Source organism: Brassica napus, chromosome C5 (genome assembly GCF_020379485.1).
Source record: "Brassica napus cultivar Da-Ae chromosome C5, Da-Ae, whole genome shotgun sequence".
NCBI classification, from domain to species: Eukaryota; Viridiplantae; Streptophyta; class Magnoliopsida; order Brassicales; family Brassicaceae; genus Brassica; species Brassica napus.
The window spans coordinates 37491297-37563385 of NC_063448.1; the positions used below are offsets into that span (position 1 = coordinate 37491297).

Here is a 72089-nt window from a genome sequence, read left to right on the forward strand (position 1 = left end):
AAGGATATTGATTATCCATCCAACTACAACACTTGTCAAGCGATACAAAAATAATGTCATGGTCAGCAGTACACATGTCTTGTATCCATAACCATAAGTATACGTGTCTGTTATTTTCTTTCCTATAAATAGGATTGTACAAGCAATAAAGTGGGTATCTGAAAGGAATATAATCTTGACTCGTTTCTCTTTTTGGTAACTTTCCCAATCAAACAAAAGAGAAGAAAGAAATACTATTATATATATATCTCTCTCTCTTGTCGCTGTCTCACCATCATCCTCTCTCCTTCACTCACGTCAACATCAAGCTCTCTCTCCCTTGCTTTATTATTTGCGCAACACATAATAATTTTGATGTCTAGTGGTCCATATGAGAATATTTTCCAGCTTCATAATAGCTTGTGGGATCCCAAGCTATCCTCTCTTCTCGTACTTCTAAGATGTTTCTCAAGGTGGAATCCCAGTATGAAGTCACCTTCTTCTTTTCTCGCGGTTGTACCTTGTAAAAAAACAAACACTTGAAAGGGGTTTAGTAACCAGAACAAACTATACAAAACATAAAAAAAAATGCTTAGTCGTAAAGAAATTTGAAATCCCAATGACAAATCGAACTAGTTCCCCGGCAACGGCGTCAAATTGATTACTGCGTTTTACCACAACCCAATCAACCTAATGTGCACGCTACCACAATCGAATGATATGTCATTGAAACACTTTAGGATCGTATCCACAGACAACTAGTGATATATAACATTAAGAATACACAAACCTCCTTAATCTAAGCAAACAGAGAGAGGTTTTTTTTAATCTAAACTATTAAAACAGAAACACAACTAAAACAAACAATATAAAATTAAAGAAAGACGAGCCCTTGAGTTAAGGTAATTAACCAGGGATGAATGATTTCAGACCAAGATGTCAAACATAATTAACTAACAAGTTTCTTTAACCTAGGAACACAATGATAAGCTAATCCACTCTCGTGGTAGAAGCTCCTATGCTAGTCATGTATCAATACATCAACTCTCGTTGGTCAACTACACTCAAGCATGCAAGGAAAATGAATCCTAATAGTCCAAGTGCCCTTAATGCAGCGACTCTCGTTGGTCAAGCAGCAAAACACAATAAGAGACATTCAGACATTTCATCGAACACCTTTCGGGCAAGAGATACTCCAAGATGATCTAGAAATAGAGAGATCAAGTCTATTCTAGCATTAATCACATCTCATTTGTAAGAAACATTATTAATCTAGCCTTAAGCATCTTAAATCATTCATCTTTCACCCTAATCTACCTAGCTCAAAAGCTCTAAAAGACTACTCACTATAAGCCATAGAAACCCAAGAATCTGTCACCGATCCTTGAAGAATCATGTTTAGAGAAGAGTAGAAAATATATAAACAAGATAAGTACTTAGATTAATGCAAGAACTAACAAGAGTTTCAGATCTAAAAACAGAGAAAAAGTGGTTGAGGTAGCTTATGATTTTTATCACCCTTAACAACATATATAGGCACGGTGGCATGTGGTTAATTGTCCTAGCACTAATGGGCTTCAAAACACAAATGCCCAAACAAAACAACTTCTCTAGAGCAAACACAAAAGCTGCATCAATGTGCAAGATGCAGCTTTCCTAAAGTGGTCACTTCAGGGCACTAGGTAACTTCACAGATTTTCCTACACCAACAAAGTGCTGAACACAAGTTTCTGAAGGGGCACTTCAGAGCTGTAGGTGAAACTGTGTTTCTTCTTTTTCCTCTTCGACTTTGGCCCCATAACTTCCATTTTGTGTACTTTTGTCCTCCATTTAGCCCCATAACTTTTGATTGTGCATTCCAGCCCCTGTATATGCAATATGTACAAATGCAACACCTAATGACACTTAAATACAATTCCTAAACACTAAAATGACCAAAATAAAGAGCTAAAAACATGTAAAAACACTATGCATCAAAGGGAGACAATAATAAAAAGCGGAGAAGAGATGGTGACGCAGGCGAGTTAAGAATATGTCGGCATCAGAATCCATGGGCGAACGAGTTGCTTTAATAACTGTGTCTGGGAGCGTCTATGCTTTCTTCTTTTAGGGTAAACGACTTATTTCCATACCAGAAGTATCATATAGTAACAGTTTGACACAATCTTTCATGCTGATACTAATTGCACATATTTTAAGTATATGAACCTATTTGCCTCAATTTTCAAAGATTAAAACCCGAAACAATACAGATGAAGGTTTAGCTTGATTTTAATGGTTTAGAATCTAAATCGATATCAAACCAGTTAAACCGATCAAACTAGATGGTATCGAACTGAAATTAAAATCTGACCCAACCTAATATTCAAATAGTACTCGAACCAACTCTATAGTAGGATGTTGGATAAGGTTTTATTTGGATATCAGGCCAGCTCAGGATTTAATTTCAGTTCGATACCAACTGTTTTGATATCAGTTTAATTAGTTTGATATCAATTTAGATTCTAAACCAGTAAAACCAAGCTAAACCTTCGTCTGTGCGGTTTCGGGTCTCGATCTTTAAAAACGGGGGTAAACATGTTTATATACTTAAAATGTGTACAATTAAGTTCATATATTTAAAATGTGTGCAATTAGGACGAGCATGCAAGATTGTGTGGAAGTCTTACTATACGATACTTCTAGTATGAAAATAGGTCGTTTACCCTTGTTTATTTTGGCTTTCATTTTTTCTTATCGAGAGTGCAAGACAGCCAGAATATTGAACATGGTTCATCAAATAATATTATTTTGCATGATTTTGATGTAAATTGCATTCTTATATTCATGTTGTCCCTCTTCTATAAACATCTGAGTATACTTTTTTATATATTAACTAGGTGATTTTTCCGTGCTCATGCACGTCTATAAACATTTATAAAATAATTAAATTGTGAGAATTATTAAATATTTTCTTTTGTTTGTTTATAAGTATTAGGTTATATTGTAATTTATATGTATGATAAATAAATAAAAATAGTATCAAGTATCATTATGTTACCATCATTATTAGATATGTGATTTTTAAATATAATCTTTTATATTAATTCAAATATTTATTTTTGGTACATCGAGTTACTTTTATTCTTTTTAATTTAGCAACTATTTTTGTTTGTTTTCTTAATTATGTTAAAGTTGAATTTTTATTTTCTTGACTTCATGTAGTTCGGTTCATCTTCTTATATTTGCACATATATTTTGTAAAATTTGTATATTTGATATATGTTGTTTCAGAAAAAAATAGAAAAAATATATTAAATCAAAATTTCATTAATAAACATAGCTTGTAATATTTTAAAAATTCATGCACATTTATGAATATATAAAATAATTAAATCATAAAAATTTGTTTATTTGATTCTTCATATTTTGATTAGTTTGGTTATTTATATTTTGGGAAATTGGGTTCGAATTTATTTTTGAGATGAATCAAAAGATTTAATTACAATTAGATTAAAATAAGAATAACCATGTTAGTATTAATTATTGATTCGTAATATCGTTACACCAAAAACTCATAAGTTTTCTCCCGATCAATATTTTAAAAATTCATGTACATTTATGAATATATAAAATAATTAATTCATAACAATTGGTTTATTTGATTCTTCATGTTTTGATTAGTTTGGTTATTTATATTTTGGTAAATTGGGTTCAAATTTTTATTTAGATGAATCAAAAGATTTAATTACAATTATATTAAAATAAGAATAACCATGTTAGTATTAATTATTGATTCATAATATCATTACACCAAAAACTCATAAGTTTTCTCTCGATCAATTTGTTATTTTATTTTTCAACTTATTTAGTAAATTATATCTTAAAAGCTTATATATATATATATATATATATATATATATATATATATATATATGTTTTTAAGAAATACAAAGAATAAAAAATGCGTTTATATATAGAATCTATATAATTTCTATTATTTATGGATTTAAAAATAAGGAAATTTATGTTAGAAAAGCTTATTGTCAGGACGGATAAATAAGCAAAGTTTTACGAAATGAAAAAATAGGATTGTCTTTTAGAAGAAGATTTCTAAAAGAATTTATATTTTCATTTTTTGGTGAAGCTATGTTATATATACATATATAGTTAAAGTTTATATATTTTCTTTTTATTTATGGTTTTTTAGAAAATTTAGAAAAACAATTAAAATTTCTGTATATATTTTTTTTATGTTTATATTTCATAAATATTTATTTATTTATTTATTTGTTTTTGTAAAATGGAAAATTAAATTAAAAAGTTAACTAAAATCTTATATTGAAAAAGGAATAACAATAAAATATATTAAAGTTAATATTCAAATTAAAAATATTATTATCTTTTAGAAGAATATTTTTAAAAGAATTTATATTTAAAATTTATGTGAGCTACGTTATATATATATATATATATATATATATATATATAAATATATTAAAAGTTTATATATTTTGCTTTTTATTTATGTTGTTTTAGGAAAATTTAGAAAAATAAGTTAAATTTGTTTATATATAAAATTTTATATGTTTTTATTTTATAAATATTTCCTTTTTTATTTATGTGTGTTTAAAAAAAGTAAATTAAAGTAAAAAGAACTAAAATCTTATTACGAAAAAGGAAATACATGATTATTATCAATGATATATAATATTTTGTTCATTAAGGGTATAATCAACATCGTGAGAGTTAACGTGAGTACCGACATGTAGGAAATTGATTTCTCAAATAATATTATAGAGATCTTTTGTTTCACGTTTGAGAAACTTCAATTAGGGTTCAACTCCAGAGAGTTTTATCAAATTTGAAATGAACCTATTAATTTCGGGACGGGGGTCATACTAAAACATATGTTCTCATCTTGTGTTTTTACATATTTAGATTCATTATAAAATATATAATTTTTATTGTACTTAGTCTTCTAAATGTTGACAAAAAGTCTTCTAAATAGTTTTATAAATAGTTTTGTATTATTTTTAGGTTTTAGTTCATCTTCAAAATTCTCGTTCAAATTCATTATCTAATTGTTAAGGAAAAAGTTCATTACCTAATTCATGAATTGCCAATAAATTTTTATTTTTTTTCCTTTTAGAATCTAAATTTGTTTTTATTTTCTTAAATTAAATTGTAGTTATACACTTTCAACCATTATATTTTGGTATGAATAATTTAACAATCCTAATTTAACAATCCTTTTGCCCATGCATAGCATGAACCATAATACTAGTTAAAAATTGTAAACTTCAAAAAACATGGTTATTGAAATTATATTGGTTAAAAGTTATGGAGAAAAATTAGCTACAAAAAATAATTCATTGGTAATCAAGACTATTTATGTTTTTTTTCATTGTGTTAAAAAATTAGAACATACATCTTTTTAAAACAGTGGTGGTATTCTGTAGCAACACATGTATTTTACGCCAACTTGCAAGTGACATTACATGTTTCATTGATGTCTGTGGGAGATGAAAGTATAAAAAATTTCCGGTTATTTGGGTCAACAACCCGAAGAACACAAGAGTCAGAGTCGTCTTGAGATGCTTCTTGGTGATCGTTCGAAGAAACTTTGTTGCAATTTGGACGTATTATCTCACCATATGATTTATTTGTAGACCGTAATATATTATAAATCCATGCACCTGTCAATGCTCCAATAACCGGTGAAACTATGTATAACCATAAGTCCTTATAACATCCCCATATATAAGCAGGAGCCAAGCTTCTTGCTGGATTCATTGATGCTCCCGAGATTGGTCTAATCGATTATCAAAAACCAAGCATTAAGAATCATAATAACTTTGTAAAAGTATTCTAATGGACTTCGATATAAGTACCCGCTGAACAAGATGTTGAGTACTACGGTTGCACCAATAGCAACGCCTGCGAATGATCTGTTTGCTCGTTTATCAGTAGCTACAGCCTAAATAACAAACAACAAGTTGAAAGTAGCGATGAATTCCACTACGAATGTCGCTGTGTTGGAACCTGAAGGGTGTGTTCCCACATAAACATCGCCTTTGAGGCTACAAACGTTGTTATTCAGATGGAACATGAGCCTGAGAGCTTCGGCCGCTAAGGTTGATCCGAGAAGTTGAGCGGCAATATACCCCGGTACCTAATAGAGTTTGGTACATTATGGATGAATACAAAATGTTATATATCAAGCATAAATTTATGATGAAAATCACTTAAATCATATCATATATAACCTAAATTTGATAGTATTATTTAATTCTTTTGTCACCTGTTTAAAAGGAAACTTTCTAGAAGAAGCAAGCGCAATGGAAACAGCAGGATTGAAATGTGCACCGGAGACATGACCAATTGAGTAGCTCATAACCATTACGGTTAGACCCCATGCCAAAGCTATGCCGGGAAGTGTCACCAGTTCACCGTACGTATCATTTACCACGGTTGCCGAGCAGCCGGCAAATACAAGAGAGAATGTCCCCACGAACTCGCCTATCAACTAGAGTATATATACAACAATACGATTTTAGTTATATAGCAATAAAATCAATTTAATTTATCCCCAAAAACTCAATTTCATCATCATCACATATGATGACTAAACCGAGTTCGAGTTCAATGGTATTGATCTGCTCGTTTTCAATATTTAAAACACCGTAGCTAAGAAAAATAATAGTTAACAAAATTATTAAACTACGTAATAGAAAAATATATTCTACCGAACCGATCCTGTATAGATGTTAATTTGGTTTGATTATTAGACTTCAAATTTGAATGTAGTCAAAAGTCAAATATTTGAACCAAAGACAAAACAGAACGTGCATATATGTTAAATCCCTTTTGTTTCTTCAATATATGTTTAATCTTGAATGCGACTAATCAATGTCTCGATAAAATCAAGAAAGCACATCATTACCTTTTGAACGAACGATATGCATATAAGAGAACAGGGAGAATCTGGTGACCGGGGATCACCACTGGATCTACCATCTTCGATGTTTAAGATGGTGGTTTGTGTCCGAACAGTAATACTAGAGATCTCTGCCATTGATAATATACTTTTCTCAGAAAATGTTAATGGTTTGCTCATTTGAGAACTCTAGTTTGTGTTAGTTTATAAGAAAATGATGAAGTTGAATTGTATATTCTATACAGCATGACAATTTCATGTTGACGAATTCTTCTTAGAAAAGAGCCAAAAATAACATCATAGTAAGGCGGATTTAAGGAAGTGTGGCAAGTGCCAGGTACATCAGTTTTAGATTGTTTTAGTTTATAAGGGTTTTATTAAAAAAATCAGCATGCAGGTTAAATCTACCTTATATGTTGCCCTTATTTATTTTTTTAATATAGTATGCAACGTATTTTATAACCCTTTTACAAGGATAAAATAGACGTTATAATTGATCTTAAACGTTTATAAAAGTTATAATTCGTATTGTAAATTACTTACTATGATCTATCTTTTTTTTTTTTCGTAATCAACTACAGACTCATATTGATTCTGTGAACCACTCCGGTAGATTTTGATCCATGTGAACGACAAACGACGGTTGCTTCCTGACACTCCGTGCTAGGCTATCTGTTCTTGAATTTTGCGTTCCTGGTAGATAGATAATCTCCGAACGTGTGAAACCTTCTTTCAGGAATTTAATATCTTCCAAATAACTTGCAAATGCTGGCCATTCTTCTGGTTCCGAAACCATCTTCACCAACTGAGAACAATCTGTTGCAAACGTAACCTGAAATTGGCGTAAGTTTTTCATGCATTCCATTGTCCAGAGTAGTGCTTCTATCTCTGCATGTAGAGGAGATAGACAAGCCCGGACATTCCTTGCTCCCAACAGCCCATCAAAACCTTCTAAAATACTCAGTCAACCTTGCCCGGAGAAAACTTCATTCTCCTTCCAGGAACCATCTGTAAAACACCATCTCCCCGGAATTGACGGAAGAGTCATAACCTCAACTTGGGATACTGTCCTGGTTTCGTTCAATACATGTGCATCAGCCCAAAGTCTTGACTTTGTTTCTGCCAATTTGAGCGTATCTATTGGGTCCATGTCCAGATTACTAAAAACTTTATTATTCCTTCATTTCCAAATATACCAAAGTATCCATGCAAATTGATGATCTTCCATTGATGGAGGGACACTCAAGAAGAGATGATCCTTGTTTGTAAATGTTTTTGTTAGAGACTCACTATAATCTATCCAAATATAGAATATGTGTGCCTGAGTTATAACCAAATGTCTTTGCTTTTTTTAATACAATATGTATTGTATGCTTTTTAGTTTATTGTAGAAAAGTAAAAAAAAAAACGTTAACTAGTGTTTATCCCGTATTCTATTATATATCGTAGATAAAACAGTGAGTTGTTACCTTTATGCTATGTTCTAAACATGGTAGAATTTAAATTATAACATCTTACCTAAGTTCTATCATTTTATAATATGTATTCCAACCTTTTGTCTATGTTCTTTTAAAAAAAATATATGTATTATATATTTTCATATATTTTATGTTTATAAATCTGAAAAAATCTAAGAAGAAATCCTAACTAATTTTATTCAAACTTATATGTACTTGACGTTGAGTTACATTGGATCAAATTGAATTCAACTTTTTCTTTTGATTCAACGACCTTATTCCTTTCTTCAGAGGAAGCAAGGTTTTTTGACGAGGTTTAATCCGACAATCGCCTTGAATCATCGGAAACAGAAGAGGGAGGATGGCGATGAGCTGGCGATAGTTAGCCGAAATTTCTAAAGAGAGTTCATCAGATTCCCCATGATCAATCGCCAGGATCACCAAGAGAGATTGAGAGAAAATGTTTTCTTTAATAGGAGAACACGATGTTGATCGTGACAAAGATGGACTAAATATTATAATTACTTTATTAATAAACTAAATAGATAAACTATATACATATTTAACTATTATTTCTTAATTAGCCAACATAATTTATAAATTAGATTAGAAAGTTATTTTGTATTAAATTATAAATTAGAGGGTTAATTTCGTATTTATAAAAGCAAAGATATGTTGGGACAAAAGTAATACAATCAAAGGTATAAAGGGACCAAGTATTTCTTAATATGGTCCATTAGAGCATGAATAATGGTTGTTTCTGAAGAAAAGTCTCTTACAAAAGTAATAGTAAAATATATTAAAGCAAGAAAGAGAACACGGAAAAATTGATCGAGCTGATTTCTACCGCTGTTTCTCTTTTATTGGTGTTCCTGTTTTTAAAATATTAAATTTAAATCAGATAAATAAATTGAACTAAAATATTAATATAAGTGCTTAGGAATTTGTGTTAGAGAGACTTAACCATGAATGATGTTCTTAGAGCATCATTATCCTAGAAACCCTAAATGGGTCTCTTATTTATTTTTTAATATTTTTTAACTGTAAAAGTGAATTAAGAGATTTGATTAAGAGATCCGAAAGTTTACGTACTCCATTGCAAGTCTCTTATTTAAGAGTTTTTAAACAAAAAAATTAAGTTTTAAGGCATCCAAGAGTAACAATTTTGGTCAAGGTAAAAAAAAATGTTTTTCTTCTTCGCAACTGATGATGATGACTATAGCTTGACCTGAAACTTAATCTACATCTTGATATTGTCCCAGTCAAATGAGTTTCCTTCCAAATTGTAACCTGGTTGTTGCATTCTGTTCCTCGCCAATCTGCTCATCACTGCAAACCCTGAAAGCAAGAGTTTAAGATAAGAGCAAGATTTGACTTTGATGTGGTGATAAAGATTTGTAGAGAGATGTATCTATTTACCTTCTACCATTCTATACAGTGAGAACAACCAACCGTCTCTAGATATATTATGTTGCTCAAGCGAGTCACGTTACAAACAAAGTATGAAAAAATGATGAAAACTCTCAAAATCATGCTAATGAAAAAGCTTTAATACCAATACTCTCTCCGAGATGCATAGATATAGAATTCATCTGCGCCTTGTTTTCATATAACTTGTTCACTGTTCTTCTCGAACTCACAATCTCCTTAGCAAGCGCCTGTAACACCACCACAGAACCAAAATCACAAAACACATCCAAAGATTACATTTTTTTTTAAGAGTCTACCTTAGCTGAGACCATATCATTCCGCTTAGCAGCCTCTTTAATAGCTTTCTGTACCGTTCTCTCTTCTTTCTATATATCTGAAGAAAACCAAGAATCTCGAAATCAAAAGTACACTTGCAATTGGCGATCATCGCCCGATCCCAACTCGATTCAGAGTGATTTCTCGCAGTTTTGAGTGAAATCAACCAAACCCATCACTCTAATTTCGGCTAATTTGAAAACTTTTTTTTCTTGAATCTAAAAAAGCCCTAAGTTCAATCACTGAGGAGGAGGAAGAGATGTGAAACAGAACCTCGGATTTGGCGTTCGATGTTACGGCACTCCTGGCGAAGTTTGCGTTGCCAATCACGTAAGCGTTGCTTTGGATCAGGCTTCGGCTTGATGATCTTCATCACTTTCTTCATTTTTCTTAAACCTTCGCTGCTCTATTTTGAATCTTGATGGATGACTAACTAATAACGAGCAACGACCCCTTCTCCTCACAACTAAGAATTGCTGCAACCATAGAAGAACTCAGCGTTTCGGGAACCAAACACCGCGATCTGATCTGCCTCCATCTCTCCGTAAAAATCACACAAACACCCATTGATAGAGAGATCCACAAAGTGGAAAGCTTTGAACTTTTGATGATGAAGAGCATTCCCGAGAGAGAGAAAGAGATGATAGCCCTTTGGCCAACACGTGGCTTAAAAGACCGTCTCTTCTAGAGCTTATTTAAGAAACGTTCTTTCCCATTAATCATAATTTTCTTTTTTTTAATTGCTATTAATGCTAAGAGACCTGGCCAAACCACCCCGATAAAGATGCTCTTAGAGCATAAATATAGCTGATCCTTAAAAGGATTCTTGCACTGTTCGCGTCACTGGGCCCTACAAAAAAGAAGAAGAACCGATTACTAAAGTTGCAAAATAAGGACCGTTTTTGGAGATGTCATTGCACTGTTCGCGGACTCTACTGACATGTGGCGGCCCGCGATTGGTTCGTTTTTAATTTTTTTTTTTTAAATAAGACGGAAAAAAAATAGGAACCAAATGGGATATTAGCGTTAATCATGCTCTTAGCCGATTCTTCCTTTATTCAATATTTTGTCCCTTGAGCTCAAAACAACTTTATTCAGTTTTGTCATACAAGTTTGTGACCTATATGTCCAACTTATATGCAAATATTGGTACAACACATATGTCATTTACGCCAACTTGCATGTGACATTACATGTGTCGTTAATGTCAGTGGGAGATGAAAATATGAAAATTTTCCGGTTACTCGGGTCAACCACTCGAAGAACACAAAAATCGTGTTGAGATGCTTCTTTGCGATTGTTCGAAGAAACTTTATTGCAATGTGGATATCTCACCACATGATTTATTTGTAGACCGTAACATATTATAAATTATAAGTCCGTGCACCTGCTAATCCTCCGATGACCGTTGAAACAATGTATAACCACGTGATATAAGCATGATTAACCCGTGGTTCTTAGTACGGGGTTCTTAGAGAAAATTAAGAAACTGTTTCTTAACTTTTAACTAAAAAGGCTAAAAACCGGTTTTTAAATAAGGACTTTAAGAACCGGTTTTTAGCTTTTTTTAGTTAAAAGTTAAGAAACAGTTTCTTAACTTCCGCTAAGAACTCCACTCTAAAAACCCCAGATTAATCATGGTCTTAAAGGCATGATTATTGGGGGTCATTGCTCTTGGGTCCTTAATACACATATATTTGTATGTATATATTATATATGCGTATATAATATATACATACAAATATAAGTGTATTAAGGACCCAAGAGCAATGACCCCCAATAATCATGCCCTAACATCCCCATATATATGCAGGCCGTCTAAGAGCATGATTAACCCATGGTTTTTATGATGAGGTTCTTAGCAGAAGTTAAGAAACTGTTTCTTAACTTTTAACTAAAAAACCTAAGAACCGGTTCTTAAATAAGGACTTTAAGAACCGGTTCTTAATTTTTTTAGTTAAAAGTTAAGAAACAGTTTATTAACTTACGCTAAGAACCCCACTCTAAGAACCTCGGGTTAATCATGGTGTAACCTTCTTGCTGGATTCATTGATGCCCCCGAGACTGGCCTAATCGATTTATCAAAAACAATCATAAAATAATTTTATAAAATATATTCCAATGCTTGGATTTAGCCACCCGCTAAACAAGATGTCGAGTACTATGGTTGCACCAATTCCTGCGAATGATCCGTTGGCTCCTTTATCAGTAGCTACTGCCGAAATAACAAAGATCAAGTTGAAAGTAGCGATGAATTCCACTACAAACACCGCGGTTAGAATTTTATGGGTACGTTCTTTGAGGCTGCAAACGTAGAGCTTCGTCCGCTAAGGTTGATCCGAGAACTTGAGCAACAATATAGCCCGGAACCTATATAAAGATATTGATCACAAGTAGTTGATATTATCCACACTTTTATGGCTCTAGTTGTTATTACTATATTCATGAAATCATCATGTTATCTATGTGCCTTGTGCTTATAAGCTTTGACGGACCTAAGGCAAATTTTAAGATAATTTTTTTTTAATAAAATATTTTCTAAAGCCTTTTTCAAAAAAATTATATATATTTTCTATAAAAAAATTAAGTGGAAATTGGAAGTTGTAAACGTATCTTTAAAAGAAGAATAAAATTATTTTATGATTTTTTGGGTGTTCAAAATATTATTAAAATAAAATTATCAAACATCATATACAATGCATAGTTTGTTATATAACAAATTTTCGTGTTTGTTTAAATATACTCATGAATTGATCATGCAAAATCATTATGGTCAATAAAAATGTTATCATGCATAAATGGATTATGTAAATCGTGAAATTCATATCTGGGCATTTCGTTTCGTTATCCCCCCACCCTCAGCCTCACCTCTTGATGACTATTATGAATGGAGGATAGAAGGCAGCAATGGCTCAACGTTCTCTTCAGCTCAGACATGGGAAGCATTACGACCAAAAGAGGATGAAAAGCAATGGGCGGATAGTGTTTTTTTGGTAAAAATGTTAAAATATCATTACCAATTTTAATTTTTGACAGAATTATAGAGAAAACGAGAAACAGAAAATAAAAAAAAACAACTACACTAACTAAACAACAACTCAAACTGGACAAGAAGGAGAAGATACAACCAGCTAAAAGCCCACACAAAAGAACCATCAGAGTCGGTGCAAGTCGCTTGCCGCAAAAGGATGAACCGCAGTGAATACGAGATCCTGAGTCCGGTAGAAATTGGCGTACCCGATGAACAGGTCTTTAAGATAGGTACACCCAAGAACAGCTTGCTAAAGACCTCCTAATTTGATTCCAACACGCACAGACCGCTAGACCAGAGACCTAACACGCCCACGAGCCAGTCGAGCCTTATTCCAAACAACAAACACAGGCTGCAAAGCAAACCTGAAACGATAGAACCTATACAAAAGAGGGCCGAGTGACAGCTACCACGTCCACACGAAGCTCTCCAGACCAACCAAACCACAGCGCCGGAAGAACACATCCATAAGAACACAACAACGCCGCGGCGCAAGGTTCCAGTGCTGGGATGATGTGATCAAAACATGGAGACACGAGAACCTAACCAAACCGAATGACCACGCGGGGAGGAGAGGACTCACCATGTACAGATTCTGAGAACCAGGGGACTGACCGGCAAACAGAGCAAGATCGAAACAGTGAGGCACAAACGCTAGGAGGAAGACCGGAGAAACTCGCAGTGGCGAACCACCATACGCGCAACGAGGGAGAGGCCATGAGAGGAGGAGAACAGGAAGGAAGCACTCGATCTAAGCCGGAACCAAAGCCATAGACGACTCGTTGTCCAAAACCTAGTCGAAGGAGCACGCGCTTACTCCAGCAACCACTGACTCGCCACACGACGAGAACCGGAGAGCCGCGGAACACGTCGACGCAGAGAACCACGCCGAAACCTCCCGAGCAAAAGCAAACGGTGAGACCACTTTCGACGAGACACCAAGTGAAAGAGAGAAGCACGCGCCGCCACACCACTCTGCCGGGACACCGGAAAGATAGAAGAAGCAGGGATAGGAGCAGATCCAAGGCAGAGGAGCCACCACACGAAGTCACGCGCCGTCAAACGAAGGGAGCCACCATAGATCTAAAGGTAAAGATGAACGTCCGACGAAACCCAACCCAAAAAGCCGACCACAACCTCCATCCGCCGCTACACACCCACCTCGCAGAGTCCCCAGAGATACAAACCAAGCACCAGAGTCAGCCTAGGTCCTCCGCCGGCGAGAGATCAATCTCCAGGGACGTCCACATATCAGGGGTGACCAGAAGGGGGAGAGAAGGGCAAATATAAAGACGAGGAATAGGGGAGAGGAAGGAGCCCTCCGGCGCCGGAGGAGGATATGGACTCGCCGAAGACAAACACGAAGAGGGGAGAGCGAAAGCTTAGAGAGAAATTAAGAGAGAGAGAGAATGTCATGTTTTTTTTGTGATTGATATCGTTTTATGGGCGGATAGTGTTTGGTTTGGAGGATCAGTACCTAAACATTCATTCAATATGTGGGTTGCCAATTACGACAGGCTTCCCACAAGAACAAGACTGGCCTCCTGGGGACTGCAATTACAAACAAACTGCTGCCTTTGCTCACTTGAACCGGAGACAAGGGACCACCTTCTTCTTACGTGTCAGTTCAGTAAGGACGTCTGGAATCAGGTTTTCTCCCGCTTAAATCCACCCTCTCAGCTGTTCGTGTGGGGGTTATGATACCCACTTGTTGCGAAATACAAGCTCATAATACCCCTGTCCCTTTCACTACTCATGCGATTCATATTTGTTCATGACTCAAGAATTTTTCACCTAGTTCACGGCCGCAGCGCGCTACATCTGAGGTGGATCCAGGATCGACAACATCCACTGTGAAGTATCGGAAAACACCTCCGATGTGGTTTACAAGATCATTACTCTCTCTGTCCTGGGTATATAAACCCTAGAGAGTATAAAGAGAATACAAGAGAAGTACATGGCTAAGAGCTAAGCCTAGAACAACATATCTATGTCTAGCTTACTCTATCTCTCCAAGAGATGCCATGGAAGCACTCCCTGGATGCTTGAGGCGGTGCTTGAGGCTCCTGTCTCCCAGAGACTTGGCTTTCGCCTCACTTAGAGATCTCTGTCGTGATCTCTCCTTCATTGTATCAACACTTGACCTAATGGGCTTCAACGCTTAGGTCCATATGTTGTCCGTGCGTAACTTGTACAAGCCAGCCCAACATTAAACATGTCTGATGGGCTTGACCAAACCTCACAAAACTCCACCTGTTTGGTCCAAGTCCATAACCCTTCCTTTGTGCCGACCCTTCCTGTTGCTTTGAGCAAACCAGCTCATCTTCTGCATCTCCTTGTCTTCTCTTATCTCTTCTCACTTCTCTCAGCTCCACCTTGAGCAAAACTTGAAGTCCCTTCATGATTTTCTTGAAACTTGCATAAGCTTCAACTTATACACCACAACCGCTTAAATAGATTAAACACTTAAATCCACTTAGCCCCATCAATGAACATAGACATCACGCTTAATGAAAGGTATATGACAATCCCATTGCCATTTGAATTTTCATCACCTTCATCTAGTGTGTTGAGTTGCGAATCCAGCTGCTACACTCCAAGTGTCAAGCTCAACTCCTCATTGACGTCGTGTTACTTCATATCTTGTTATTCCTCGTGAACTTATCAACAACACAACCTTGTTGTCAAAATCACGAACCTGTTCAAGTGCTTGAACAGAAACCTGAACATCTTTCTGCAAGTTAATTTCCTCCTTGGCCTTTTGATTCTATTCTTGTGCATTGAGCCTTGAATCAAAATCTTTGAATAATGTGCAACAACCTTCGAACCATATATGCTTCATACCTGAAACAACCTCTGATTCTCTACTTGTTTAAAACACTCCAGCCTTGAACACGTTTTGCACCGCTGTTACTCAGAACAGGACCCGCCATCCAACCATCACTGCTGGACATACTCTTGACACAACCTTGGTTCACCCTTCATGTTGTTAACATAAATTTCCACCACATAATTCTCCTTGAGTCAACTGCAGACCCTTGAAGTCACTCATGCTCCATATCTCTGAAATAGTCTTTGACTTAACCTTGATGTTCTTGAACAGACTGCACTTGAGCATCACTTTGTACCGCTGCACACTTAAGCATGATACGCCGCCTAAACCCACATGGTTAGGAAGACTATCGACACAAATATCTTTGCTCCACCATCTGATCAAACTGTTCTGCAATAACAGAACCTCCAATAACAGATTTAGTCTCCACTGCTAGTTGAATGAACTGAGCCTCATACCATCGAATCCATGATACGCCTTGGCTCTCTTCACGAGCTTCATGTGATATCTTTATCTAGAATCCCTGATATCCCTCCTTTTCTCAGCTGTGAATTTATTATCTCAATACCCTTCTTGTATTAAGATGTCTCCATACACCAAAATATGTGCATCACCATCAACGACTTGAACACGCCTGTTAGTCATTGAACCTGCCATTAGCCTGATGAGTACTTGGCCATCGATGAGTATCTGGCCATTTGCTAATGGACTTTCCTGAGGACACTGCCTCAATATTCCCCTGTGATGCAACCATATATCCAGAACTCCACCGGTTCCTTTTCTCTTAAATGCAAACGACTTTTCCTTGCATATAGACCTTCATGAAAGCTTCTTTCAGTTCCATGACTTGAGCTTAAGATGAGCCTGCTTGTGGAGAACAAGTCTTACCCTTCCTGAGATGGACAAACTGTAAGACAATTCCCTGCAATCCATGCAATGTCTTCTAACAGTTTCTTACTTTGCTTCATCTCACCATTCTTCATCTTCACCGCTCAATACCTCAGTTTAACTAAGTACCTCATCATGTGTTACCATGCATCATACTCGGCTCAGATTTCGTGGTCCTCTGTATCAAACCTCACTGCAGTGTATTCTTGATACATATGCCGATTTCACTTGTTTTTGCCTACAAGTTACCTTATGTAAGACTCCTCTTAAAAACTCCTTATGATGTGCCTTGTACTTCTTAACTGATCTTGACACTCCTGGCCTTGACACACTGAACATATCCACGACCCTCTTATCATGGAATAACCTTTCCTTTCAGCTCTTACTCCCTTGAGCTAACCATGTTGCTAACCGAAGCTTTTACCCTTCAGCTGAACCAATCAAGACATCTTGTAAACCAGTGACTCACTCCACCTGGAATCAGATTATATATATCTCTGATTCATCAATCCTTATATAACCTCAGTGGCTCCACCTGAATCAAATAACTCTTTAGAAGTACCATGTCTCTGTAACTAAATATCTGCAAATATTCGTTATTCCTATCGGCCTCTTAACCTTATCTCACATCATTTATGCATGTGATGCTCCTGCGATAATCCATTACAGCTTCTCATGTGTCAAACTCGAGTCTTATGACGAGTTTCTCCAGCTGTAACTATACCTGAATCCTGACTTGTTCAAGCATGAAGTTCCGACCCTATCAAGTCTGCAAATTTCTCCTTTTTCTTCTGAGCTTCGATTTTTGTCCGAGAGCTCCACCTTGACACCTATGGTCGTGACACCAGACCGGCGTCCCTTACTTCTCTTCTGAGTCTATTCATCTTGAATTTCCAACTCATACATCCTTGACGATTCCTCTAAGGTATAACTCACATACGCTTCTACTAGCTGTGGTAGCGACTTTCTGCTTCTTGAACAAGTGTTGATGACTATTGTCTCATACCCTTTTTCCTCAAGATTACAACCAGTCGTAACAACCTGTTCAACCCGATTCCGCTTGAGCATTTTTCTCTGCGTTTGACCAGAATCTTCAAGCTATGTCTAACCTTGAATCGCCTTTCTCTTTGGTTTCCTGTCACTCACACGACCTTACTAAAGCTACTACATTCTGTTACAACAAATAGCCATTTGCTCCAACATACCCTTGTGTAGGCTTTTACACACCTTGTCCTTGCTATAGTTGCTTCTTCGTGGAGGTACAACCTATTCCTGCCACACTGACTTGGTGACTATTCTTGCTTTCTTCTTACAACCAGAAACTTACGGTGTCACTCTCACGACCTCACTAAAGATTCTACATGTTGTTACCACAAATAGCGATTTGCTCCAGCATATACTTGTGTAGGCTTTTACACACTTTTCCCTTGCTCTAGTTTCCTCTTCGTGGAGGTACAACCTGTTTCAGTAACACTAACTTGGTGACTCCTCTGACTTTCTTCTACCAGCCAGAAACCTTTCCTCTCACCGACGAGCCTAACTTGAACTGACCCAAAACAAATCACCTTTGTTTCGTCATATTGTTGTCACACGACAACCAACCTGTGCAGCTCCAAGATCTGTTGGTCATCTTTCGCTAATATTACCTTCATTCCATGTGATCTCTGAAAAACCATAAGTTCATGTGAGATTGATGACCTTTGATTCCTTCTCCTTAAGCCTAGCTTTGACTTAATGTGAGTATGTCTTCCTTTGAGATATCCTCTATCCCAAACGACTCAAATCAATCTCCAACAATGCTGATCATGAACACGCCCACCTGTGCAGCCTTCTTGCTGCAGCTTACGCGAGTCTTCCCTTTCTTGCAAATACTGCTGCATCCCTTGAAAGTCTCTCATTATGATTTCACCAACCTGAAACCATCACGTGCATTGAGGTAGTCCTCTGTGAACGTTTCTTCCTCTGTCTCTGACGTTGTCATTGTCTACCACAAAATAACACCACCTACTTATTTCTCTGGCGCTACATGTTCAACGTCATCTCTGGTTTGTCACACTTAATGCGATCGTGACTACAAATATACTGATTCTTCTTTTCCAGAATTTCCAGCTGATGTCGATGCTTACTTGAAGCTTTTGTAGAACCTGAATCACCACTGCCTCAAACCAGAAGCCCTTTGACTCAATCCTTATCCAACGTCAATAGCCTATAGACACCAAACTCCTCATCATGAGAATTTCCTTTGTAACAATCTGAATGAACAATTTATCTTGAACATCACCCTGAACCGTTGTTGTTGCCAACAGATCCCGCCGCTTAACACAACTTACTAAGAAGACTTTCGACGAAAAGAATCTCTGCTCAACCTCTACTCAAACAAATCATTACCTCTGCAACTGTGATACCTTGTAGACACATTTGTTTTCTCTCATATGCCTGAGAAGCCAAAACAAACTACTACTGAATCCCATGCAGAAAACTCGAAACATACATGTTTCCATCCTGAATCAATTTCGATTTGACACCGCCACCTGTTCAGCCTAACGCTGCCTTGAACAAGTAAACTCCTTATTCTCGTAGATCCATCCCAGCAGAAAACTATGTGTTACGCCAAACACATATCTTCTTAGAAAACCACACTGCATTCCCTCTGAAAATAACAGCCTTGTAGTATCTTGTTCTCTGGACCTCTACCCAACTGTAGACTCTCATAATCACACATAGACGAACCCGCCTAAGTCGATTCCCTTCAACCCTTCTGCAACACCCTTCACGCTGACTAAGAATACCATCTGAACAGCCATGAAACACTCATATCATTCAGGGTTCTAAGGCGTCCCCTAGTTCCAAGAATTCCATGAGATACTGAGCTGAAATAACCACATATATTAGAACACCACCTGCAACTGATATACCATGTAAATTGCTCTCAAGAACACCGTGAAAACCCTCACTAAATCTTGAGACAATCTCATAGAAAACCAGTGCGAAAACCCCTTTTGCTCCACTATGCTTTCAGTTCCAATAACTTGCAGAACATGAAGAGACCCAAGACTCCAATGCATATAGTCACACACGCCTTGTGACTGCAGATCGAGGACAGCTCCCACACCTTTCTTTCTTATGCTAGTAGCCTGCCACCATATTATCTTGTGAGTAACCCGAAGTCCTTCTCACACAATAACAGATTCTTGCACCCCTAGAGAACTCTAGAGAAACCCTGATTTCATAACTAGAAATCATCTCAACCGATTCAACTGACTCGTGAATCCTTCCTCCATAAACTTGTGCAGCTGCAGCGAAGAACGTCCAACAGTTTTCCTTCTTCTCTTGTAAACCGAAAATCTCTTTGACCTGATCTTGAAACTCGGTTTATCCTCTGATTTTAACTCTGATTAGGTTAAAACCAAGTGACCACCAGCTTCCATTAAACCTTGCGAGTTTCTTCTGTTTCGCTTGGAAGCTTCTTCATATGTCTCTCCTCCTCGAGACGTGGACTCCATGAATCAATGAGCCTATGCTCTGATACCACTTGTGGGGGTTATGATACCCGCTTGTTGCGAAATACAAGCTCATAATATCCTTGTCCCTTTCACTACTCATACGATTCATCTTTGTTCATGACTCAAGAATTGTTCACCCAGTTCACGGGAGGTGTGGTTTACAAGATCATTACTCTCTCTGTCCTGGGTATACAAACCCTAGAGAGTATAAAGAGAATACAAGAGAAGTACATGGCTAATAGCTAAGCCTAGAACAACATATCTATGTCTAGCTTACTCTATCTCTCCAAGAGATGCCATGGAAGCACTCCATGGATGCTTGAGGCTCCTGCCTCCCAGAGACTTGGCTTTCGCCTCACTTAGAGATCCATGTCGTGATCTCTCCTTCTTTGTATCAGCACTTGACCTAATGGGCTTCAACGCTTAGACCCATATGTTGTTCGCGCGTAACTTGTGCTAGCTGGCCCAACATTGAACATGTCTGATGGGCTTGACCAAACCTCACATTCTGGAATTGGCGTCAGCTCCTCTGTTGGATCCGAGCCTCCTCTCCTACCAGTCTCTCCATTCTACGAAAACTTGCAGTTCAAGCTACGGTCTTCCACCTGTGGAGGCAGAGAAACAAAGTTTACCATAATAATTGTGTTATGGCTCCGGCAGAGATCGCGAAGATGGTTTACAGAGATGTCAAGAACACAATCCTGGCGAGGAGGAAGAGAAAGCAATTTCGAAACCTCTTGTCTAATTGGTTATTGTAATTTTTCTAGGTTTTTTAACCTTTATTGACCTCCCTTGTTTTTATATTTTTTGCCAAGGTGGAGCAGCCACTAGATTCTACTTTGTAAAATATGAAATCATTAATATGATATTAGCATTTTTAGCAAAAAAAAAAATTCGTTATCGGCAGCATCTCATATAAAACCCTCATATAATTATTTTTGGATTGGTACAATACTAACATTTATAAGAATGTAAGAACTGAATTTGATAGTATCTTAGTATGTTTTTTTCTCTTTGGTCACCTGTTTAAAAGGGAACTTCCTAGAAGAAGCTAAGGCAATGGAAACAGCAGGGTTGAAATGTGCACCGGAGACCTGACCAATTGAGTAGATCATAACCATTATGGTTAGTCCCCATACCATAGCTATGCCAGGAAGTGTCACCGGTTTACCATACATTTAATTTACCACGATGGCCGCTCAGCCGGCAAATACCAGAGAAAATGTCCCTAACGAACTCGCCAATCAACTAGAGTATACAACAATAAGCTTTTTAGTATTTTAATTTTATCCAAAAACACTCAATTTTGATCATCATGACATAAACACTATGCAACTGAATCAAAAACTCTACCAAACCGATCATATATAGATGTTAATTCGGTTTGATTATACTTCATAAATTTGAACAATTCAAAAGCCAGAAATTTGATCCAAACTCAAAACCAAACTCATATATACATATGTATATATATATATGATTAGGGCATCTGATCTAAAGGGGCATATTTTAGTTTTATTATCTTACTTGTGTTTATAGATAAAGAAAATTTATAAGATTTTTTTTGTTAAAAATGTACTTGGACATTTTTAATCATGATAACTTGAAGGCATTCTATTATATATTAATTGAGAAGTCAATTAAGTGATTTTTTCTTACGATCATTGGTGAAATCTTAAGAAAATTATTATACTTTGAAGGATAAATGATCTATTTTCCCACGAGAAGTATGATATAGCATTAGTTCCCCACCAAACTATGACCTAATGATAGATCTCTCCGGAATAAAAGTTTCAAATCTATTTATCTACGAATTGAAAGTTTCAGATCTATTTCTCCCTAAATTAATAATTCGAAACTTAATTACCCATACATCATGGTTTAAATTGGTTTAATCTTAACCAAATAATTTTAAACTGATTAAACCAAACAAAAACCAATTGAGTAACAAAAAAAAAAATTTACCCTGGCCAAATTTGATATTTATGACTCAACGTCGTCGAGACGTTTTCTAACTCTCAGATTAAGATAAACACCATTGGATTTGACATGGGATTCATGGCTCCAAACTCAGTAGAAGTTACCATGGAGAAGCCATAAACTTCTCTTTACAAACGGCTCAGATCCATTCTCACTCTCTGACAACAAACGAAATCTATCAGCCTAAAACAATTTTCATGGTTTCTCCTTCTCAAAGCTCCCCGAGTCCTGTGTTGTCTCTCATCCAAGCACATAAACGAAAAAGAAGATCCCAAAAGCAGAGGAGAAAAAAAGTAGTTTATCATTGGCCGTCTTAATCGATGATTACACAGCGACGTCCAGACGACGTTTAGTCAGAAATCAAATCCGGCAATGGTCATTTTTTTGTTACTCAATTAGTTTTTGTTTGGTTTAATCTATTTTAAATTATTTGGTTAACATTTAACCAATTTAAACCATGATATATGGGTAATTAAGTTTCGAATTATTAATTTGGAGAGAAATAAATCTGAAACTTTCAATTCGTGGATAAATAGATTTGAAATTTTTATTCCGGAGAAATCTAACACTAGATCATAGTTTGGTTGAGATTTGATGCTATATCATACTTCTTGTGGGGAAATAGTTCGTTTACCCTAATTTGAATGGTCTATATTTTTAATTTTAATTTATTTTAATTAGACTTAAACATAAAAGGTAAGTCTAATAATCCATTAATATCACTTGCCAAATAATCTACATAATATTACAAATAATGATTTATAGTAACCAATTGTCAAAATTATAGAAATAGTAATAATGTTTGATCAATTTTTTTTTTTTTATAAACTACATAAAATAATGAACGAAGAAAATATATAGAAATCGATATAATAATTTTATGTTCTTATATAAAGCATATGTATTCATATATAAAGTATTATAACAACTATTAATGTTTTACAAAGTCCATACATTCTTTACAAATCATTTATAAAAAATGAAAAACATCTATAAAATTATTTATCTTGGAGGTTGTAAGTCATTCATAAATTTTCCTAAGTTAATTTATGTATGTTGTAGGTTATATAAATATAAATTGTAAAATCATTTGTACAGGTTTATGAAGCTATTTATCATAAATATTTATACAGATTTATCATCATATGTGACAGAATAGATATTATGTGATGATGTCATCGATAAATTAACCAGTGTAAGAAAAAAATATTATAAAAAAATTATAAATCATATAAAATTGTATAACACATCTCGTATTAAAATAAAATTTATTTAAGTGGCTATTTCTTATGTATCTATCATAGCTAAAGCTTAAAATTGATTATTTTGATTTGATTGGTCAGTTGTACTTTTATTTTTGTTGATTTTATAAAAATATAATAATTAACCATATACAAGGCAAAAAAAAAACTGAAATTATTAAAGAAATCTTAAATATAGATAATTTGATGCAATTATAATTATAGAAATATTTTGTAGGTAGAAAATTAGAATATACATAGAAAAAATATATAAAAACTTAAATATATTTATCACGATAAATTTTACAATAATATATATATATATATATATATATATACAACCAACTAATTGACTTAAACCTCAACTTACTTTATATATATATAAGCATGTCAAATGGATGCAGAATAATCAAATATACAGCTTGAACGACCAAAAGAGATGAAAATATAATTCTTTTATAGTTGAATTCATATTTCATGCAAAGAAAAAATACAAAAGAATGATGATTTTCTTTTTGAAAAAAAAAATATTCTTAGATAAATTAGAGGCTATTGATTTTGCATTGATAATTAGACAGATAATTTGTGTGATGTGAGAGAAAAAATGATTATCCAATAATGACGAAAGAGAGAATCGTCAAAGATAGTTTTAAACAAGACCAAAATAAATAAAGATAACAGGAAAATGATACGTCGATTGTAAAACTGGAAAATTTTGGAGAAAAATGAAAATTTTACAATAAATTAATGTTATCATTTGATCGAAACTTCAAAACTATGTAGAAGAAATATTTTTAACGACTTGGATTAGTGTTATAAGCTAATCATTAAATCTCACATCGCTTCTAACAATTTAGTACTGAGATTTTTGATTTTTCAAATTATAATTAAAATTTAATTTACTTAATATTTTTAACTTTTAAATATTATTGCATACATGATATATTATTCATATAATCCGGGCAACCACCTATTAATATTTGAATATGGAAACTTCTTTAAAATGACATGCATGCAAATATAATTGGTGATAATTTGTTTATAAAACTAAATTTTATAAGAGAGTCAATACCAGATTAAAAAGCCTATTAAATATTTAGTTTTTGAAATTGGAAGATTGTTATCTAACGTACATAAATTGTTTAGTGCGTATTATTGAGTATTTTAATATCGATCACCATAGATAAAGGAATTTTTTTTTAAATTAAAATTCATAAATATTTATTTATGGTATAACATGTAACACAAGATATTACACGGAATGATTTTATTATCAATTGAGACTGATATGATTAAATAATTGATTGCATTTGTTTAACAAATGATTTTGCATACAGAAAATCGGATGGATGGCATTTTATAAATAATGGGAGATACACGGTTAAATCTGGATATCAAGTGCAGCGAGTGTATCCGGATGGAGAAACAATATCACCCGCGTATGGTCCTTCAGTCACCCCGTTAAAGGCTTTCTGCTGGAAATTACGTTGCCCACCTAAGTTGAAACATTTTTTATGGCAATTGCTGACAGGATGCATAGCGGTTAAGAAAAAATTGAGGTCTAGAAGAATTCAAGGGGATACAATTTGCGTCCGATGTGGAGCTCCTGAGGAGTCCATAAATCATGTTTTCTTTGAATGTCCACCGGCGACCTAAGTCTAGGCAGTAGGCACTATCACGAATCCCAACAAATCCATATATCTTTTCCACTCAATCACTGTTTACAAATATGGATAATTTATTTTGGAGAGTCTTTCCAGAAATGGAAAATCATCATTTTGCATGGATTTTATGGTATATATGGAAAGGAAGTAATAATAAAGTATTTAGCAATTTGGATATGGATCCAAGAGATATTCTCAAATTGGCAGAAACATAATCGTTACTTTGGGCAGAAGCACAAAACTCTCCTATACAGGGAGTCAATCAAACTCAATTACCAGTACCATCGATAGTACCGACTATACCAGGTAGATGGTGCTTTACGGATGAATCTTGGAAAATCAGAATATATTTTCAGGGCAAGGATGATATAGTACTCTGGAAGGTTTTGATGGATTAATGGGAGCAAGGAATACAAGAGCGAGTCAGTCACCACTACATTCGGAGATAGAGGCTCTCATATGGGCAATGAAATGCATGAGAAATCTCAGACAATTCTCGGTTACATTTGCAAAGGATTGTTCTCAGTTGATGAAGATGGTTTCGGAACCAGAGTAGTGGCCAGCCTTTGCAAGTTATTTGGAAGACGTAACATTTTTGAAGAGAAGTTTCAACAGCTCAGAGATCATTCATATACCACGGACACAGAATTCAAGGGCAGACAGCCTCGCACGTAATGCAAGGAAACAACTGTCTTTTATCTTTCATATGGATGCAGAGTTACCGGTGTGGTTTGCAAAATCTACATGAGGCTGCTTATGTTGCTGACAAAAAAAAACAAATGATTTTGCATGGTAAAATACAAAAAAAAAAAATAACAATTGATGTGATTTGTTTGTTTTATTCAGTTTTTAATTACTTTTATATTAATGTTTTACAGTTTAGATGAAATATATCAAAAGGCATATTTTCAAAATCAGATTAGCGTATTGTTAACCGTTGGACCGGCACTGAAAGCATATCATCACCTTTTGAACGAAGGATACGGATACAAGAGGACGGGAAGGATCCAAAGACCGGGAATCACCAGCGGATCCACCTTCTTCGATATCTAAGACGGTGGTTGGTAACTGAGCAGTAATAGCAGTGATCTCAGCCAATAATGAGAGACTTTTTCTACAAGTATAGTGTTTATGGTTTGCTCATTTGAACTCTTTTTGTGTTCATTTTATAAGCAAATAATGAAGTTGACAGTTATATTCTGTACAGCATGTGACGAATACTAAAAACATTATTTTTGATAATTTAAAGACCCAAATAGAAGAAAATAGCCAGAGATAAAGAATATCATCATACTAAAAGCGGACCTTAAGAGGTGTGACAAGTGCCTCATACATAAGTTTTAAATAGTTTTAGTTTATAATGGTTTGGCAAAAAAAAAAAAATCAGCATGCAAGTTATATCTCCGTTATATATTTCCCCCTAGTTATTAGTGTTACAATATTTTACTAGAGACTGGTCCGCGCACCCACGCGAGTATTAGTTTTTACATTTTTATATATTGATATTTTTTTTTAATAATTAATGTTATATATTTAAGATGAGTCGTAATATAACTAAGTGTATTCAAACCACATATCCGCGCGGTATTGTTTCTTACATTTTTATATATTGAAATTTGTTTTTTATAATTAATGTTATATATTTTAGATGAGTCGTAATAAAACTAATTGTATTCAGAAGACTTAGACCGAATCGGGTAATATGGTTAAATTACAAAAAGAAAAAAAAACAATACCCGAAAAGAAAAACTCATACTTAATTGGATAGCCAATGTTCATGCATAACTGATTTTATAAACTAATAAAAATAATTTTTTCTATGTGTTTGGATAAATTAAGTGAAATACAAAGAGTTTTTTATTTAGTAAAATAATTATATGGAGTGAAAATTAAGTGACAATATAAGTAAGACATTTTTATTATTTTTATTTAAGTTGTTATTTTATTCACAAAACATGTTTTTGAATCATGTTGTTGGCAACGTAATTTTTCACCTATTGAAACTAAAATTAAAAAAAAATTGTAAAACAAAATAAACTGAACGTTTAATCATACGCAAAACCCAGTTATTTTAGATTTTTGATTATAATTGGCACAAAATTAATGTTGATTAACCAATAAATAAAAATTTATATTATTATTATGGTAATATAATTAATGATGTGATGTATGGTTAAAGTAATATAATTAATGAAATTGTTAAACTAAGTGAAATATAGAAAGACAATTAATGTAATTATATTAATGAAATTACTAAAAAGACACAATACTTATTTTTGTATACTGTTATATATGTTTCCAATAAATTCTCATTTATATTGTTATCCGTGTTTCTAAAATACCAAAAAGTAATTTATTTTTAATAATATGATGACCCATACAATAATATTTTTTTTAGATCTGCATTTGAATTGATAGTTTTTTTATGTGGTCACAAAAACGGCATGAGATGTGTGGTTATTAGGTTAAAACTCCTTTAGTAAATATCAATTGAATTTTCTATATGAACATCAAAATAAATTCAAACTACTGTTAAATTCATATTAAAAGATTGAGCAATTTTTACCAAATGTCCAAAAGGTAAAATCATAAGATAGTAAGACGTAAATATACTCTTGAAACATTGATCGCCAAAATATAAGAGTTCTTGTGTGATTGTTGCAACCAGGTGGATCCATATCATAAATCAAGCGAGGCTTCAAGCACACTTCTTACTGAAAGGATTTAACTAAAGCTAGATGGACATATACTACCAACCTCATTAGGCTGGGAAAAGACATGCACAGTAACGAACAAGTTGATTTGGCTATATAATTGTTTGTATAGGATTCAGTCAATTAGGTTGAAATAACTCGAAAATTGAATGACTAAACACGTTTTATTAGATCTGATCAAAAGGGGGTACAAGAGTGACAGGAGATCAAGGAAACAAGCCGGAGCTCGAAGAGCAAACCGGAAAAGGTACAAAACAATTAGGAGTAAAGAGAGACTAAAACCCTAGATCAAGCCGCTCAGTGTGTGTGTAAAAGTGTCGATCCCCTTCTTGTTGTTGTCTCCTTTCCTTTTATAGGCTTTCCGTCCTTGTGTGCCCTAGATCCGGTCCTCCTTTGGGCCTTAACTTGAGAAGGCCGAGTATATGGGCCTTGATGGAGTTCCTCCGAGCTGGATGCTTTTGGTCGGCTTGGTCGTCGGCTAAAAGCACTCTAAAACCGAGCTGACAGCTTTACTCGCTGAGCCGAGTAAGTTTGTAGCTTGTTGGGCTAGACCTTGTTATTCGATGGGTCTTGTGGAGGGATATAATCCATCTCCTACAATAAGTCCCCCCCAGTTCACTTGTGAGCAGTGTAGCGGTCTCAGTGAATTTGTGGGTCAGGTTCGTTCGGATAACAGGTTCTAGTGTGAGAGGCACCTTGCGGTTAGTCGGTCTTCCCGGTCGTTGTTAGGCGTTTTTAGTCGCATGTCGTTTTTACTCGGGGTCAACAGAACGTATCTCTTTCTCTTGTTTCTTTGGCCATGGTGGACGCATTTAGTCGCTTGAGTAAAGTTCATCACGACTCGCCTACCCCACTCTTTTTGTCTTCGTGATGGAAGGCAAGCTTTAGTCGGGCGGAAGGTTACTCGCGAACCGTGAAATGGTAGAACCAGTTTCGCTATTTAACCGGAGACCGGTTTGGGCGAGAACCGGTTCAGATCAAAAATCGGAGATTGATCTGGTTTGGCTGTTCAACCGGAAATCGGTTGAGGCGAGAAATCGAACCGTCGCGAGTAGGTTTATGGATATTGTGGCGGCCCTTGAGGCCCATTTAGGCCCTCTTAGACCTAATGATTGCGTTTGGGAAGCGTGCCTTCGTTTTTGCCATAAATAGGTCCTTCCCTTTTGCTTTCGTCATTCCTCTCTGCAAGCTCAGGTATTCCGCTTTCTCTCCCTTCTCTCTACTTTTATTTCTCTCTCCGCTACAAGAAATATGGGTATTGGTAGTAGTTCACGGTAGCACGAATTCACGAAGTGCTACTAAAAGTTGTTAAATCCGAAACCCGACTTTTTCGTAGAGTTATTTAATCTCTAGTGAAAAAATTCATTAACCCGGGAAATAAAATGAATAAAAAATACATTAATAGCGGTAAAGTGTAAAGGACTTGGTTTATTTTTTGTCTTTTCCTCCTCTCCTTCTCATTGATACCTCGATCTCTCCAAAATTTCACGAAGATCTTCCTGCCGGTGCTGTTGACGTCGCCGGCGGTCAGATTGCAGGCGAACCCCAGTTTTGATTTTGTCTGTATTAACCCAAGTCAGGTTAGAGATAATCAAATCTGTCTCGGATTGATATCGTGAGGACTGAAGTTTGATTTTTTTGGGGCTTATACAATTTGATTTGTGGTTCTTGTTTGTTCTCTTTTGATTTGAAGGTTTGAGCTTTTGATTGTTCATTTCTGGAGTGAAGTCGAGTTGAAATTTGAAGGATCTTATTGAGGTGATTCTTTTTCGACCATTTTATATTGTGTGAGTTTTAGTATCTGATTGTTTGACGATTGAGTAGTTGATTGTTTATTGGTTCTTATGTGAATGACAATGTGTGTGTTTGGTGTTTGACATACTCTTATGGGTTTGTTTTATTTTGTTGGTTATCGGTTAGAAACTTAGAACATAAAAATGGTCGAAAAGTCATGGGTTCATCTAAACAGGTAAGGAAAAATAATATATATTATAGTTACTGTTTTTTGTGTGATTAAAAGGGTTAAAATTATGCTTTCATGTGTCTTAACCGAAGAGCTGATCCTCGTTATGAGAGAGGTGCGGGGGAGTTTGTGAGGTGTGTTGGTGCAGATTTAGCAGAGTGTGAGCTGGTCATTTTCCCATGCATAGACTGTCGCAATGTAGATCGTCACTCAGCCGATGTTGTTGTTGATCATCTAGTAACTAGGGGAATGGATTTGAGTTACAAGCTGCGGGAGGATTGGTATCATCATGGAGAAGTAATATCAGGGGCTGACTGTAGAAGCAATGCAAGTGAGAGGAACAAAGTGATTTTAGGGTTATACCAAGCAGCTGAGTTTCTTGATGAAGATTTTATTAGGCAGCGTGATCTAAGTGAGGTTGCTGAAGGTGAAGATAAGGAAGAAGATGAGTTTCTTGCTAAGCTAGCAGATGCAGAGACACCTCTGTATCCAAGTTGTGCTAACCACAGCAAGCTGTCGGCGATAGTTTCACTCTTTAGGATAAAGACACAGAGTGGTTGGTCTGATAGAAGCTTCGATCTTTTGCTGGAGACTTTGTCACAGATGCTATCCGAGGAGAATGTCTTGCACACATCCTTGTATGAAGTGAAAAGGTTTCTGAAATCTTTTGACATGGGCTATGAGAAGATACACGCTTGTGTGAATGACTGTTGTCTGTTCAGGAAGGACTTTGAGAAGCTAGACAACTGTCCGGAATGCAATGCTTCAAGATGGAAGATTAACATGCGCACAGGTGATGTGAAGAAAGGTATTCCACAGAAAGTTCTGAGATATTTTCCGATAATTCCACGTCTGAAGAGGATGTTCAGGTCTGAGGAAATGGCGAAGGACTTAAGGTGGCATTTTAGTAACAAGAGCAGTGATGGAAAAAGCAGACATCCAGTTGATTATGTTACTTGGGATCAAATGAATAACAAATACCCGTTATTTGATGCTGAAGAAAGGAATCTTAGGCTTGGACTGTCCACTGATGGGTTCAATCCTTTTAACATGAAGAATGTGAACTATAGTGCTTGGCCGGTTTTGCTAGTGAATTACAACATGTCACCTGAGAAGTGTATGAAGGAGGAGAACATCATGTTGTCATTGCTGATTCCTGGTCCAACCCAACCTGGAAACAATATTGATGTGTACTTAGAACCACTTATAGAGGATCTAAACCATATGTGGGAGCAAGGAGAGGTCACGTATGATGCATTCAGTCACACCACTTTCAAGTTAAGAGCAATGCTTCTCTGGACCATTCAGGATTTTTCTGCGTATGGAAATCTTGCAGGGTGTAAGGTAAAGGGCAAAATGGGATGTCCTGTGTGTGGGAAAAACACAGATAGTATGTGGCTGACTAATTGCAGGAAGCACGTATATATGTCCCATCGGAAAGGTCTACCTCCTACTTGGGTCCCTTAGTACGTGAACATGTTCCTGTGGTCATTGATAACTGGAGGAAGGTTACTGAAGATATCAAAATTGTGCTATGGAAGTCTATTACGGTAACCTGAATCAATTTATACATTTATCACGTATTTTGGTTATATGCTAATGTGTCTCCCATACGTGAATACAGATGAGGTTTGACGTGGATGAAGACTTCAAAAAGGATGCTTTGTTTAAGCAGATGGGATGTTTGTGGAGAGCATCCAAATCACGCCTGGTAACCACAATCAGGAATGCTCCTACAATGAAAGCAAGGATGGAGCTGCGACCCAAGAATGTAACTCCAACTGAATGGCGTAAATTCGTTCGAGAGAAGACAAGTTCTGCCTTCAAGGTTGTCAGTGACACTTACAGGGAAAGAAGACAGAAGCAGATCCCTCACACTTGCGGTCGTAAAGGAATGGTGAGATTGAGAGAAGATCTGGTTAAGGCTAGCGAAGACCCATCAAAAGTGTCAAGGCTAAGAGTGTGGGTCAAATCACGAACTAAGAAGGATGGAACGCCTGTCAATGTGAATGCGGCTGAAAAGATAGTAAGTCAAAATCAATCTGACCACATAGATTTTATGAAGTTGGATTGTCTGCTGCTTGTTGATATAATAATTTGTCATGTGTTTCCAGAGAAAGGCGTTAGAGATAGCACTTGAGGGTCGTGAAGATTCAACCTCAATGAATCCAAAGCATGATCTGATAACTGAGATATTGGGACCTAATCAACCTGGCAGGTTGAGAGCAATGGGCAGAGGCATTAGTATCACCAAATTAAATTGTTTACAAATTAAGAACAACTTCATGGCTGCCATGGAAAAAAAACATGTGTCTCTGGAGAAACAGGTTTATGATTTGCAGCAGCAAATTGCCAGGATGAATAATCAGGGACAAGAAACTGATGTCAGTGAAAAATCGAATAACAAGGTATGGACTGACTTCCTCTGTCGTAGTCTATCTCTATAATTGTAGATATGAATTGATTTGAAACTTTTGTATTTCACGTAGAGTGTAAATACCAAGTTGCTTCCGAAGTGTTATCTTGTGGACTGGTCTGCTGTCGATGTCAATGTTTCTGAGGGACGGGTTGTTTCATCGGAACCTGAGGAGTTAGTTAATGGGATTCCGTTAGGGCCTAATGCTGTGAAAGTTTTAGTTGAAACTGCAACAAAACCAGAAACCTTTTTATGGAGACCTGCACCTAATATGTTTACCATGGAGGATGCAGTAGGAGAAATGATTGCATGGCATTCCGATCATTGTATTGTTCCAACGGCAGGTTTACCAGAGGACAATGCTCCTAAGGTTAATTTTCCTCTTCCTCTGTAGCTGAATCTGAGTCTCGGTCTGAGTCTTTTTTATTCAAAATTGTTTGTTTTTGTTTTACAGAGCCCTTTCAGCAGTTCAAATAACAAATGCAAACTCATGGACTACATACATAATGGGGAAGTCGTTGCTGTAGGCCGATGCAAGACGGAAGAACCACAAACATTGGTCAATGGACTTCCTCTTGGTATAAATGCAATAAAAGTGTATGTGGATGAGGTAGTAAACCCTGATGCAAACATATGGAGGCCTACTGTGGGGAAGACAACTATGGAGGATTATCAGAACTGTTTTGTAGCATGGCCAGCAAATAGAGTTGTGTTTGACTCAACAAGTTCTAAAGCAGGAAGTTCTAAAGCAGGAAGTTCTATAGCAGGAAGTTCAAAAGCAGTAAGTTCAACTTCTAAGAATCAAAAGTCTCCACTGAGTGCAAAAGCTACTGAAAAATCTGGAACGAGTGTCAGAGATCAGTCTAGGAATGATGCGGATTCTCCATTGACTCCACCAGCTCCCACAAAGATACCTGCAGCAACAATGGAAGTCCAGTCACCTGTAATTCCAGCATCTCCTCTTCGCAGATCAGAGGTACTTTCTTTCCTTGAACTACTAGATTGGTTCTGGTTGTGATTCCTCCATATTGGTTCTTCTTTGTGGTTTGTAGTTTCTGGTTGCAGTACTTGATTGGTTCTGGTTGTGATTCCTGAATATTGGTTCTGCTGACTGGTTTGTGGTTGCAGCGTAACAAATTCAAGCCTAATCAAAAAATCAAGCTGTTGGACCTGTCTGGAGATAAGGTGGTCGTCGCTGAAGGACGATGGTCATCGAGTAATCCTGAGCATCTTGTCCATTTTCAACCTTTGGGGCCTGGTGCATGTCGAGTCTTTCTGGATGTTGTGAAGGTTAAAGATGCTGCTGTGTGGAGGACATCATCAGAGATCGAGTATATGGAAGTTGCACTTGGAAGATGTCTTGCTTGGCCAGAGGATAAAGTTCTATCGGTGAGATATGATCTCGTTTATCTGTTACATAAGTGTTGGAATATGTCAAACTAATCAGATTTGTCTTTCGGTCCAGGTTTAAAAACATAGCCAAAGGAACCAAGCAATAAGACTGTGTGTGTTTTTAATGACTTTGTTTTTTAAGACATGATCGGCTTTCTGTTTCTTTGTTTCAGAACGTGACTATGTGTTATTTGCCCCTCTTGGATGTTTCTATGCTTTTTCAATCTTAACTAATGTGTTTATGATTTCAAATGTAAGGATAGCCCAAAATTAAAATGTTTAATCACAACAAATGCCCAAAATTAAAATGACCAAATACAATTTCATATACCAAAGCAATTTAGGGTTTAGGGTAACGATAGGGTTGATTGTGTAGGCTTTAGTTTTAGGGTTTAGGGTAATGACAATGTTGAGTGATTCATTCAAAACAAAAAAAGTTATGGTGTTTATTGAAGGTTACGAAAAGATAAATAATGACAAAATTAAGAATTAGTTAAGCTTTCCACCACACCTTTTTCTTTGAGGGTTAACGTTTTAGTGTGAAGTTTTAGGGGTTAGTGTATAAATTGGTATACTTTGAGTGTTTAGGATTTATATGTTCACATAATGATGTATTCTTTGCATTTTTTTAGTTTGTATTGATTATATGATCATTTTAAAATGTAGATATATCAAATACAAGTTTACACCATCCTAAATCATCTCAAAATCGATCAACATCTATGATGTTCTTACTTACAACCATATTTTCGACATATCTAGTGGAGAAAACTAGAAAAAAAATTAGACTAATTATATCCATTCGATGGAGATGATTCAACGGTGGAGATTAGTTTTTTAGGTTATCCTCGTCCTTGTCTCTCATTGGTCGACGAGGCTTTTTGGAGGGAAAGCCAAAATTTCCTTATTTTGGGAGCCAAAGTAAATTTTATTGTCTTTATCGCCTTCTCTCCTACCCTCAAACCACCACAAATCTCTCTTAAGCCACCACGATTCTATCTCTTAATCCACCACGAATCTCTCCTTCCATCTCAAACCACCACAAATCTGTGTAAGCCACCACGATTCCATCTCATACCATCACAAATCTCTCCGACCTTCTCCACCGCCACCATTTAGGTTACAGAGTTCTCTGCCCTTACAGGTTAGTGACCTCTAAACCCTTGATTTTACTAATGTAAGCTCATTATTATATTTATCTGATTATGAAGGTAACAAATTTTACAGATCCACAAAGATTTGAAGCCTTACAGATCTCAAAGATATCTCAATTTCCACGTCAGAGAAACTCCAATATCTTGTTCGATTTGTTACCTTGTGTTCAGATAGTCAAAGATTTATATCAAACTCCAATATCTTGTTCGATTTGTTACGTTGTGTTAAGATATTTGCTAATTTTTCAGTTTAATCTTCACTAATTTATTCTTCAATTAGTTCTGTTTTCTGTCTTATTATTATTGTAAAGATCTAACTTTGTTTAACTTTTCTGTCTAGCAACTCTAATGGAAGCAATGAAGGTCATCGTCTGTGCACTCCCGGCAACCGGAGTGAAACCACAACTCAAACCAGAACAGACACAACAAGAAGCAGTCAACACAGCTCCACCACAACGAGGACAGTCCTCACGAGGAAATGATGTAGATGAGATAACCAGAGCCGAGTTCAGAAGCTACCGGTTGATACGCATTGAGGAACCTGAAGAAGACATCGACCCAGACTACCTGCGCTATCTCCGAGCAATAGGTGCCTACGACTCTGCTCCACCACAACAAGGACGGTCCTCAGGAGGCAATGGTCGTCGCTAAAACATCGACCCAATCTTCCTGCAACTCACAATCCATGGGTTCTCGTCACTACTATAATTACCATTGCTTCAGTATGTTGTATTTGCTTAAGTATGTTTTGTTAATTTGCTTCAGTACAATGTTTTTCTTTCTTGAATGTTTGTAATGCGTGTATCTCTAATCTAAATTTGAATTTGACTTATATATATTTTTTAAATTTACAATTTATGCAATTCAATATTCCAAATCAAACAATTTTAGCAGGAAATCAACCACCAAATATTTCATTATTCAATTTTCTATATAAAAAATAATTAAAGCTATCATAATTTACGTCCTAGCACAAGAAAAAAACTACCTCTTACTATTCAATGACATACAGGATATGCTATTATAGGTGCATGCATTTAGAAAAACTAAAGTTATAAAAACATATTCCATGTCTTAAACAAAACGTCATTATAAAATTTCTGATGACAAAAACAAAACGCCATATAATAATATTTACCAGTGCTAAGACATCGTTATTAAAAAGGTTTAATACAGCAATAGAGAAGCGCTATAATATCTCCGTTTATTATAGCACACGAAAATTCGCTACGATATGGGGGGGTCTATTATAGTTGCGGCTGTCAGAGCGTTTACAAAAACGCTACGAAAACGATATGATAGCGTTTTCTCGGCGCTGCTAATGCTGATATTTCTTGTAGCGCTCTAGATTTGTTTTTGGTGAGTCAGTGCTTCGAGCGTCATTTTATTCGTCCTCAGAATGACAAGTACGCCTACGAAGAGTCGACTATCACGCGAAGAGAAAGGGAAGAACATTGCTAACACTTCGAGCCCAGCTAAAGACTTGACAGCGAATGGCAGCCCGTTAGATGAGTTTGATCTGATCCATCGCGACGCCATGCGGGATACGGAGAATATGAGTCTATCTCAGCGCCTTCTAGTCGCCGAGTCTCATAGGCAAATTCGCGAAGAAACCGCTGGTCGTACCTTCGTTGGTGTAGGTAGCGACGCGAGCAGTAGTAGAGGTAGTGACCGAGAAGATCGGAGAGGTGGTTCGAGAAGTTCGGAACGTGACGGCTCTGGAGCATCAAAACAGGCTTCGACGCCTCCGAGGCGAGTTCATCTAAGAGTTCGCTTTGATCAGATTGACTGCAGGCCTACGATTTACCATCCTGGTGGAATCTTTGAGGAGCTTTACCCACTTCCGCCGGAATCCTTGCGTGATCCTAGGGCCGATGGTCAGTCGTGGAAGAACGTGTTCTATTCTTGCTCCTCTCACAAGACGGTGAAGGATTTGTTGAGGCGACATGGAGGCGCCAGCGCTACATACATCATTCCTTCTAATGGGCAGCGTCCTTGGTCGCCTCCGGTTGGCTACCAGTGTGTCTACGAATCCTATTTTAGAGACCATACGAAACTCTGGTTTCCTATCCCCCGACTGATCACATCTTATGCATTCCGTCGAGACATTGCAATCTGTCAGTTACTTAACGGGTCGCTGCGCATTGCGGTTATGCTGATGGTGATGGCCGCGGAGATAGATGTTTCGATGAGCGTGAGAGTGTTCGAAGAGTTAACTTTCACGAAGGCGGAGCCGCATGGAATATTCTCAGTGAAGATGCGTTCGAACTACAACATCTTGACCGGGCATCTGAACAAGTCGAAAGACTGGCAGCGTTCATATTTTTATTTCAAGTCCGACGAGCATGCCTTCGCAGAGCCTCCTGAGGACGACTATCGCGTTCTATGGAATAAAACGCTTGGTAGATACTGTTTGTTAACGTCATGTCTTACTCGGGGATCCTGACCATGTGTTTCTTATTATTGTTGCAGTTCGCCACCCGAACACAATCGCATACCCGGAGAAATTCTTCGAGAGTGCCCAGGCGATCGCAGCCCACAGCCATCTCCGTTGGCCTGATCTTAGTCGAGAGTGGATAAGGCATCAACAAGCTCGGATTGCTAGAGGTGAGCTCGTTGATCTTTCACCGAAAAGTTTTATTAATAACTTATTTGCGCCGGCTTTATGTTTTTGTCGTCTCTTCTGTTTTGCAGTTGATTGGGTGTCGAGGCTTCCTGTTGTACTCGGCCCTCGTAAATCTCGCTTATCCTTGTTTACCCGGAAGCAGCAAAAGCTTTTAAACAAAGCTAGAGAGATGGAGGGATTTCCAGACCTGAGTGCCTTTCTAAAAGGGAAACTTCAGATGTCGACGAAGTCGTCTTCCGCTGGTGTTTCAGACGTTAGACCTAGTCTCGTCGAAGGAGACGCAAATGTGGAGCCGTTGGCCCAAAATCCTACAAAAAAAGCGGCGGGGAAGGCGAAGAAACGTATCGCCGAAGGGGATCAGTCTGCCTCTCTTGAGGAAAGTGTTCCTTTAGAGGAAGCTCCGTCTTCCGCTGACGCTTCTAAGGTCTCGAAGAAGAAGAAGAAAAAGAAGAAGGACGGGAAGAAGAGGCCTCGTGAGGATCCTTCTAACGACCAAAATGAGGCCTCGATAGTCGTTCGGGAAGATAACACGGGGGGCCCTGCTCAGACTTGTTCTACTGAGGCATCGCCTGAGGAACGACCAAAAAAGAGAGCGAAGAAGAAATCTGTCGAGGAAGGGGCACGTCGTTCTGTTGACGGGGATCATCCCGATGATCTTCCTGCGTCTGAAGATCTGAAAATCCTTCGAGGAGTGGAGGAAAGGCGTCTGGATCCAAAGGTGATCCTCGAAGTGAATCTCCATTGAGTGAAAGGGCCGTTCCTACGTCGGCGATGAGGAAGGGGGTTCAGAGTGAGGGTTCACTATCGAAGAGGGTGAGGGTCGAATTTCCAGACCGCGTGGAGTTCATGTATGACGAGAAAACTCCCTTAGTGTTTAATCCTCTCCAGTGTGCGGAGTTGACGCGTCAGATCCGTGGCAGGACGAGGGAGTTGCCGCCAATAGGGGACCTATACTTCAAGAACGAATACATCGATGCCGCTTTCACGAGAAAACATGTAACTTACTTACCTTTTTCACTAGTTCAAACAGGACCCTTTCGTAAGCTAAAGAAAATCATTCTTGCTTTTGTTATTGTGCAGAGTGATGGGAGTATGAATTATCTCGTCGAGAAGTATGACAGTGCCCTGAAGCAGACGATGATACAATTAGGCACGGCGGAGAAACTTGTGCGGACCAAGCTGAGCGCGATTGAGAGGTTGTGGGCTGAGAACAAGAAGGCTAACGACAAGGCGGCTGAGGAAAAAGAAGTTCTTCGAGTCAAGTTCGAAGAACTCGAAGGCAATCTAAAGTCTGATCGACTTGCGAAGAAGGAGCTTATGCACGAGAAGACTCGTCTGGAGCAGACTGCTGCTGCCCTTGAGAAGGAGAAGGCGGAGCTTGAAGAAGAGAGGGATGCTGTTGTTGAGACGCTGGTCAAGGAGAGGCAGTGTTTAAGGGACTATCGAATCCGGGAAGTTACCCGCGAGAGGGTCAAGGTTCAAACTGCCATGGCAGACAAGTCTACTCGCTGCTTCGGTCGGGTGAGAGACCACTTAGCTCGCCTTGACGCCTTCGAGAAAGCCAAGAATCTGTATGGACAGGCCTCGGGAACGAGAAAATTCCTCGAGGTGATAAGGGACAATGGGACGGAGATCCCGCAGGAAATGATAAACATTTTCATAGAGCAGGAGAAGCTTCGTGAGGCTGAGGTTGCTAAACTTCGCCTTGACCCGCTTTCCGAGAGCGACTTACTTTGTCCCCACTCAACCTTCCTTCTAGGTTTGTTAACGAGGAGTTTATGGCGAGGCTTGACCCATATGGGTCGAACGTTGGCTTGATTGGGTCGGAGTCGGTTTCCCAGCTCATTACTTCACGCGGAGTCGTTGAGGACCAGTCCGGACAGTTAGCGGTAGACGTCACATCTGCCCCCACGGAACGGGTTGCGGTTACGGAGGAGAAGAGTCCTGAGAAAGAGAACCCTGAGACGGGTGACATCTTAATCCAGGAAGGGGGGACTGAGAACGTAGGTCCTGAAGACCATGTTCTCGTCTCCGACACTTCTTCCGAAAGGCGAGAGGACGAGGAGGGGGAAAGCGATCGAGGTGAGAAGACGCCATCGCTGAGACCGAACGAGGAGGAGGTAACAAGCGAGGTCGGGAAAGGAAGTAGTTCGAGCATCCCGTCCTTAGGTGTGGATCTTCCTGCTTTTGTTCCTGCTCAAGTTGAGGGTCCAACTGTTTCTGCGGCCGAAGACCCCCAGGATCCTCCTACTCCGAGTGTCCTGACTGGGAACGGAAATGACCAAGATTCCGCTGCTTGACCCTCCATCTGTGTTGTATTATTATTTTTTGTGTTTTCCGTCGGAATGTGTTTGTGGTCCTGGTCGACCCTTTTGTTGTATGTTTAGACACGTTTTTACCTTATCGGCGAGTTGATGTTTAAGCAAAATTTAGGATCGTGTGTTGTTGTTTTATTTTATCTGTATTTGCAGTGTCTAAAAAATCAAAATTTGCCTGAAAGTCTCGTAGAATGTTTGCTTAGAAACGATAGGTCCTTGATCTTTAATTTTGGCAAATAGATAACCAAACAAGCCGCTAAGGGACTTTTGCCTGTCATCGTCGCGTTTCGGTTGAGATAATGTCTAAAGACACTATTCAATTCCGAAAGACGAGAGACCGAATTTAAGAGGGAAAGGTTCTTTTATCCATTTTTCAAATGACAGTCGAGTTTTGGGTAGCTAATCCTTTACTCGTCAGTCTAAAAAAAGGGTATAGATTTCGCTCTTTTTGGTCGGTCAATGCATTTGGGGCATAGGTGACTGACGGCTGTTGGGTCCTTCAGCCAGATGTCTGATCAGGACATAGCTGAATAGTGGGATGTGAGTGTTCGCGTACTGCCTGTTGGCGGTATGGGAATCACTTGATGCGATGACCGTCTTACGACAAGCGGGGTTCATCGATCACTCGTTAGTCGATTAAGACTGAAACAAAGTTTGGATTTTGGTGTTGTTACAGCTGGACCGGTTAAGGCTGCCTACGTACCTCGGTTGAGGATCAAGCCATTCGTAGTTCATTTTACCCGAGTAAAAGTGGCTGTTTGAAGCGCATTTACTCGGTTGAGTGGAAGTGACCGCGGAGGTGAATCTACTCGGTTGAGTGGAAATGACCGCGGAGGTGCATCTACTCGGTTTTTTTTTTTTTTAGATTCGACCTTTCTACGAGTAGAAACGTTGCAACTGCATTGAGTTCCATGCTCGAGGCACTTCTTCTCCGCGCGATGTTTCAACCCGGTAGACGCCTGGTTTGACGACTTTGACGATTTTGTAGGTCCTTCCCACTTTGTCCCGAGTTTGCCGGCGTTGAGTTCCTTAGTATTCTCGAACACTTTGCGCATGACGAGGTCACCGAGTTCGAGGGGTCTGGCCCGGACCTTTTTGTTGTAGTAGCTCTCTATTTGATGCTGATAGTTTTGGATCCGGAGCAGAGCTTGGTCCCTTCGCTCTTCGATCTCGTCGAGGGCGACGAGCAGCATCTCCTTGTTGAGTTCTAGCCTCGACACCGTATGCAAGGGAGAAAGGTGTTGATTTAGTCGAACCTCTTGGTGTCGTACGGTGATTCCACAGGACTCCGTCGAGTTCGTCGGCCCAATGTCCTTTCTGCAGATTTAGACGTTTCTTGATGCCGTCGATGATAAGCTAGTTGGAGGATTCCGATTGGGCATTTCCTTGCAGGTAGCGAGGGGTGGAAGGGCTTAATCGAATGTACCATTTGCTGCAGAATTCTTTGAAGTTGCCTGACATGAACTGCGATCCGTTATCAGTAACAATTTCATAAGGTAGACCGTGGCGGCAGATAATGTTCTTCCAAACGAAGCCGCGGACTTCTTTGTCCGTGACTTGAGCGAAGGCTTCAGCCTCGATCCACTTCGTGAAGTAGTCAGTGAGGACTAAAACAAAACATCATTGTCGGGAACTGGGAAGCGGTCCTATGATGTCCATTGCCCATCGCATGAATGTATATGGTGTTGTTGTCGTGCATAACATTTCAGTCGGGCAGTGGATACTTGGTGCGTGCCGTTGGCATTTGTCGCAACGTCTAGCGTAGGACTCGCAGTCTACGTTCATTGTCGGCCAGAAGAAGCCTAGGCCTCTCACTTTGATTGCCAAGGCTCGTCCACCTAAATAGTTGCCTCCGGCGCCCTCGTGTGTTTCGGCCATAACTCTTACAGTTTCCTTGCCATGAATGCACTTGAGGAGTACTTTACTCGCGGTCCTTCGATGGAGTTCATCATCTAAGACGACGTAATGGGCACTGTGAGTTTTTAGACGGTGTGCAGCCCATTTCTCAACTGTGAGTTCTCCCCTGCTAAGATAGTCGATGAACTCCGTCCTCCAGTCGGGGTCGAACCCTTCGATATCTGCCGTGGTGGTCACGTGACTAGTCCCACGGTCGATGATCGGGGCCACGGTGACCGTTTGGTCGATCGAGGTGTCAATACTTGGCTTCTCAATTCGGTGTATTGGGATGGTTCGTTTAACCTGATCTCGAAGCTTGCTGCCAACGGCTGCGAGGGCGTCGGCGCAGACGTTCTCTCCTCTGGGGACTTTGATAAGTTCGAAGAATTCGAACTCTGCTGCTAACCCTTGGACTATCTTGAGGTAAGCATCCATTCAGTCGTTGCGGGCGTAGTAGTCGCCACTGAACTGATTGGCGACCAGCTGTGAGTCGTAGTAGGCGCTTAAAGATTCATATTCTGCCTCGTTGTTCAACGCTGGGAAGCCGAAGCTAAAAGACTGTCTGATCAATTCTCCGGTCGGGGACTGTAACTGGACCCTGGCCCCTGCGCCCTTGTTCGTTGAAGATCCGTCAACATGAAGGGTCCAGTTTGGGTTCGAGAGTGCGAGGTCTTGCTCCAGTTCCGGAGCCAACTCAACTAAGAAATACGCAAGGACCTGGGACTTTGTTGCCGTTCGGTTCTTGTAAGTGATATCAAGCTCACCGAGTTCGACAGCCCACTTCATTAGTCTTCCAGGACCTGTTGGTGTTCTGGAGTATTGTTCGGAGAGGCTGGTCGGTCAGTACCTCCACCGAATGTGACTGAAAATACGGGCGGAGCTTTCTTGCCGCTTCGACTATGCCCAGCGCCATCTTCTCCAGAGTTGGGTATCGCGTTTCTGGGCCTGTCATACGCCTGTTTGTGTAGAAGATTGGTTTTTGCTCGCCGCGGTCTTTCTTTATTAGAACACTGCTGACTGCTGCGGGGGATACCGCGACGTAAAGGGATACAACGTCCCCGACATCCGGCTTGACGAGTACAGGCGGTGTAGTCAGATATTGTTTGAGTTGAGCAAATTCTTCTTCGCACTTCTCGTCCCAGATAAACTTTTTACTCCCGTGCAGGAGATCGTAGAATGGTAAACACTTGTCGGTAGATCGAGAGATGAACAGATTAAGTGCAGCAATCCGAACCGTGAGCCGTTGGACTTCTCTACTATTTTTTGGACTTGGGAGGTTCAGGACCGCTGAGATCTGCTTCGGGTTGGCTTCGATTCCTCGTTGTGTTATGATGTAACCGAGGAATTCACCTGAGGAAACTCCGAAGGTGCACTTCGCCGGATTCAATTTCATGACGTACTTGTTGAGAGTTTCGAAGCAATCTCGTAGATGGCGGAGGTGATCGGCGGCGTGTAGCGACTTAACAAGCATGTAATCAATGTATACTTCCATGGTGTCGCCCAGCTTTTCTGCAAACATTATGTTCACGAGTCGTTGGTAAGTTGACCCTGCGTTCTTTAAGCCGAACGGCATGACCTTATAGCAGTAGGTTCCCCAATCTTTGATAAAGACCATTTTCTCGCGATCATCAGGGTGCATCATGATCTGATTGTATCCGGAGAAAGAATCCATGAACGTGAGCATCTCATTTACGGCGGTGGATTTGACTAGACGGTCAATATTGGGAAGAGGGTAGTTGTCCTTTGGGCAGGCTTTATTTAGGTCGGTGAAGTCGACGCAGACGCGCCACTTCCCGTTCTTCTTCTTGACCACCACTGGGTTTGCTAACCACTCAGGGTAACGTACCTCAGCGATTGAGTCGGCACCGAGTAGCTGTCCGACCTCTTCATTCACAGCTTTAGACCTGTCAGGACCAAGCTTTCGTCTCTTTTGACGAATGGGCTTGAAGGTTGGGTCGACATTAAGCTCGTGCGTTGTTATCGCTGGATCAATTCCTTTCATGTCCGCCATGGACCATGCGAACGTAGATACATTCTCCTTGAGGAAGTCAAGGATCGACCGCTGCATATCCTCAGATAGATATGTACCGATTCGTGCCGTTCGGTTTGGGTCCGTGTCGTCGATGGGCAACTCAAGAACTTCGTCTTTCTGGGGCCAAACTTTGGAGAGCGGGGGAGAGACGGAGTTGACAGGTAGAGAAGAATGTTGGAGCTTAACAGTGGCGATCAATAGGTCTCGAGCGGCCTTCTGTCTCCTCGCAACGTTTTAATTGCGTCGTCCGTACCGGGAAACTTGATGCATTGGTGGTAAGTGGACGGGATTGCTTGCATCGAGTGTATCCACGGGGTTGCAAGTATCGCATGATATGGTGCCTTCGTGCTTAGAACAGTGAACTTGACTGTTCGAGTAACATTGCATGCGCGTACCGGAAGACAGATCGTCCCCAGTATCGTTTCGGAAGATCCATTGAAGCCGGTTAATGTTCTGGATGATGCCTTAATGTCATCGGGGTCCACTCCCATCTTTTGCAGCGTTCCTCGGAAGATGATATCAACAGAGCTTCCCGTATCGATAAGTACTTTCGTGACGTCATACTCTCCAATTCCGAGAACGACAAGAAGAGGATCGTTGTGGGGGACGTTAATCCCGACGGTGTCATCAGGCGAGAAGGTTATCGGAGGATGATTTGATGGTCTAGTGGGCCACCTTTATGAAGTCGCAACCTACCGGCGGTAATCCTTGACGGAGCGAACAGAATTTCCACAGGGAGGAGAACCACCCATAACGACGTTTAGTCGCTGTTTTGTTTTTACTCGCTTGGGGTTTAAAAGGGCGCGCAGGTCAGCTGATGTGTTGTCGTCGTTTTGCGACAGCGTAGGGTTGCCTGGCGTCTTAGTTTGTTCCAACCGTCTACGGAGATCTGTGGGCTTTGAGCTGTTAAGGAGAACGCGAAGATCGCACACGCTGGCGTTGAGTTTGTCTCGAAGATCACCGCTGAGACGTGTCGGATGCCCTTTGGGATCAGGACCACCGGTCGAGGTACGCTGGGACTTCCTTGCATTCTGCGTTAGCCGGAGATCAGTATTTCCGGAGCTGTTGTCGTCCTTGGACTCAAGCTTTCGTTTGAGAACATTTCTCAGATCTCCGGGTATAGGCGCGTCGTCGTTCTTGTCGTCTGACGATAAGGTTTGTTGAGAAAGTATAACCTCTATGCGCCTGCGGTTAGCCGGCTGTTCTTCGTCAGCAGAGGAGTCGTCTTCACCGTCTTCCTTTGGGGGCTTTTCTTCATTTCGCTGCTGCGTTTCGTTTTGTCGGCCTTTGCCGGTAGTTTTGCGCTGGGCTCTTCTTTCTTTATTCTTTCTCCAGCTTTTGCCGTTTTTGGGCTTAGCTTTTAGGGGCTCAAATTTGAAGTCGCCGCTGGCGAGAGACAAGAGATAGTGCGCATAGAGTGATTTACACTCCGTCGTATCATGCCCTTTGACGTTGTGATATTTGCAATGTTTGGAGAGATCGATGGTTCTGGAAGGGCCTGCCGTCGGACCTGCTGCCACTGCGGGTTGAGTCGCGCAGACAGTATCAGTTGGTTCGCCAGATGAGTCGAGCTCTCTTACCCATTTGTTCCACCCTTCTCCTCGGACTACCATGGTCGAAATCGGTACGTTTTTCTCGTTGACGATGTACATGTAACCGTCTTTTTGGCTGTTCTTGTCGCGAGGAGCATGCTGCCGCGGTTTTGCTCGCTTGTCGGCATTTTTAGTCGCTGGCGTTTTCGCCGCGTTCATCTTGTTGATGATCGCATTTGTATCTTCTTCCATTCGGATGAAGTTGTGAGAACGAGCGATAGCGTCTTGGAGCGAGGTGGTTGGATTTTGGTATAGATCTTCTCGGAACTTAGAGCGGAACCACAATGTATTTCTCAGGGCGTCGATAGCGATGTCGTCGGGGATTGCAATCCTCAAGACTACTGCTTTGAACTTCTCCATGTAGTCGCAGAGGCTCTGATCTTTGGTTTGATTGAGGTTCCACAGGCTAGAAGCGGTAGCACTGCGCTTTGTGAAAATAATGTACGTCTTGAGGAAAGCCGCTGATAAGTCTCGGAAGCTTCCGATTGAGTTCTCCTCTAGTTGGGAGAGCCAGGTCAGGGCTTGCTCGTGGAGAGTCTCGACGAACAGTTGACAGTAGCCTGCGTCCCTTTCTTCATCGGAGAGTCGAGCCCGTGCCATCGCGATATTGAAAGCCGTCATGTGTTCCACCAGGTCTCCGCCGGGCTTGTACTCTGGTAGGCGCAGCTTCTCTATCTTCCTGAGTTGCACATTGGTTAGTGCGCTAGTAAAAGGGGTTCGCAAGGTCGCGGCGAGTACACTCTCGATTTGTGGAGCCGCGCTGGTAGCTTGATGGATCTTCGAGCTCATTTGCTGAAAGATGAGTTTGAGCTCGGCGATATCGCGTATGGTTGCGAGATCTGGTCCCATCTGTTGAGCATCGACGGGAAGGGTTTCGTTAGGTTCCGAGTCATCTGAGATGTGGTCACCACCCGTCGCCGTAGGGTTTGTGTTGAATAGGCGACGGCGTATCATCTGTGGATGGCTCGTTTGGCCGTCTGGAGCGGTGAGTGCTGCGACCAAAGCAGCTAGCTGGTCGTTGGTCATCTTTTGAACTTCGTCTTGTCGAGCGAATCGAGCCATGATAGAGCTCATGAAGTCTACGGGGATTGGTGGAGCAGCTTCAGGCGTAGGGGCTGGTTCTCTGCCTGGAGCGCCGAAGGTGGCGTCATCTTGAGCCATGTAGACCTAGAACGTTACTTTAGCGAGCCCCACGGTGGGCGCCAATTGTTTGTACGGGATTCAGTCGACTAGGTTGAAAGAACTCGAAAATGGGATGACTAAAGACGTTTTATTAGATCTGATCAAAAGGGGGGGGGTACAAGAGTGACAAGAGAACAAGGAAACAAGCTGGAGCTCGAAGAGCAAACCGGAAAAGGTACAGAACGATTAGGAGTAAAGAGAGACTAAAACTCTAGATCAAGCCGCTCAGTGTGTGTGTAAAAGTGTCGATCCCCTTCTTGTTGTTGTCTCCTTTCCTTTTATAAGCTTTCCGTCCTTGTGTGTCCTAGATCCGGTCCCCCTTTGGCCCTTAACTTGAGAAGGCCAAGTATATGGGCCTTGATGGAGTTCATCCGAGCTGGATGCTTTTGGTCGGCTTGGTCGTCGGCTAAAAGAACTCTAAAACCGAGCTGACAGCTTTACTCGCCGAGCCGAGTAAGTTTGTAGCTTGTTGGGCTAGACCTTGTTATTCGATGGGCTAGACCTTGTTATTCGATGGGCCTTGTGGAGGGATGTAATCCATCTCCTACAATAATTCGTCGGAACTAAACGGAGACATGCCCTTTCTCAAGAAAAAAAAATTCAACAGGGACGGTGGGTGCAACTAAGAGCATGTATATTGCTTTTTAGATACCATAAAGAATATTAGCAAATAAAATATTAGCATTTTGTACAAAAAAAAATCACATGATTAAATAGAAAACATGTACCAATATTATAATAAAATAATAGTTGACATGAGAGTTTTTAAACAAGTTCTTCGAGTTTATCAAGTTTCTTGCACCAAAAATAAAAATTTCTTCAAATTTCTGGTTGAAAAACTGTTAACGTTGTCTGGGAGCTTGTGGTCAAGTGGTAAGGGGAAGAGATTGGGATGTCAACACATTTCAGGTTCGAAGCACCTGCCATGCGAAACTAAGTCACATGTTATCTGGACATCCTACATGGATACGTGCCCTTTCGGCCCATTTGAATACCCGGAGAAATGATCTATCTATGGGCTGCACCTCCCCTTGGGGATTAGTCTGGACCCTTTCATAGGTTTGGGATACTCCCAAATTAATAAAAAAACTGTCAATGTTCTCTCTCTTCTTTTACTTAAGTCTTCATTAAATCAGTTATTAATTAGATACTCTCGTTAGATCCCTGCGAGGTTGAAAAAAAAAGATCCTTGAGAGGGTGTTGCAATTGTGAAGTTTTTGTTTTTTAACATCAATTCTTGGAAGCATGTGAAGTCTTCGCCCTACAGTGTTTGTAATGGTAAAAATAGTCCTATATACCTGGATGGATCACTTCACGAGTTCATCTTTGATAAAAATACTTAAGCAGATTGATTGTCACACAGAGATTTTCAAGTGGCCTCAGAGTTTCCAGCTCCCACTAAAGGTAAAATTTGTATACGCATGTGCAACTTGAATAATCGTAAATCACAAGATAATTGGCTAAGAAAAGGCATATAGTTATTAGATAATTTGAACAAGACACGGGAGAACGTCGTATCTCCTATATATTAATCATGAAGCATTACAACATATTTTCGTAGAAACATATCATCACGAAGATGATTCTTAGAATTTTTAGAAAAATAAGTTGGTCTATATAAACATATAGTATGATTTTTATTAAACTAACTATCAAATTAATTAATAGTGTACAAAAAATATTTTTTTTTCCTTAAATAAAAGCTACGAAATTACCTAATATGATTAACATATATATGACAATTAATGATTATGAATAATATATATTTAATAACAATTTTTGTATACTCTCCCATATATGTTATATTTTGAATTTTTAAAAATGACTATAAATTACTAAAAATGGTAAAAGTCTCACATTGAAATGTTTGTGATCAATGGTTTAACTTTTTTTTGTTCAAGCAAGATACAAATGATCATATAACGTAGGATGGGCGTTTGGATACCCGTTACCCGTTCGGATTCGTATCGGGTATTTCAGTATAAAGGTATAGAACCCGTTCGGGTATTTCTACACTTCGGGTCGGGTTCGGGTACTTTATGTTCGGGTTCAAATATTTTGGATCGGATTTGGATATTCAAATTTTGAAGAAAAAATAAATAAATTATTCGTTTTTTAATTTTTGTATTTAAAATATACTTTTAACTTAAATGGTTTTCAAATTTTTAAAAGATTAAACTATTAATAGGTTTGGAGATAAAACTTTAAAAATAGAAAGACACTAATTTAGTTGTTGTTTTGAAATTTTCGATGAAGTTTTGTTAATGCAAGAAACAAGAGGTTGATATGTATTTTAAGTGAGTAGCAAATGATTTTGTCCATAATTATATGTATATTATCTAATTTTAAGCAATGTGCCTCATTAATATAATTACTTTGAATAAAATGAGAGAAGTAAGCTAGAAATATAGGGTTAATTATATTTATGTTTGGATCGGTTCAGATTTTTGGATCGGATTCAGATACGGGTTCGGGTATCGAATAAAATACCAGCCCTAATAAATCGTATGAATATGAAGTCTCATTAATAGATATTCATATTTTTTTTTTATATATATATATATATATATATATCTTAATATCATTTGAAATAAATTATATAATATATAAAAATATAAAAATATGTTAATTTCAAAATTACAGTGAAAAAGATATTGAAATTTGTGTTGAAAAATCTTACATTAAAAGTTTTGTAATTAACGGTTTAAATTTTTGTTATAGTAAAGATACAGATGTTAAAAAATTATATGAGTAGGAAGTATCAATAATAAATATTTATATTAAAATATACTATATATCTATGTCAATATCACTAAAGTCTAATTTATACCACCATATAAAGTAAATAAAATGATTTTTTTGATTTATTTATCAAAAACGCAAAAGGTATTGGTTTTGATTTATGTGTTTACTTATATGTATATACTTTTATGTATACAAATTATTTTTTAAATAGGTAGTTTCTAATATCTTATATGATTCTGACAATCCCAGAAACACACTTCTTCAAATCGAAGTGATTTTTAATATTGGAAACACTATATATATTATTTCATTTAGCTTAAATAATTTAATCTTGAATTTGATTCCTAAAAACTTTTAATGAAATATCATGACAAAATTCTAATCACCTTCTTTTGAGTTTATTCGAAAAATGAGAGATTTGATCATTCGTCTAATATTTGTTTCTGTCTAATACCCTATCTAACTATTATAATTGTAAAAATGAGAGATTTATACTATTTAGTATAAGTTTTCTAGTTTTAGGTTTAGTAAATCAAACAATTATTAGTTTATACATAGTTTACATTTACTAGATTTATAAAGTATTATATATGTTTTTATCTGTATACTCTTAAATAACTAAACCTTAAAAGCGTAGGCAAATAAAATAAGTAATTTGTTTTGTTGTTGTAGAAATAAATGATTTTAGGACCGAACTGGTGAATATATACTAGAAAGATATTTATATTTCGAGTCTTCACTTATATTTTATAACAACTTGATATATTAGATTTGAACACTAACCTGTTAAAAGAGTTTGTCGATGATTTTCTTCAAATTTTTTATTCTTATATATGTATCTGGAGTGAAACTAATTTTTACAAATATTCATCTTTTTAAATTGACATTTATGTAATTCTCCGAATTCATAGAATAAGTTAAAAAAAAGAAATTAATCTCATATCAATGAAATATAAACGAGAACAAAAACGCAATTTTATAGAGGTAGAAAATGAAATCACTTATGGAGAGTCAACAGTAAACAAATCAAGAGCAGAAAACATAATCTCATCTCGTCGTCATTATACAATCGATGTTGTCTATTTGGTTTTTGTGATTTGTGTAAGCTGAAAAACTTAATTTCTTTTTATACATATGAAGTCTTAAAAATAATTAAAATGAGTTATAATACATTAACTCTTAACTCTTCAACAATATGATGATAAATTTAAGAGACCAACATTTGTATTCATCATTTTACAATCGATAAAAACTGTAGTGCATGTGCGCAGTTTATCATCTAGTACCTAATTATTTTTCTAAACTCCTCTCGCAATTGTTACGAAGAAGATATTGCTTTTTAGTGACTGTGAAGGCCCAAAACTCGCATAGCAATTTTGGAAACGCAATCACATGCCTTATATTTGAACTTCGAATGTGCTATGAGACCTATGCTTGTAATTTCAAAGTATGGCACTAGTTTTCCCCTAATATTATTTTCTTCTAGTCTAAATTGTGCTATATAAATATGATTAACATAATATTAAATTATCATGACAAGCTTTGTCAAATTATGCCTTCTTTTGTACGCAACCCCAATCAAGCAATTTGAAACTTTCCCCAAGAAGTGTTGTTCAAGAATAGATATCTTAATTAAGTTACCTAATAGAATCAGAAAAAGAGCAGTTAGTCCAAGCATAAGAAGTTCAAAGTGTGTCTTTACAGAAAAGAAAATATAAAAAATTATCATGGAGACACATCGTAATAATGGAAAATCTGGTAAGAATAGAATTAATTGATTACTGAAATTTTTGGCGACAGGGTTCAGTGGTTGGTGGTTTAACCAAATAAACCTGGATCAAACCTCTCTTGACTCGATAATTAGAACAATATTCAATCGAGGTTTGGCCTTGTCACTAAGTGTTGGGCCAAATATATAGCATGGTTGAACCATGTTGTTTCCATGCAGGTAGTCTAGAGGATTCATGATCTTGAATTCAACCAAGAAAGCTATGTATACGTTGTTTGAGAACTAATATATGTATCTACATTTTCATCTATCTCTTTCTTTGAAAATCTTGACGCATTATAAGGATCAATCCTTAAACAACGGGAACAGGTCTTATTAACGAGAACGTCATGGCGTTATATTGATTTGATTCAACAAGGGCAGGGTCTGAAACATGTTTATTCCATGAAAACGTGACTTTGGTGATCAAAGAAAAGGTTTAGGTTATCCTGAGAAGACTAGGAATTAATTAGGTAAGTGTTTAGGGTATGGTTCAAAGCACATTGCACTTGATGATGCAATTAGAATTCACTTAATTAAGTAAGCAGATTTCCTAAAAGTACATAACTTTATAAAGATACTAGATTTTATACTCTACGTGTGAATCTATATTAATAAATTAGATTCATTTTATAATATTTAACTTGAAATAAAATTAATATATATATATATAATTTTTCTTTTTATGAAAATGTATTTAACCTACTTATATTTATTTATAAAAATATATCTTTCAAAATAATTATTATCTAGTTATTTATTTGCTTGTATTTATAAATTATGTTTGTAAACTATATCATTTTTTATAAAACATAAAATGATCTATTTAAAATTGTATAAGTTGCTCGATGCATATAAAATAATATTACACTATTATAAATGATTAATTTATTTCTAGAATTTTAATTTGATTTGTATTTAGCAAAATGGTATAGTGAATGTATGTTTGTTCTAAAGTTACTGTGACATTTGTACTTGAAAAATTCTTTAAAATTTATACAATCATATCTACAAATTAACAATTGATTTTAACTTTATCAGAATAATATTAATGAAATTTTAAGTCGAGACTCTAAGTCACTGCAAAGTTTAGACTATAAGTGATTGCAAGTATCCATGTAGGCTTTGAAATCACTAATTAAGTACAAATTTGAGTAATATTTAAATTTTTAATCACCATAAATATTGATGAACTTTAACTAATATTAAATATTATACTTTTTTATAATATAAAATAAATATAAATATAATGAAATTTGAATGTGTTAATTAATATAATATTTATTAAGATAATGATATAAATAATATAGAGTATTATATCTATACTCTCTACTTGGTCTTATTCACCATAATGTATAGCAGTGAAGCTTATATGAATGAATAATAAATTGCAAGAGAAAAGATTTTATTTCAGGTAAGAAAATATATTCATTACAAATATATTTACATAATTATTTCCAAGTCTCTTTGAAACATATTACATAATTCAAAGAAATGTTTTCTTAAAAATATTGACATATTTAAAATATTAAATTATGATGCTGATTTAGAATATTTTTATTTGTTTATTAAAAATTATACGTGAACACTTTTAAGTAATCATATCTAGTCCTTATCGTAAAAAAACTCGTGGGGTGAATATTAATTTTTTCTGATACTCTATTAAATTTCAAATTTTCAATGATTTAATATAAGTATCCATTTATTTTATATAATAATATTTACTTTTATTAGTTATCTTTCTATATGAGTGTCAATTTTATTATTACATGATTCTTGCATTTGTAAGATAGTTTTTTCTTCTTCTTTTTTTGTTAGTTAAGTTTTATGTTGATTTCCAAATAGTTAATATGTATATCTAGTTTATCTGTTTTACTGATTTTTTTCCTTTTTATTTACTTTATTTGAAAAAAAATTTCTTTGATTTTAAAAAATATTTTTGGAAATCTATATATTTAAAACTGTTAAAATTTTAATACTTCATTCATATTAATTATTTAACTTATACGTGAACATGCTCAATTTTATATGGCCTCAATTATTTTTTTTATATATATGCTTTAGATCCATATAGCTTTTATTATTTGAAGGTCATGACTCAAGTATTTTAAGACGTAACTAGATCAGTCGGGCGGGTGTTTGCTTTAACTTGTAAAAGTATTATCAACTTATATCCAATAGGAAATTATTGGGTTGTATAAAGTATGGTCCATGTTATTCGCTATCATATGATCGTTATTGTATTTAATGTATTTGTAACACGAAAAAAAATACAAATACCTTACTATATATATATATTTTTTACATTGTTTATTTACTATTGTAACCCAAATATATAAAAATGTTATTTTAAAAATAATAATTACATACCCACATTATTAACGAACTACAAATTTTTTTGGAGAGAACTATATGTTTACCTATGTATTATATATAAACTATAAATACCAATAACTATAATAAAACAACAAAAAATTTAGTGGACCAATAAATAATGGAGTTATCAAAATGGATCATATTGGCAAATTAAATAATGTGGTCCAATTCTATAGTAACAGTTTTTTTTTCCGGGAAAAAAAACTCGTTAAACCTAACAAATTAAGGTTTTCTCTATCTCTCTCTCTGTCGGCAAGATGATCTTTCATCTTCTCACCTAAATCATTACGATATACCCTCTGAAAATTCCATCGATCAAGATGGTTCTATTTAATCAAGATTCAGCCTCGTAATTATGATGGTTTAAGATAGCAGGTTAGATCTTATTTCTCATCTGTTCTTTGTTATACTCATGTTAATTTTTAGATCTTTTTCTTTCAATCTGTTTTGTAACCGAAGATTCACTGTAAGTTAACTACAGATTGTCCATATTTCGTAGATCGAGAAAATATCTCAAGTACTTGTTCCACATGACAGTCTTCATAGTTTCAACCTCGTCCATCAATTCTGATCTTCTTCAGATATGTTATTCGTGACCATCAATACAGTGTTGGTTCAGACAATCACCAAAGGTTTATTCATAAACACTGACTTCATGCATCTGAAAAGATTAGCCAGATGACCAATTATTTACCCTGATATGTCCACAGAGAACAGAACATCAGCTCGAAGATGCGCCAAGGCGAGTATACTACAGCTCGATGACGTTACATTGCTCAAACGCCTTGTACAGAATCAAGGTGGTTTTAGTGACCTGAAACCTGAAGAATACTATGATTAGGCTCCGAGATTGTGTAAGTTAACCTTCTATAGTTTATCAATCCAACATTTAGACAAAGTTTGGAGCAGTTTTTTAGTTCTGAAGATATGTTTGAGTTCAAATCGTCTTGCAGTTTGATTCTTTGGGGGTTTATCAATAATTAAAGTTTTACTTGTGACACTTGATTTGAGTTCAAATCGCATTAGAGATTTGTTTGTGTTTTCTCTCGAGATCTTTCATCTACACATGTTATGCTTATACATTTATAATAGTTACAGGAAATCTGCAATGTACTAATCTAATTTTGTTGACTTATTCAAATGTTGCGTATCAGACGTACTTAGAAGGAAAATGTGACCGAAACTGAGGAAGAGAGTATGGTGTGAGGCTAATTTACTGGTCGGTGGCAGAGAACAAAGCACGGATCAAGTCTTTAGAACAAAGTGAAGGTTAGTGATATACGGGATTTCTCTCTGTCATCATTTGTCACATTGATATGCAAAGATTATTAGTTCATAAAATCATATAATTTAGAATCCTATCAAATTAGAGTTGAGCTTAAACTCTGCTATATCAATAGTGTTTAGGTTATGGCTGCTTCTAGTATAAGTCTCGTTGAATACTTGTGATTGCAATAGTCCTTTCTATGCAGTTCTCTCGCAACCTTGAATACTTGTGATTGCAATTGAAAAAAACTAAATTTATTGAATAGAATGACATGCATTATTATAGGAATGAAGTTGTTCGGCAATAAATTGCAATGTGCCTAAAAACAGAAAATGATTTCAGTCTAGATAACTTCTGAAAGTAGAACCCTTATCCTTGCTGCGATAAAATCTGCAATGAGCAAATATTTTATTAGACTACAGCAACATCCATTTGAGGAATATAAGCTAATACAAACTATAGTTGCATCCACGGTAAAATTGTTACAAATAAAATAGTTCAGAGAAAGTTAATATTCAAAAGACATACCTCATCACTCCCTTTGTTCAAGATTGTTGAAAATCTCTTTAAAAACAACATTCATGGTTTTTTTCTGAGGCTTGCCATCTTTGTCCAGAATCAATATTTTCAAACCTTTCTTTGACGTCACTCTAGAAATTGCCACGTATAGCTGTCCATGTGAAAAGACCGGTCTTGGCAGAAAGAGCCCAACTTCTGATAATGATTGTCCTTAGCTTTTGTTTATAGTTATAGCAAAAGACACAGCTAAAGGTAATTGCCGTCTGCGCATTTTAAAAGGAAATCTAGTATCTGATGGTGTTATCAACAATCTCGGAATATATACTATCTCTCCAACTCTTTCTCCAGTGATGATTCTAGCCTCAACCATAAAATCCATTAGCTGAGTGATCTGCAGCCTCGTTCCATTCATTAATCCTTATGTAGGAGCAATATTCCTTAGAACCATAACAGGACAACCAACCTTGAGTCTAAGACTGTGGTTTGGTAATCCAGACACCTTAATAGTGTTTAGGAAATCAGGACCAAGAGCTTCATCACTAATTGAAATTTTATCTATTGAGTCAATACTACGTGCGCTGATGTAGATCTTTTCCTCACCTGGAATGATAATTTTTAATCAGCACAAAATTCCTCAAAAAGAAAAATAGATTTTCTTTAGTTAAGGAGTAAAAACGGAATCTTACCATCAAGCTTATCTAACATGTATTCATTTATCATGTTGACATCTTAATTAGTAGGACATAGAATAGCTCTCTCTTCGAAAAATTTAGGTTCTTTGTTTTCTTGTAACGAAGCATTATCCCTATACACAGCTTTGCTAATGGCTTCTATAGGATCATCCGAATCCATAATCAAAAACTCTTCAGGAATATCGATCTCAGCTTCGCCATCGTTAGGCTCTGCAATTTTACCTTCTCCAACCGTTAAGATCCACTCAGAGAATTCCTTAAGTTCTTGTGCATTTTCTGGTGTCAAATCACCAGACAATAATTGCATGTTCTTTGTGAGTTTGAAGACTTTACAGTGCTCCCAAAGATAAGAAGAGTTCACTGCAGCCAAAACAATTTCAGCTCTTCCAGCTCCATGTATTACAGGTAGAACCTGTCGAAAATCACCTCCAAACACTACAACCTTCCCACCAAAAGGTTTAGTTCTATGCTTCCCCATAATATCAGACATGCTCCTATCTAGAGCTTCAAAACAATGCTTACTCATCATAGGGGCCTCATCCCATATAATGAGTGATGCTTCTTTTACTAAATTAGCTTGATCTGATCCAGGAGTCATAGTACACGAAGAAAACTCATCAGGGCTAAGTGGTATGCCAAATCTTGAATGAGAAGTCCTTCCCCCTTTTAACAACAAAGAGGCGATTCCACTTGATGCAACATTAAGAACAATATCTCCTTTAGAACGAATAGCTGCATGAAAGTTTTCCCAGTACCACCAAATCCGTAAACAAAAAACATTCCACCTCTTTCTTCATTCACGGCATCAAGAATTTCATCAAAAATTTTCCTCTGTTCATCTGTCATCTTCTGAACGTCTCTATCAAGAGTTTCTACCAGTGCTTGACGATCATAACTCCGCTCATCTAATATCAAAACATTTGAATCAGTATCGTCTGTAGGAGGAAGTTGTGGCATAGAAGTAAAGTTTGCAAGAGAAGTTCCATTTCGCCTCAGATGCTTCTCAATTTCTTGTAAAGCAAACTTCTTTTTCTCCTCATCACTTAACAAAAGTTCTACAAAAAAGATCAAAAACCTAAATTAGCACAGTTTGTAATCAAAAATTAGGTCCAAGTTCGTTTGAACAGATTCTGAAATTAGCACAACACAAAAATACATAATTCTAACCTGGTCTGTTGAAATAAATCTGCCGATTATGCTCAATATCTTCAGACAAAATCTGCCAAGTATTTTCCCATACTGTTTATGGCATAGATAAGGTATTATTATTCAGCATCATAACAAACACATGTCGCAGATCACATCCAAAGCTCTCAAAACTTCTCCTCACTATATCGTCAATGTACTCTTGATCCTCATCTAATAACCCACGAGCAAAACATGCATCTTTGTATTCAGGATATATAACACCATTGAAGGTTTTAATGTCTTCATAACTAGTAGGCCCTCTAACAACATTCAACAACACACGCAAATAATAAGCATCTTCCTGCTTACTGGGAGCATAATTTATCATGCCAATGCTAAATCCTCTTTTCCGCCTAGTAAACTTCTTTAGCTTCTTTTGGTAAGTATAAAAGTTGGGAATTTGGGCATAGAGGAGATTTCTAGCAAACGCATCAATTTTACACAGCTCAAACCATGCTAAGAACATAGTATTCTCAATGCGCTTCCTATTGACAACAGCTTCCATCTTATCTTTCCCTCTGAAAATAACATGTTGCTTTCCAGGTAGATGAAAAATAAGCTTCTCAACTGCTGTAGATCGAAAGTGAATTGGAAACTGAAAAATTCTCCAACCAGCTTCACATACCGAAACATATCTACCAAAAAATGATTTGTTTTAAAATAACTAAATATTTCACCAGCAATGAGTTATAAACGAATTTGTGATATGTATAAATATAGCAATGTCCATTACCTGCAGTCGAAGAAATCTTTGAATTCATTTTTCTTTTCTACATTTTCTCCTGCGGTTTCAAGCTGGTTCATAACTACATGGTCAGGTGGTTCCACAGCGACTGTCACACGGTCATGTCCTTTATTAATGTACTTAAATAAGTACTTAATAGAACCAGCTTGGTTTCACCATTCAACATTGATATGAGCTCGGTAACGAAGAGATAGTTTCTTATTGTAAGGAATTACCCATCGATTGTCACATTTCATCCCATTCTTTAGCACAAATCTTCCAGACTCCTCGCGCCTTCTGTAAACGGGAAATCCTTCTCTATTAACTCTAGTTTTTGCAGCATATGGTTTGGGATATAACTTTGTACATTGTCCATTCTCCATGCATGGTGAATTCATATTAGCAGCTCCACAAGGACCATGCATCATCATATCTTTAATCACATCATATAGCTCTGGCTCTTCGTCTTTATTAGGGATTTCCGCACAAATTATTTTATCAATGTCATCTGTGGTGGGAAACTTGAATTCTGGATGCATGAATAGCAAAATATGTGCGTGCGGCAAACCACGTTTCTGAAACTCAATAGTGTACATGGCTGTAAAATTAGGTTTAAAAGACCAGTTAGTGTATGTAACCAATTAAGAGGAAAAAATCGAACACTAATGCTGAAATTAAAGAAATAAAAAATATCTACTTACATGAAACAGTCTTCCCAAGAATGTGCTTCTTTGTTAAATCATCCGTGAGTGATTGAAGTTTCATTTTGAAGATCCTAGAAAAAATTTCTGATCTATCCTCTGCCTTCAATTTTCTTTTCCCTAGAAATCTGGTGATCTCTGGCCATTTAGGATTGCATGTGTAAGTGATGAACAGATTCGGAAATCCAAAATGCTTACAAATGGTCATAGCATCCAAATAATTGTTCTTCATATATCTTGGACCACCAGTGAAAGAAGCTGGCAACACAAATTCAGTTCCTTGGTCATGCATATCGATTTTTCCTGCAGTCTCTGACTGTTTGATAGAGTCATAACTATCAGATCGCAAAGTTGACTGATTAAAGTTGAGATATCGTAGACGGTTAGACTCAATAGTTGTGAAGGCATCCACAACAAATTGCTGAAACAGACGCCTAGCATATAAAAGAGTGTGCGACTCATTCCTACGCTCATGAAGACGAAAAGCATAATATTGCCTCATACTAATTGTCTGCTTCTTCAGCTTCTTAGTAGCTTCTGTTACTCCTTTCTGAATACCAAGCCTAAATCCATCTTCTCCATATGTAAATAATAGAGGATACTGCAGTGCTAGATATGAGGGATGTATCTCATTAATCCTCATTAATTTTCCAGAATGTTTCTGAAGCACTATATCCCTTTTATCCATATCAAGATTAAAATCTCTAGGAATCAAAGCTGCAACTTCTGATGTTGTTGGTGTGTTGTATGTTCGGCCATCCTTTAGACGATCACTTATGATCCTCATATGAAAAGCTTCTTGAGGATTAGTATTAAATCGTTCTCCTGCTGATCTGAAGTTCTTAACATATGGATTCACTTCATCTAAGATTTTCATCAAAACTTCAATAATTTCTTTCCTCAAGTTGTCCTTTTGCTTGCCTTTAAAACTCCTTTTACCTTGGCAGCAGTTCAAACGCTAATTATTAGGTTAAAATTTTTGTGATACCATATCGATCATGACATGGTAGAAATTATAGAAGTTCAATGCAAAGAGAAATATGTTTTAAAGGAGAAATTATACCTTAAGCAATTGGCTCTGTTCTCAGCTTCATTTTCAGTATCACAGATGTACATCTGTCCAAATTTGGCATCTTTACCATCTGGTGGTTTTAAACTACCCAAAAGATGGTAATTTTCTCCTTGCATTTGAAACATCTCTGGCCCAACACCTTTTCTTAGAGATCTTTCTACTTTCCTACCAAGCGAAGTAAATGAGAAGACCATGTTATAGGCTCTGATATTTTTCTGAAAATGCTTGCATCTTGGATCATCTCCTTCAATCAATCTTTTAAGTTCTGTTCGTGGATTAATAGAGGCAAAACTACTTGATCTTGACCACAACAGAGTGAAAAAGAAGGATTTTTACTATTTTTACGCTTGTTTATCCTTTCGCCATACCACATAATAGCACCACGTAATCTGTATATTTGAAAAAAAATATCTTAAAAAGTAAAATGATTCTAAGAGGTCAAATTGACAAATGGCAATGAAATACATTCTAATGTTAACATAAACTCAATTCTTACCATCATCCTTTCGACAAGTTTTGGTTTTATAACGCTTTGTTGCACGTGTACTTGTCCTCGAATCAATGAATGAATCTTTATGAAATTCAGTGTAAGGAGAACATGTTTCCGGCTCAACAGAATCATCAAAGTGGGTATCCTCACTTTCTGTGTCTGAACTCTCTTGGGAACTACAGTCAAACTCTAGAGAATCATCAATTTCCTCAATTACTCCTGGATATTATTTAAAGATCAAAAATATGTGTGTAAGCCAAAAGTAATACAAAAGAAATTTAGTAATTTAGGCCACCTCTAAAATCGATATTGCAGTCGCTCTCTGCATCGTCATCATCACTGTCATGATCTTCACATGTATCATCTCCTCTGTTTGATTTTATATTTCCCTTGTCATTTCCTAAGGTCTTTGATATATTGGTAATGTCTTTTAATACTGTTGGAGGGTTCTTTCTTCGTTTCTTTGAGATTTTAACATGATAATCATGGTCTTCTACATTGATTCTATCTCTTGCTAGCGATGGAAAGAAAAAGAACATAATTAGGTTTGTCGTATGGATGAAGAGGCCGATTCTCTTTATTAGAGACACCTTGACATGTATTTTCGTAATTTCTCATTAATTAGGTTTGTATTTTCGTAAAGAGAATCGGCCTCTTGACATGTATTTTCGTAATTTCTATTTGTGATAATTCCTATTGAAATCTTGAAGAGACCGATTCTCTTTATTAGAGACACCTTTGTCAAGATCACGTTTTCGTTTCATAGATGCTTGGAATGAGAAACTTAGGTTATTTTCCGGCTGCGATACTAATAGAACTTGACTCGGTTCTGGTGTAGAAAGTTTGTCAAAGCTCCTTGAAAATTCATGTACTGGTGGTTGACTGCTAGAACTCGTTTTTTTTTTGTTTTGGTATTTGCCAAATATTCTTAAATTCGCACTTAATAATTTTAGGAGTTTAGTTCCTTTTAAAATTTAAATAGAAACAAAATATTTTCAAAATAAAAAGTGCAATCGATATTGGTAAGATATAAAATGCAAACGTCTTGGTAAGATGTAAACTGTATTAGGATATTTGCAAACGGATTTTTTTGGATATTGTGCTTAAATAATTCAAATTGACAATCAATATTGGTAAGATGTAGACTGTATTAGATTTTGAGGATTACTTGAGGATCTTATAAACTGTATAACATTTTTTGTGATATTCTGGTTTAATCAGCGAAGAGATATAATGATTTTGTAACTTTTTATAGGGAATTTTGATTTTCTCTACGAATTTGTATAAGAATTTTGACTTTCTAACTGTATTATTTTACTAACCATAAGGTCCTATTATTTTAGGTCAATCAGAGAATCTCGGGAAATCAGAGTAATCTTCCAACTTCCACTTATGAACATACACAGAACTCATGTAAGTTGTAGAGTTTTTCCTAAACAGAATGCTAAGTTGTATGGTATAATAGGACGTGGAATTATAGGTTTTGGATCAGTTTCATATGATAGTTTATGATTATGATGATTTAGGATCTATCGATCACCCCAAGAAATAAAATAGAACAGCTAATAATGAAATACTTAAATATGGATAACGGAAAGCCACATATATAAAAAAACACATGAATCATATTATTAGAGTTCAAAACGCTCTTAAGTAAAAAAAAAAAGCATAAGAATTTAAAATTAAAAGAAATAAACCATGAAAAAAAAAACAGAGACGCAAAAACCACTTCAGCAAGCAACTAATCTGTCAATCACTTAGTGTCATCCTTAGTCTTCTCCAACTTCACTGGCTTCGTGCACAACTTCTTAGAGGTAGAGGTAATGTCTTTCAGCTCAGCATCTTCTTCCTTGCGCTTGACAGTTGGTGTTGTAAATCCTTCAGATGAACTCGCAGAATTTGGCTTGAGCATCAGAACCTTCGAATAATAAATACAAACACAAAAGATCTGAGATAAGTATATAAACAATCTTATAAAAAATCATCTGAAATGGATCCAACGAAGACTGAATAACAAACCTCTCCACTGGGCAGAGTGCTTGAATTAGTGTCTAAAGCCGAAACAGGTTCAGATTGAGTCTCGAGTTTAGGAAGATCATTACCAGTCGATACTTCAGAAACATAGAAAGTGTTGGATCCATTATCTAGATTTCCAGAGGTTATTGAAATACCAAAAGAAAAAGACTTTCCAACTAAACTCTCGAGGGGCATGGGGATTACTTCAGGATCTTCAATCTACAAATAAAATCATAGTAATACTATTAAAATTTATACAGATGAATTTATATTTTTTCTATAAAATATACTTGCCTCATCATATGAACCATCCCAAATTTGAACAGCCTCACAACCAACAATGGCACTGGTTATAGTGTCAAGCATCATCAATTTGCATGAACCACTGTCATCTTTCACATTCAAATGCAGCTTGTACCTATTTATATTCACAAACCCATTAGTGAAAACAATTATAATTCCAATTCATAGGAATACAAAAAATAACATAAAAAGAGGCACTTACTTCGGTTCAACCTTTGTGACATTTGAGTGACATTTCTCGCAATACCATAATGGTTTCTCGTTTTGAGCCAACTCATTCCTACGAATCCTAGAGACACGTTTATTGCAGCCACAACATCCAAAGTAGAACCAACCCCAATCTGTATCGACAGATTCAATTGAACATATTATTTTGCAACTCTGAACCTGCAATACACAGAAAAAAAATATCAATACAATGCTTGTTAGTGAGATATATAAAATGCTAATACAACCTCAATTCCCACCAATATCTCAGCAATGGATCTGAATTGAACATCGTCCCAATCAGTTTTTTGGCGCCATCGTCCCAATCAGTTTTTTGGCGCCTAATCACTTGATTGTCACTCTTTGTACCCATAATAGCAAGAGGACGATTCACTTGCAACAGTCTGTAAATCGCCAAAATAAAAATTTCTAATTAAAAACTGGACATCAATTCGATTTTCTTAAATACCCAATACTATCAGTCATGGCTCACTTACTTTTCTCTAAACTCGATGGCTTCTTTCATGGTTGGGTTGAGGATTACAAGTGAAGCATCAAATGCATTTGTGATTTGTATATCACCTACAAAAAATTCACATATATTTTAATGTAAAATATGATTTTATCTGAAGATATTATTAAATTTGAGGATGTATATACCTTGGTAGAAGCTGATTTTAGCAAACCTAATCAAGCAGAGTAGGGTTTCAACATTGTTATCTTCAATAAAGGGTTCAAATTGTTCTGCATATTTCCCCCACAAGCAACACCTCACATCATGACCACTGCATAAAAGTCAGACTAATATCACCACATGTTTTCTACACAAATCTTTATTAAGTTCAACAAATTGTCTGAAGCTTACTTGGTGTCACGTAAACGAAAGTGAACTCTCTTTCGGTCTTTCCCATGAACTTGCACGATTTGTATTCCGTCAAGATTGAAAACTTCACCAATGATATCTGAGTAAAAACGACATATATTTCATATAACCCAAATCCGCAAGGTACAAAATTATTGATTTATTAGAGAATATGTACAATAAAACACAAAGTAACGATCATACCGATGAGGACATTTGCATCTGAACCTTGTCCACCAATATCTTCATAACTCACAAAATTAAGATAAGGATCATCATCCTCAAACACTGACCTCCCTATGAGTGTGTCACTCGTGAAAGTTATTTTGTAAGATAGCGGAGTCGGGCGATATTTACCACCAGAAGCTGAAACCTAGAAGTTTTCAATGAATCTCCATTCACCAGGCGGGAGACTTCGTTGAAGATGAAACATCTGAGTTCTTTTGCAACTTGCGTGAATTTTTCCGCCCTAAAAAAACAACAATAGCAAAGATCAATATTGTACGCATAAAACAGATGTAGTAAATTTCTAAACAATTTTGCCTCACTGTTTGATCAGCAAGAACACATTCTAGAGTTTCCCCTCCATAAGTTGTGTTTTGAGTCCATGAATGGAGTACCTTGACGTGCACTTTCCAAGAATCCTTGTGCGGCTTCACTTTGTTAACCAACACAGAAGCTTGATTGTTAGCCATCGTTTTTTTTTGTGTGAACTTTGAAGAATGATTGTGTAGAAAATAAGTGTAGGAAGTGCTCTCTATATATAAGGCGCCGATGGTTATTATAGAAAAGAATATCTATGTATTATACGCCGATGAGGTAAATATGTAGATATTGCTAGATTTGTAGCAATTATTAAATGGGAATATCTATCTATTATACGCAAAATTGGAGATATGGAAATGTAGATACTTTCGTGGTTAGTACGTTTGTGATCTCAGTTTGAATGAGGAGATATCTCCCAGAGAAAATAAATCTAAAGTATAGGAAAATTAGGTAAATTAGTTACTTGCTACATAAGAAGGTAAATATCTCGCAAATATTTTAGAATAGTAAATTAGGAAAAAAGAAGGAAATGTAGTTATGAACCTCCACAATATTTACGTGTTAAAAAGCAAAAAATCAAAGGTTTAAATTTGGAGTTATCTCGAAGAAAACATAACCAGTTATGGCTATATACGATGGAGATATTTAACTTGCACCGTAAGTTGAGGCTTTATCAGTTGGCGTATTTTTAGGTGAGAATATTATCCAGTTACGACATTTGATAAACCCAAAAAATGTCTTAAGATATAACTAAATCAAAGGCACATTCGATATGGATTTATGTTTTTTATTTAGGCCCACGACGCAGAAGAGTTATAGTAACGATTTGTCCTAAGTTTTATATAAAACAAAAGCGGAAGATAGATGTTATCTTTGTGTCCAAACAAATTTTTTTTTAACTTTGCAATTCATGTTGCCAAACAAAATGAAAAGGTACTTCTACTTTAATAAGATAGATTTTATTTATTTTTACTTTGTGTTAGTTTCCAAAAATATAGTTTGGTTTGTATATCAAGTTAATTAATGGTTTTATATTTCGCAACTTACCTTATTTTATATTGATTTCTATTTCTAAAATAAATTATGTTTTGGAAATACTAACATTTTTAAAAATAAAAAAAATTATGATTATGAATTGTTATATTCTACATAGACATTTTTAATAGCTTATATCCTCAATTTTTATATAGTATATATATATATATAAACTTTTAAAATCATATGTGATTTAAATCAAAATACAAAAAGTTTTGTATTCTTTTAAAACAAATAATGTATGTTAAACTTCTAAAAGTAGTATATATCAAATTGTTGATTCATTTTAAATAAGTTTTTATTATGTTAGTTTAATTTATTTTGTATGGACTTTAAAGTAATATGTTATTTCAATTGTTTAACTTTAATTTTTTTTTAAGTTTATTACTCTTTTAAAAAATATTGGTTACTTTTATGTTATTTTCAAAAACCACTTTATTTATATCAAGTTGACTATTACTAGGTGATTCTCATGTGCTCATGCACGGATGTAAATATAAAATTATTTATAAAATAAATATATAATAATAACTGACTTATAATTTAATTTTAGTTCTAAACTATTTATAATTTATATGAATACTTTATATTAATAATATTATATTATTTTGATTAGACATGTGAAGTTGGATATGTACTATCTAGTCGGCTTGATATTCACTTTAGTATATTAAATATTTTAACTTTTCCAAATTCGACCATAATATTTTTTTATTGTTCTGAATTGATTAATTTTTGATTAATTTTATTATTTTACATTTAGACTGGTTGTTCTCCTATATATGTAAATATATTTAGCTAAATTATGTATACTTTTATATATATATTTTTTCGAAAATCAAACATAAAAATAAATTAAAGTGTTGATCGATTCAAAATTACATAAATTAATATAAAATAATATTTTGAAATTTCATACATATATATTTACAAAATAAATAAATGGTAACCATTAGCTAATATTATATTATATTTTTATTTATTAGTATGGTTTGTAACATATTGTAATTTATTTGTATAAAAAAAAACATTACTACAAAATAATATTTTTTATTTTCCTTTTGATTTTGTTAAAAAAAGCTTGATTGGTCCATTTACTCATTTCGTGGGTATATTGAGTGACATATATTTTTTGAATTGAAATATACTTATTTTTATTCTTATGAAACCAATTCATATTGGTTTTGTTTATCGCATTAGTTCACTTTTTTATCTTAGATGTATAATTATATTTTCATAATAATTCTAATAATCTCTTATAGTTGACTTTCAAAGCAATATTAAAAAATAGAAATGATGATCAGTAGAAAGTTGCATAAAAGAAAATGACTGATAAAATTTTGAAAGCTCATAATTCATATTTATAATAATTAAAATATTTTGTAAGCTCTAAGTAATGTTATACCATAGATTTATAAAAGGTAAACTGAAAATTACTTTAATCTTAAACATAATAATTCAGATTTGCTTATCTAATGTTATTATGGTTATATTGTTAAGGAAAACATTCATATTACTTAGAAATATATTTATGTCGTTTAAGATAATGTTTTAAAGGAAATATTATTTTTTTCTTAATGTGAAGATTATTCTGATTAACTTTCCCTTTTTATGAAATAACTTAATGTATAAATATATTTTCTTCTTTTAAATTCCTTTTCAATTTTATAAATATTTTTAATTGTATATTTTATTTGGAAGAAAAAAAATAAAAAAGAAACTTCTAATTAACATAAATTATCAAATAAAAAGGAAGATCAATTTTAATAATGATAATTATATGCTATATTTTTAATTCATTAAGGGTGTGTGTAATTAACTATCATAAAAACTAACGTGAGCGCGACGTGTATGAAACTGATTTCTCAAATAATATAATAGAGATATTAAGTTGATTCCTCTTTATTGATTTTTTGTTAATTTACCATATTGTATAAAATTCTATTTTATTTTAGGAAAAAACATTATTTTTGATGTTTGACATTTTGAAAATAATAATTGGAATAATTTGACATATTATGACATATTATAATTGTGGTTTAAAATCTTACGTGGACGCTCTCCTCAACCATTATATAGTATAGATTCAGAATTTTGTCTGTTAGGTTTTAACTGATTATGATGGTTGTATGTATATATTTAGCTTAATGATCGATGATGATTGATTTATGTATAGATATTAAGCCAAGATAAAACAAGATAACCAAAATGTGTATAGCTGTATTGTTGTGTGCTGGAGATTAACTAATTTTTTAATTAAAGATTATGAAAACCCTCATATTTCTCTGTTACTAGAGGTATTGGGTTTGTATTCTCTCTCTGTTCTGCTCCCACCACGTCTTTGCATGCACTTCCCCAAATCGTTCCCGGCTGTTGATTAAACCAAAAAACAAACATTAGTAACGGTATCAATATGATGATGAAATTCAAAATGTCTTACAACATCTCTTTGGTCACCGATATTATAATCCGGAAACCAAACTAATCAAAGGATTTTAAGTACTAAACTAGATTTGGACCCGCACAATCGTGCGGGTATTAATTTTCATGTCTATATATTTAAATGTTTATATATAATTATTTTAAATATAACAATTTGATAGTTTTCGTGCTATAAGTTAATTGATTATTTCAAATCATCACATATATTTGCTATTTTTATATTATATATATTTTAAAATTATTTTTTATTTAATTATTATGATCCTGATCATTAATTTAAAGCGCTAGATTTTTTTTATCAATATTTTTTTATGTTTATTCATTTAAGATAATAACTATATATATATATATATAAGTTTAAAATAAGTTAATTTTATACATGAATTATCTAATTTACTAATGTTAACTCGTTCTACCAACATATTATATTTCTAGCATAAATTTTTAATGCTTGTGAAATAAAATATATTAATTTATCAGTTTAAAATAATTTTATCATATTTAGTTAAATACAATGTTTTATTTTAAAATGATAAATATAACTATAAAATAGGAAAATTTGATATAATTTTTTTCATTTTATAAAAAATAACGGAGTATATATATATATATATATATATATCTATTACTGTATAATAACATTAATTTCATTACTAATTACAAAATTAGTGAAAATATTTATATACAATTTTTGATAATTAAGATATTGTTATAATGTTTTTCAACACATTTGTTAAGAAAATTAAATATATTTATATTTATATTTTAAATTAAAAGATATCAAATTATAGTATGATTTAAGTAGTTAAAAGATTATATATTAGCATTAAGGAAATACATTTAATAAAAAATTTAAATGATGATCCAAATAAAAATATCACACATGAATAAATGTGAGTTTGTTAACCAATCCGAATTTTTAGGAGTCGATGTTATATTAGGAATGATATATTATTAATCCATATTATTAGTAATAAATGAATGATAACTGATTTCTAGTGAGAGTCCATTTCTTAAAAAAATCACACATGAATCAAGGTTGTGACTTATGTTTTAATATATAAGATAACCAATTCAAATTGCTGAAAATCTTGTGAATGTTTCATACTTTAAGGTAACAGGGATCCTGAACCATGAGCCAGGGTAATCAGAGGGTTTAAACGATTGATCCTAAATGCTTAGCTTAGATGTTTGTTATACCTGAATCTGACACGACGTAACTCTCTAGTCCCATCTGCTAACTGTCTGATAGTAATGTAAACGCCTGGCTCATCCTCTTCAATCCACTCAGCCTGCATTTCACTAGCATTGCTCATGGACGGTGCCTCATCTCTCGAGGAAGTGGTGGTTCGTGATGCATCCATCAGAGGTCCTCCATTGTGACCATAGTTGCTAGAGCCACCATAGAAATGATGCGGCACATTAACTCCTGGAGGTCTGAAGTTGTGTCTTGGTGTCCAGTCTTTGCTCTCTCTCGCTGATTCCATCTTTGAGTAAGTTGAATCTCTCTGTGACTGAAAAAAAATAAACAAGACACGATTCAGTAAAGGTTCTTGTCTGGAGGAGAGAGCTTTCGGAATGTGTTTTTTACCTGGTCCTCGGATCTTGCAGGAGTTTGAAGAGCTTGGCGGTTAAATCTCTGTACATTGTAAAGCTCAACGACTTTTTCATAGTTCTCACCCCACCACCGTTGAGCTTGCCACTTGTCGAAAATCTCTCGGCTTTCAAAACAAGACACAAGTAATGGTTAGTTTTCAAAACAAGACACAAAACAGGACATGCAGGTTCTGTTTTAGTCGCCACCTACTGATCTATAAAAAACTTAAAGATCACACACAGAGGTTGTTCTGAGTAGTTCAATTTACCTAAAGCGGATCCGCTTAAGATCATTTCCTCCGGTGGGAAGCGATGCGAATGTGATATGGACACCTGGTTCTACTTGAGCCATCCATTCTTTAGGCCCTTCCTCATCTAGTACCACATCACAAGACTGAGCAGATATAGATTCCCGATCGTTTCCATAGACTGAAGTGAACTTTGCTTCTGATCGTCTGGCTGGATGGTGAGAGGAGTTTGTGAAGTCCCAAGCAGGAGTTGAGCCGGCACTTCCACCCATGTAAGGGTACGGAACACCATCAGAAGCGTTGTCATAATCTGGGAACGGTCGGTGTCCTTTCTTCATGGGGCTCGTAGTGGAACCAGTGCATGGCTTGCATTGTTTATAGGCACCAGAGAATTTTATAGCCATATCTTTAATCTGCATAACACAAGTTACCCAAAACACACACATTTTAAAACGCAATGATGTTGAATACAACAGTTTTACTACCATTATATGTAGTTTCAGGCTTTTAATCATGACTAAATGCGCCAAGAGAAGTATATATTTAGCCAAAAGAAGTAAAAAGAAGATTAATATGATCATTCTTTAAAGAGCATCGACGAGATCTAACATGATTAAAATTATATTCAAAAAACTACTTCATTGGCAAATATTAACCAAAGCATTAATCTGCCACTATACTCTCAAGAAATTATATAACTTTCAATGTGGATTTTCCGTACTTGTTTGACTTTCTTTTTTTTTGGATAAATAAACACTGACATAATCTATTAAAAAGAGATTGGTGAAAGATTCCAACAAGCAAGTACAAGGATCAACAACGAAAGAAGATATTCATAGATAGAAATGAGACCTGTGTGGTTAGGCTTTTGACGGCTTCTTTAGTATTGGGAGTGGTGCCTCCACGTGCTCCATTACCGACTTCCTCACCTCCGTCTGCTTTCGTACAAGCTATGCAACTAAACATCTTTTGTGTTCTCTCTTTGTTTGCCTTTTCAGCCCTACAAAATCGTATAAAACAGAGTCTACTTAAAATAAAGACCACACAACGAAACCTCAATGAATAATACTATACAAACCAAAACAAAATCATTACAAAACCCAAAGTAGAGACAACTAAACAATAACGAGATCCACAATCTGAAATCAAACACGGTATATATAGCTTGTGTAATCAGAGTACACATTTAATTTATTGAAATATAAAATAATAATAATAGGAAATGATGAAATGGTCCTACAATAGTAGTAACAGACAAACATTAGTTACAAGTTGGAATAGAAGAGGAATTCGGATGCCGATTTGTCGTTCTATCTAACGCAAACACAGCACAAAAGGATAAAATTTGTGACGTATCTCTCTTCTGGTTAGAAAACAACTACTCAAAAGAAATAGAAACTTGATTTGGTTTAGTTTAACTTACAAACAAAAGCTTAAATATTTTAAAGAGCAACCCATTTCATACCAAAAATAATAAAGAGGAAAAACAGTAACCTCGGAGATTTACACACTTAACTGGAATCAAATAATTTAACTTATAAGAAGCAAAGCTTAAATATTTCAAGAACTAAACCCATTTTTTATTTTTTTATTTTTTTATTTTTTTTTACAACTAAACCCATTTCTGTTCATACCAAAGATATCATGAAACTGAAAAAAAAAAACAGTAAACTCGGAGATTTTTTTTTAATCTCTGAAGCAAAGAACACTAACTGAAATTAATAAAATAATATAATCTTTTACGGAGGTTCATTATATTTAATTCGATGATCTTTGATAGAGACAAAAAGTGTTGAAAGATATTTAAACTACAATTTTTCAAAAAAAAAAAAAATATTTAAACTACAAGTTACACTTCTCTTTTTTAAAAGAAAGAAATAGAACTTGGGGATTAGAGGATAGGACCCCAGTGAGGGAAAAAAAATTTGTATGTTCTGAAAAATGATTTAAAATAGACTCTTTACTTTAAATTTGAAGTAAACAAGGTCTACGGCTATACAAGCTCTAAGAAGCTCGGTAGTGAACCCGGTTTAACCAAACCATCTAATGAAATTTCTTGTGTTACAAAAAAAAACTCTTTACTTTAAATTAATTTACGAGTAAAATAGTCCATTTTAAAAGCAACCATAATAGAGACAAAATTTTCTTCTTTGTACTTTAAAGAGTGTTTGTGAGGTATAAAAATGGTATACATAAATGCTTTTGTTTGCAGCAAAGAGCCCATCCCTCAACTAACACATATAAACGGAGATGAAAGAATAAAACCTTTTTTTTTTGCAGTAGCCGAAAGTCCTGACATTAAAAAAGAATTTTTATTGGGTTCACCCCCACCAACCAATAGAAAGTTGTCATTTTAGATCTAGTATCTTTTAATTAAGGAAACAAAATAACTTGCCAAATTATATTATGTTTTTAAAATAAAAAATAAAAAATTAAATAAATAAAAATAACAATAGTTCTAAAAAAATATTATTTAAAAAAAATATTTATTTTTAAGATTTAGAGTTTAGTGTTTAAGATTTATAATTTAGAATTTATCCAAATGTTTAGTGTTTTTCCAAGGGTTTAGGGTTTACGGTTTAGGGTTTACCCAAGGGTTTAAGGTTTTTCCAACGGTTTAGGGTTTAGGATTAGAGTTTAGGGTTTAGTGTTTTGTTGACAACATGTTTAGTATTTTTCCAAGGGTTTAGGGGTTTACCCAAGGATTTAGGGTTTACCCAAGGATTTAGGGTTTACCCAAGGATTTAGGTTTATGATTTGAGTTTA

At 36.0% G+C, this 72089-nt stretch overlaps 4 protein-coding genes and 4 pseudogenes across 5 annotated transcripts in view; 1 reads left to right on the forward strand and 7 right to left on the reverse strand.

The window, feature by feature from the left end:
- Nucleotides 1–5172: 5172 nt before the first annotated feature.
- LOC106363912 lies at nucleotides 5173–7095 on the reverse strand (annotated as a pseudogene).
- A 2349-nt stretch (nucleotides 7096–9444) lies between these two features.
- Nucleotides 9445–26471, reverse strand: LOC106362504 (annotated as a pseudogene).
- A 6941-nt stretch (nucleotides 26472–33412) lies between these two features.
- LOC106363914 lies at nucleotides 33413–37431 on the forward strand. 2 transcript variants are annotated; one of them, XM_048758695.1, is made up of 3 exons: nucleotides 33413–34870; nucleotides 34954–35026; nucleotides 35221–37431. In XM_048758695.1, the coding sequence occupies exon 3, from the start codon at nucleotides 36280–36282 to the stop codon at nucleotides 37324–37326; it is 1047 nt and encodes a 348-aa protein (XP_048614652.1). In that variant the 5' UTR covers nucleotides 33413–34870; nucleotides 34954–35026; nucleotides 35221–36279; the 3' UTR covers nucleotides 37327–37431. The 2 variants fall into 2 exon arrangements, with proteins under 2 accessions (XP_048614652.1, XP_048614653.1); XM_048758696.1 differs by having other exon boundaries at nucleotides 33415–34870; nucleotides 34954–35004.
- A 17853-nt stretch (nucleotides 37432–55284) lies between these two features.
- LOC125575544 lies at nucleotides 55285–57724 on the reverse strand (annotated as a pseudogene).
- LOC106383798 lies at nucleotides 55285–58401 on the reverse strand (annotated as a pseudogene).
- On the reverse strand, nucleotides 55285–59383 carry LOC106359152. The gene has a single exon (XM_048758697.1). The coding sequence runs from the start codon at nucleotides 59381–59383 to the stop codon at nucleotides 58499–58501; it is 885 nt and encodes a 294-aa protein (XP_048614654.1). The 3' UTR covers nucleotides 55285–58498.
- A 2438-nt stretch (nucleotides 59384–61821) lies between these two features.
- LOC106362507 lies at nucleotides 61822–64151 on the reverse strand. Its single transcript, XM_013802399.2, has 10 exons — nucleotides 64077–64151; nucleotides 63661–63829; nucleotides 63460–63556; nucleotides 63255–63379; nucleotides 63092–63176; nucleotides 62944–62998; nucleotides 62590–62774; nucleotides 62379–62502; nucleotides 62088–62303; nucleotides 61822–61986 (listed from the first exon to the last, which is right to left on the reverse strand). Exons 1-10 carry the CDS (start codon nucleotides 64149–64151, stop codon nucleotides 61822–61824), a joined length of 1296 nt encoding a protein of 431 aa, XP_013657853.2.
- Nucleotides 64152–67193: 3042 nt separating this feature from the next.
- The window catches only part of LOC106363915 (protein BREVIS RADIX), a 6790-nt gene continuing 1894 nt past the window's right edge, over nucleotides 67194–72089 (reverse strand). Inside the window, exons 3-7 of the mRNA XM_013803576.3 lie at nucleotides 70176–70323; nucleotides 69345–69736; nucleotides 69071–69200; nucleotides 68680–68993; nucleotides 67194–67407 (exon numbers count right to left, since the gene is read on the reverse strand). Of these exons, the coding sequence (XP_013659030.1) occupies nucleotides 67329–67407; nucleotides 68680–68993; nucleotides 69071–69200; nucleotides 69345–69736; nucleotides 70176–70289 (1029 nt within the window). The 5' untranslated portion in view covers nucleotides 70290–70323 and the 3' untranslated portion in view covers nucleotides 67194–67328. The remainder of the gene's footprint in view (nucleotides 67408–68679; nucleotides 68994–69070; nucleotides 69201–69344; nucleotides 69737–70175; nucleotides 70324–72089) is intronic.

Excerpts from the sequence above, each read along its gene's own strand:
- LOC106363914 (XM_048758695.1), top strand. The coding sequence starts at position 36,280 with ATGACAAGTACGCCTACGAAGAGTCGACTATCACGCGAAGAGAAAGGG.
- LOC106359152 (XM_048758697.1), bottom strand. The coding sequence starts at position 59,383 with ATGAAAATCTTAGATGAAGTGAATCCATATGTTAAGAACTTCAGATCA.
- LOC106362507 (XM_013802399.2), bottom strand. The coding sequence starts at position 64,151 with ATGGCTAACAATCAAGCTTCTGTGTTGGTTAACAAAGTGAAGCCGCAC. Across the intron at positions 63,830-64,076 it reads CTTGGAAAGTGCACGTCAAG|GTTTCAGCTTCTGGTGGTAA; the intron begins GTACTCCATTCA and ends GAAAACTTCTAG. Across the intron at positions 62,775-62,943 it reads GTACAAAGAGTGACAATCAA|GTTCAGAGTTGCAAAATAAT; the intron begins GTGATTAGGCGC and ends TGTGTATTGCAG.